This window comes from Diadema antillarum, unplaced genomic scaffold (genome assembly GCF_040938485.1).
Source record: "Diadema antillarum isolate AM-2024a unplaced genomic scaffold, OU_Dant_1.0 seq00000547_RagTag, whole genome shotgun sequence".
NCBI classification, from domain to species: domain Eukaryota; kingdom Metazoa; phylum Echinodermata; class Echinoidea; order Diadematoida; family Diadematidae; genus Diadema; species Diadema antillarum.
This window is the reverse complement of record NW_027271493.1, coordinates 143,114-204,061: the sequence shown is the minus strand read 5'-3', so window position 1 is coordinate 204,061 and position 60,948 is coordinate 143,114. Positions and strand designations below refer to the sequence as shown.

The window sequence follows — 60,948 nt, the reverse complement described above, 5'->3', positions numbered from 1 at the left end:
AATTCTCTTATTAATTTGGTAAGAGTATTACTCTTTCAGCATTTTAAGATAGTGGTGGTCCCCGGTTACTATCGTACGATCGACCGGTACCTCCAGTCATGTGACATAACAAACCGCAGCGCTAGCGTCACAGACACACATGCTTGCGTAACAAACGCAACGTTGTTCGCCGATCAGCTAGCCAGGCACTATAGTACACAAATCTCGTACCTACACCTAGCTGCATGCATAATACGCATACCACGCACGTCGTGTGTGTAGAACTAGAGAACTGTATGCCGCCGCCGGCTTACGCAGGAAAGGTGCGGTAGTGTCAAACTCCCTTTTTCTGGTGCTGTGCCGGGTAAATCTAAACTGTTTTCAGCGATCGCAAGACCTCAGAACTGACGCGATAACAGACTGAAAATAACTGTTATACATTTGGCTGTAGTAATTTAGTGAAAAGTAGATCTAAAGATGAATATATCGTTTGCGGGGTGTGGATTTTTGGGCATATACCACGTCGGAGTGGCGAGCTGTTTTCGCAAACATGCTCCGCACATCATCGACAAGATTAGTGGTGCATCTGCAGGGGCACTGGTCGGTCTTTTGCTGGTTTGTGAGGAAATCGACCTCGGTAAGTTGAAAAAAATTCCATTTATATTCATATTGGCATACCTGTAGTTAAATGTTGTTGGAGATGATGTCATAACGAATGTTTAGTGAACAAAATAGGGTATAACATTCGGCCGTTGTCGTGGTTGTGTTTTGACACAGCGTCAATGTACGCTACGTGTGAGACTGTGACGACTGTATCTTGTACGTGTGTAAACGTTACTCGTTAGATAGTTAGTGATCTGAAACCAGAGCAAAACGTTGATTTTCCTTGTCATATTCCACAGTAAAATGCGTTTTGTTTACGGAATGATCATGAGCTGTTTTAAATATTGCACCGTGCCTGGGTTTCGGGCCGATTGATTGTACTTATTCATGCATCTTTTCCCTTTGCTAAATTCACTTCGAGTTGTGGAGACGGACCCTTTCACACATCGAACGATACGAGGATTTCTATTGGACAATGCTGAAGGTGTAGTGGAGGTGTGACTCCCTTATAGCCAATCACAATGTACGTCTCTCTCGTCCTTCCAAAACGTGGATATCGTATGCGGTGGTCTACACTCCAGCTTCACATGATAATAATTATAATAATTACTTTGTTGAATAAAAAGATGCAAAAAAAATATTGTCAGAGAATCAAACACAAGTCAAGCATCAGTCAGTCAGAATTATGATTTCACAGACTTAGGTACCTACATGTTTGATTTAAACGTTTAAATGCAACAAACAAGGGCTGAATCAAACAACTTTAGTCTCAACCGACTCAGGACTTTTCAATATACTGTATACGCTATATATTTCGCGGGGGTTTTATTTTCGCGAATTTCGCGAGTCGGGAGCTATTCGCGAAATTAACAACACGCGAAAATATTACCTTCCAAAATGAATCCCTTGCCTTGATGATACAAACATTTCAGTACTAGTATACCATGTCACGGCTTACCGAACAGACCATACTGGCTAAGCTTGTTTACGTACATATGTAGCACGTCCACGTCTACTTACGAATACTGCAGAGAGCCAATCCATTATCGCAAGGGGACCACTCGTCAGAAATCTAGCGCGATGGACTTAACCACTTCAAAAATGTTGAATTCTAACTTACTAGTTCGCAGAGTTTGGTAATTTTTTTTTCATGCAGTGTATAGTCTAACTAGTATCATTCTTATTTGCTAGTAAGTTGAAAATTCACACTTTCTTTGCCACTTCATATTTTCTCTGGTCCCCCAATCGCGAATTTAAACACTCACGAAAATGTGTGACAGCGGCAATTCGTGAAAATTTATGTACACCTGTATGCAAAAATTATAGCGTATACAGTATTCTGTACTAGCTCTGACACTTGACAACAATTATTCTTGACCGAAAGATCGATCTGTATCTGGTTGTCGGGGAAATGTTCCGCGGAGACTGCGTCTGGCTTCATGGATCCCCTCAGGAGAGCGATAATGTCAAAAAAATAAAGACTCCTCCGGACAAACACTGGGAAACAGATCTTTCTGTCTACAATTATTCTACTACACTACTACCTAGCATATTATTGCAACTGATTGACAAATTGCCCTACATCGGCGTAAATAATTATTTACGTCGATGTAGGACAAACTATGAGTGTCAGCATTTGTGTCCTAAATTCATTACCAACCTGTACATCCTTTGTTGACAGACACTTAAGAATCTCCTTTTGGGGCATTGAAGGCTTTCAGAGAATTGCGAGATGAATAGGGGGTGGAAGCGATCATTTTGCCAGAGCCCAAAAACTTAATTTTGACTCTGTAGGGGATACACTAGGATGTTCCACTCTCCGCTAACAATCTACAATGTAAGGGAACGTACAATTGTACATGTAACTTAATATTATGACAGACTCACTTCTTAGAACCCCCTCATGCAGTTCAAGTTGGGTTCAGGGATAACAATTGCCAGCACAATTGATATTCCCCAAGAAACAGGCTGAAGTTTTCCTGGCAACTATGATGGGTAATTCCTCACAAGTTTATAAAATGACAATGATCAATTATTTTGTTTGTTTTATTTTTAATTATGAGACTGATCCACTAACAAACTAGCTCAGTTATAATTAAAAGTGAAATACACTGCTGCTACAATATCTGTCACTCCAGAGGGAATCAATCCAAGCAACTTTAAAGAATCATCTTACATTGTATAATCTCTTTTGCAAAGTCACAAAATTTTGCATGATTGGATTGTTGGTTTTTTTTTCGGTATCCAAATAAATTGACCTCAAATCTATACATTGTTTTCTCCTCCGTCAAAAAGACAATTTCTGTTTTTAACCCCAAACCATTCATTCAGAGAAAAGGTCAGAATTACCTACCTCTTCTACCAGCTAATATGAAGATGAAAGCGATCTAAAGAACACTCAAGCTTTACCGGACAGTTAGTCAACTTGTGCTTCATTTCACACAAAACCAACGACAATCTTAAGTGTCAGTGCATTGACCGTTGTATGTTCACCGATCAAATTCAGCTTTCAATCTTCTTGAATGCAACACTGACGTCTATGATACAAGCCGTATTTCCAGGCAAAGTGATGAAGGTTTTATTTTTGTTTTATTTTGTTTTATTTTTGTCTAGATGGGAGAAAATTATATTTACCTACACTACAACAAATTCTATTCAGAGTATACTTCCATGCATTTGTGCAGGCCACTCATACAGCAAAGCGCTGCCAACATTTGTCCCACAAAATCATATTGTAGTCTCAATGCTATTCAAGAATCTTTTGATGATATGCAGCATTGATTATGACAGTGCACTCCAGTTTTGTAATTTTACCAAGCACAGGTGGTTATGTGTTGATGAAGCATTTCATTTTAATAGACATTATGATCAAATTCAAATTCTTTGTTGCTGATTACCAAAGTGCAGAGGAAATGAAGAGGTCAGCCCTAACTTTGACCTTGGCCGTAGAATGAACTACTGATGTTCCTGTGCAGGAAATTCTTTTCCCTTGGACTCATCACAGGGCATCACAAAGGATTTTCCACCTAATTGCCTGAATTGACCAAATAGGTATTCAGGCAAGGACCTTCCACTGTAGGGGGCATACAGTGTGAACAGGCAAGCATCCACTCATAGTAGTGTATCACTAATCCAAAACGAAGTTTTACAAAATTAACATGTACTTGCTCAGGGCACTAAAAAGTGGGGGAAAAATCAAAGTGTGCTGCAGCCTTCATTGATTGCATGTGCCTACAAAATGTACGGTACTTTGGTCAACACGGTACAATAGGCCCCTACTTTTCTAATCTTAATGCATAGTACTAGCGACTTGACAAGTTGGTAGAAAATACTAGTTGGTAAGAAATTGATGTGAAATTTATCAGGTTAGACACCAGTACTGTCCATGTCGTGTAGATCTGCAATGTTGGATTGAAATCTCAAAATTCTGCAACCTACTCACTACTTGTATGTATACCTCCTGCTGTGGAAAGTTGAGCAGATTTTATCAAATTGTAGTGTATGACGCATGTTCAAGTGAGTATGGAAGACAGACTACGAAGTGGCACATCTCAAGTTCTGCACAGGTCACACGTTCACCCATGTGACTTGTCCAGCTTCAAGCCTACATTTATCAGCAGCTCACTTCAAAGAGGATGGGGCTATTATGTAACACCCTTTGTGCTCTTCCAAGGGTAGACATATACTATTGTAATGGAAACTTCTTATCACACTGTCTAGGCAGGTTCTTTCAGCTCTTTGATCTGGTTCAGGTACTCTCAACAGACACTGCCAGACAAGAGCTTTTAGTATTCTATTCATTATTGTAGGGTCTACAGTATGCTTTGCAGTCAGCTGTCATTATTTGAACTCCACACTCCTGCACAAATTACCATTAGATTCTCGGTCACATCATTGAGATCTCACCTCGCTGGTTACATCGTGGATCTTGTGGATCTATCATTTGTAGACCTGTGTCCATTGGTTGTATACAAACTCTTGTAGACTAGGTCCTACTATAAGCCTATTGTACAGTTTGTATGCCAACGTGGGAACTTTTACCATCTTGTTTGTTCAACCATGCCACAGAGAGGGTACCCCAGAACAGGGAGGTTTCGTCTCACCTCTCTGCCCAGAACTAGCAAAGATTTCTTGGGAGAGGCCCAATTTCATCTACTGGACATATTAACTACTGTAAAAGTGGAAATTTTCGCAGTGTTGAAATTTTCGCGCATTTCGCGCAACCAGAAACTAGCACGAAAATAAAAGCATGCGAATATTTTTGCTTGCCATAATGTTCCTGTGCGTGATGTCTTGATTCTGCGGAATTAAAAACGCACGAAACTCTCCTGACCCGGCCAAGCGTGAAAAATTAGTCGCGCGAAAATATCCACTTTTACAGTAAAACTCTCACACACACACAAACACACAAAGTGAGAGAGAGAGAGAGGAATGTTGCATGCGTACAATATTGTACATTGCATACACATTTACACTGAAAAAGGCTACATCCTCTGAAAAAAAAAAAAAAAAATATGTCGGATAGGAACTGCGAATTTTATTTGGTTGTGTCAGATTAATTTCAGAGGACATGTCCAGTCCACACATTTCACAAGAAAAACAACCAATATAATCATATACAGCTGTAGGACTAACATGTAGGCCATATTGTATATGATGTACAATGTTTGTATGTATCTCTGTCATACAGAGTTTGGTTGAGTGATAATGGTAAATCATCAACGTAGCCATTGCTTGTTTAGCTGGATTTAGCTCTTCCTCCTGTCACAAATGCTCAGGCTGGTTCTTGACAAATGGCTTGTCAATCCTGCCTTCATGTGGAGAGCTGTGCAGAAATTTGCCAGCAATCAGATTTTTGTAATAGTGAGGAATGGTTCTGTTTGCCAACAAATATTTGCGTATTGAATTCAGTGCTTCGATGATGCATAATATTGTACTGAGGCCCATAATTCACCGGGAGATCTCTGTCTCCATGATCATAGTGCTTCTCAGAATATACATGTACTTTTAAATGGATGAAGGGATAAATAGAGGGCAATGCTTTACAACAAACTCACATTTGCAATGAAAATACACTTGACAAATTCTGGTCCTAAATGGAATATTACCCATTGTCATGCAAATCATGTCCATCTTTAATACATGTACATTCCACATTGAAAAGCTTACTGTATTTTTTGTGGTGCATCATCACATTACCTGTATCGAAGAGTTAATGTTAATGAAAGGAAGAAAATGTGTGTGTAGCTGACTGTGGCAATATAACTGTTACAGTTTTCTAATTTTTGATTTTTTGTTGTTTTTTAGATATTTTTCTAGCAGCGATGTAGGCCAGATATATACCAGGGGTATATTGAATTGAAGCTTAGCATCTAGCAAATTCATGTCTGCTAAAAACCAAAAATATTTTACCAACATTAGTGGCTCTCCTTGTGACGCATCACATACAGGTGTATATATTTAGTACAAAAGAACATTAAGTTGTAAGATTTCGCAGACTCCATCATATAATCTTTCTTTATCGAAGGTATTTCTTTCTGTGGTATCCATTGTGCATTTGTGTAGGTAAAGTCACCGAGGACATTTTGAAGACTGCGGTCAAAGCCAGGGCGCGTTCCCTCGGCCCTTTGCATCCTGGCTTCAACATCGTCCAGATCCTCAAGGATGGCATGGAGCGCATCCTACCGGAGGATCTCCACCTCCGGGCCAGCGGCAAACTCCACGTGTCCCTCACGCGGGTCTCCGACCGCCAGAACGTGATGGTCTCCGAGTACACGTCCAAGGAAGACGTCATGGACGTAAGTTTTGCCTCCACGCTTTTTCATGAAAAACAAACAGAATGGGAGATGCAAACGTTGCCAGGAATCATCAACTCACACATTGACAACACATTGAACTCTGTAGTGTAGAGGTTCTTTTTTGTAGCAAGGTGAGCTGGCCTGCTGTTATTAAAAGTGGTCTATCATTTTGAGGGCATTTTGCTTTGAACAGTCATTACCAATAGTTGCGAGGTGTTGATTCCATCCTAATGAAGTGTTGATTCAGTTCTTATAAATTTTAGTGTAAATGGCAGAAGAGCTCTGCCCCTATTGCCTTGATTTCATGGAGAGAATTAGTTTTTTTTCCCCTAAGCTTTGAATGCAGACATTTTCTGATCTTGGTTGCACAGATAAAGTTAAAGATCTTATACATTTTTAGCTCACCTGAGCCAAAGGCTCAAGTGAGCTATTGCGATCGCCCTTCGTCCGGCGTCCGTCGTGCGTCGTGCGTCGTCCGTCGTCCGTCGTCCGTCGTCCGTCGTCCGTCGTCCGTCGTGCGTCGTCCGTCGTGCGTCGTGCGTAAACTTTTTACATTTTCATCTTCTTCTTGAAAACCCCAAGACCGATTTTCATCAAACTTGGCAGGTAGCATCCCTAGGGGGTTAGGAACTCAATTTGTTAAAATGGGCACCATGCCCCACCCAGGGGGCCCTCAGGGGGCCCAAGCCCCCCAAAATTAAGGAATCTGTAAAAATCTTCTTCTCTAGAACCAGAAGTGATAGAGCTAAGTTAATACTATGAGTTAGTACATTGATGACTGTAGTTTCAAGTTTGTTCATGGCAGAATCAGGGGTGCCCCCCTTGGGACCCAGGGGAGGGGGTGGGGAAGGGTTCTAATGGGGCCTAAATTGTACATTTTCATCTTCTTCTTGAGAACCCCATGACCCATTTTCACCAAACTTGGCAGGTAGCATCCCTAGGGGGTTAGGAACTCAATTTGTTAAAATGGGCACCATGCCCCACCCAGGGGGCCCTCAGGGGGCCCAAGCCCCCCAAAATTAAGGATTCTGCAAAAATCTTCTTCTCTAGAACCAGAAGTGATAGTGCTTAGTTAATACTATGAGTTAGTACATTGATGACTGTAGTTTCAAGTTTGTTCATGGCAGAATCAGGGGTGCCCCCCTTGGGACCCAGGGGAGGGGGTGAGGAGGGGTCCTAATGGGGCCTAAATTGTACATTTTTATCGTCTTCTTGAGAACCCCATGACCCATTTTCACCAAACTTGGCAGGTAGCATCCCTAGGGGGTTAGGATCTCAATTTGTTAAAATGGGCACCATGCCCCACCCAGGGGGCCCCCAGGGGTCCCAAACCCCCCAAATGAAGGAATCTTTATAAATCTTCTCTAGAATCAGAAGTTATAGAGCTGAGATAATACTATGAGTGAGTACATTAATGACTGTAGTTTCAAGTTTGTTCATAGGAGATCCAGGGGTGCCCCTCTTGGGTAGGGGGGGGGGGGGGTGGTTGGAAGGGTCCAAATGGGGGCCTGAATTGTACATTTTCATCTTCTTCCTGAAAACCTCATGATGGATTTTTGTCAAACTTGGCAGGTAGCATCCCTAGGGGGTCAGGATCTCAATTTATCAAAATGGGCACCATGCCCCACCCAGAGGGCCCCAGGGGGCCCCAATCCCCCCAAATTAAGGAATCTTTAAAAAATTTGGGCCCTTATTGTACATTTTCATCTTCTATTTGAGAATGCCTGGTCAAATTTTAGTAGAGCTGTGAATAATTTAGATTAGTGACTGCGTGAAAGGTGAACTTGCGATACTCAGGTGAGCGCTAGACCCGCGGGTCTCTTGTTATCAACAACGTGCCAGTGATTGTGGCTTGATTGATGGGAATTTTCAGTATGAGCTAATAGTTTTGTTGTCCACGACCACCCTTATCCAATGGCATACACCTCAAAAGAGAAAGGAAATCAATGCTTTTGATTAGTAACACTAGCCTTGTAGATCAGTGCACCAAGCGCAAACTTGATTTTTCCAGGTCATTCGGGCTAGTGCTGACAAAACATGATACAGTCATTAGCAGGGAGAGGCCTTTCCTCTGATACTCTCAACATACCAGTTAACTTTTCCCCACAGTATAAAAAATTCCCCTGTCATGTAGTAACCATGCAATACCCAGTAGTTGCCGTTCACTGGAAATTGCCTGTAAACTGTTGAACTCTGAAAGTGATATCGTATTGCAGTGACTGAATGCTCATTTTCCGTTGAGTAATCTATGGGAAGAAACAATCACAGATTGCGATATTTAGTGAGTACCTATGGTACATTGTACAGTAACTGTAGCTACACATGAATAGACAGGATACCAATACTGTACAGTATGAATAGGCCTGTGATCCTTTGTTATACTTTTCAAAATACCATTTAGGTCTTACAAATGGTAGTACAGTAGGTGTGTGCATGATTAGTTCAGAGTACCAAAACACATACAGACACACACACACACACGCACGCACACACGTATACACAAATATTTAAAACAGCAATACAGAGGCTTGGGAACATTTTTTTTTTTTTGGGGGGGGGGAGTCAAGATATTAAGTGGATGGAACCTTTGGAAATTCATTGGGCATATGAATTTGTATTCCTTTTTTTTTTTTCTTTTTGCTAATATCATTATCATTTCTTGTGACAAACAATGAAAGCCTACCCACTTTACAATACTGTAAAACAAGAAATGTTTGCGTGCATTTTAATTTCGCGAATTTCGCGAGCGCCAAGATTCGCGAAATTAAAATGCACGCGAAATTTCTTATCTACACTATATGCATTGAACGCAAGAGGCAATTCGCGAAAATTTCTTGCCACGAAAAAGGCCGTCAGCTCCAATTCTCGAAAATATCGTGCCGCGAATATATCATGTTTTACAGTATGGTGCTCTCGCATTTAAAATGCACATTTGGACATGTACTGTAAGCAGGCCTGGTACAAGGTAGAAAAACTTCTTGCAATGCTCTGCCATGCTATGTTTAGGTTTCTAATCTTTCCTGTGTTTACAGATAATGTCAGTGCCTGCAAAATGTATGATAAGACACCACATGCAAAATGTATTCTTTCTTGGGTATGTGTGTGGCCCTGAAAAGGGCTACCCTCGCCAAGTTATATTTTTTCAAACTCTGTGAGTGAGCATGTTTCAGTTTGATTAAAAATGTCAGCACATCTACTCTAGTAAGAGACAAAGTTTGTTCACCCTAATGAAGACAGTATACACAAATATGACCTCAGTACTACAGGAAGTGAAATTGTACTGTGTAGAACACTTCCTGACATTTCCACACTAGTACCAATGGACAAAGGAGCGTTGTGACTATTAATGAGTGGGGAAACAATGGGAACATATCTGAAACTGCAATATTACTGTACAGTACAATGTACTTCCCTTGTTGGATTTTGTGCAACAGAGAGCAAATAGTCTCCAAGCCAGCCTGGAGCATTTTACATTGTAAATGCAGCACTTGACAGAAACAAATTCAATTGTATGTCAAGCCCCAGTGTACTATAGGTATGGTATGCTTTCAAGAAGGGCAGAATAGGGTTATGACTTATAAGTGGTTGCTAATACCATAGCGTTTGTTTTGTGATAATGATCTTCAGCATGGTGAGTAATATACTGTTCATTGGCTTAGCATTATCATTAAAACAAAGAAAAATTTAAAATACAAAGGAGATTCTACTTTAACTATTACTTTTGTGAGGCAGTAAATTTCTCATTGTCTTGCGAATCTTGCAAATATCAAATCAGTCTTAAACTGTACATTGTAGAGTGCTGTATTGTTAACATGTACAGCATCTTCATTAAATGAGTAAAGGCAAAGTTGTAGCAACAAGACGGAAGAGAGGTTAAATACTCTCCAGACTCATTTTTATAATTTGATAAAATTGTGAGAGCTGGTATATGAATATATCCGTAAAATAATGCAAAATTTACGTTAGCATAAGCTGTAAGAGCAGCCAAATGAAAAAAAAAAAGTACATGTAAGCCTTGATATTAGGCTGATGGTGAAAAAGTACAATGAACTATCAGTTTGGGATTCTTGGTATGTTTTATTTCATAATTAATCCATTCACTGCCAGCATAAAGTGCTGATATCTACAAACAAATGCAACTTCCCAAAAGTCAATGGCATTGAATTTACATCATTTAGCAGTGGATATTCAGAGGAAGGTCACAAGTTGATCAAATTAAAAAGCACAGTAGCTGAATATTAGTGTGGCTTGTTTATTTTAGCAGATCAGAGTCTTTGTTACATGTCTGTATTTCAAAATGACTTAGATTTTCCAAGTCAGGATGTGTACTCATGAAGTGCCTCTAAAGGTTACTTTTAAGTCGGAGCTACCGAGCCTCCCTGCTTTGAAAGTTAATTGTACGGCTCCCTAAAAATAAACTAAAATATCTCATTGTTACGTTCTAACAAAATAAGAGAAAATGTCCCTAAACAGGGGCGCATCCAGGAATTCTGTGAAGAGGGGGTGCCTTTAATACAAAGTTAAAGGGGGGAGCACGCCCCCTGTTTTTTTTTTCTTTGTTTATTTTGTTTTAACAAAAATTACAGAGGAGCCGCGTGCCTGGTGTGCCCCCGCCTGGATCCACCACTGCTAAATTGCTTTGAATTTATCCTCTCACCTTTTCAGAGGAGTTTTTGTAACACATGGCAATATCTTTTTGATAGCTCCTTAGAATTCACTGAATTTTGATGCGTGATCATTGGTATTTTTGCATGAACATCTATTGTCAGCTGGAGCCCAACATAAATGAGGAGTCAACCAGAATTGAGATCTGCTGCATATTCAGTGGTATGAATCATATAGAAATAGCCTTTTGAGTATCAATTGTTATTATCGTTTAAAGTATGATTCTAAAAGGGATGACGGTTATCATTATCATCACTATAAATAGATTTCATATTTTTTGCAATATCACTCTGACTGTCATTTGTTATGTTTTTATCTCTTTAGGCATTGGTGTGCAGTACTTTCATTCCGTTCTACTCTGGCTTCCTCCCACCATCCTTCAGGGGCACAGTAAGTACATTGTACCTCAGCACCTCAGAACCTACTGTACATTACTGCTATACTACTAATACACCAGTTTGGAGACTTACATCCGTACACTGTATGAGCAGATAAAGGTGTAGCACTATTCTACCATGCAAAATATGAAACCATGTGGTGTACAGGAAAAAAGAGGTGGCTATTTGGAAGCCGAGGAACATGCCTCAAAATATTGGTGCAGGTGGCTGTCGAAGAAGTAAGAAATTATGTGGAAATCCTATTTATCTCAGGGATCTTTGTTGTGACATAGATCATGTGACTTTCAAAACAATGGTCACCCAGGGAGCAACGGTCATGTGATACAATTGTTATATGATCACTACAAGGCCATCTGGGAAACAGTTGTTGGTTACTTCTGCAGTGAGAAATCTGTAATGCTAGATATATAACAGATCAGACAGACTGCCTTTCTTGAGGTGTGATAGGACACTTAATATCTCATGGGAACTCTATTTTCCTCAAGAGAACTCTATTTTCCTCAAGAGAACTCTATTTTCCTCAAGAGATTATATTCAAATTGTATTGCCTGGGGAGGAAGATGATACTGTTTTGGTAAAGTTAAAGGGACTTTTATTGTGTACCACAATGACATTTATCTGTAATTTGTGCATTCAACGTAACTGTAAAATATTTATATTTTTCTTCTAAAAATGGACAGATAAATGAATTGATGAAAACAGTCAGCTGGATTGCTCATGAGAATACGTGCCCTGACTGAGTAGTGCATTTTGTTGCTGAGTCATTCTAGTATTGGAACCAGAATGAAAATGATCAGTGGCATTGGCAAGAAATGAGAGGAACTTTTAATAGGGAATCAACTTTATACACAGATATGTAGGTGGGAAAATGCCACCTACAATGTATCACTTTATAGTTTCCGTTGTCAACACTGTATTGATCGTTCACAAACATATTTGCTTCTAGGACTTGGATATTGGGCAGTTTGATAGCATATATTGGAAACACTACACTGTACTGTATGGAGTGCAACGTTGTGCTTTGCAATTTCTGGTTTTGTTAGGCAGTCATTTTTGGTGACATACTGTATATGTAGCTATGATAGTGTGATATTTGATTCTTTCAAAACAATTTAACTGATTGTACTCTGTGTGCAAAAATGCATTTAAGTAACATGCTTCATATCCAGAGTCAAAATTATATTCTTAGATCATCAAATATAGAAGTTATTTTGTATTTACTAGTGAAATTTCACTAGTAAATTAAGAAGAATGTTATATGTTGGCATGAAACAGGTTTGTGTAAAACGACAATTGAGCATTCAATTAGTACCCAAAATTGACTAAGAAACTGTCAGAAAGATAAGGAGCAGAAAGAAAGCAAGTGTTGTTGACTTTCAGTTTGGGAATTACAGTATCGTCAAAGTACAAATTTAACATGGGCCCAGGCACCATTCAAATATACATTTGGCGTACATGTCAGATAATTGCTTACACAAGGTACTTTGTATATTTTGCTTGAATAGTGTGTGATTCGTTTCATTTCAGTGATCTTACTTTTTGACCATGTCAAATCTTGTAAGATAAGACCTGCACGTGGAGCATAACAAATTCATTAATTTTTGTTCCACTCTACAGCGGTACGTAGACGGTGGTATATCAGACAACCTCCCAATCATAGACCATTCCTGCAAAACCATCACCGTATCGCCTTTCTCCGGGGAGGCCGATATATGTCCGCGATCCGACGAATTCAGTGACTACCTCGACTTCACCGTTTCCAACACACATATACAGGTGAGTTCATCTTTTTTGATCACACGCCATTCGCAGATAGCAAAATTTCAGTAGGGCCTATAATTCTACCAATACTGCACCTTGATAATCAAACTTGCACAACATACAGTTTGTGCACAGGCATTGTACACATGTTTAATTATTCATTCAGATTCGGGGACATTTCTGGCTCGAAGTCCATGTAACGGACACAGTCAGGTTTTTTCTTGATTTTTCGTTAAAGTTTTTGTCTGATGGCCTGAAAAAAGATATGTAGTGGCCCAAAATAAAAGCAATTTATTATAAAAGTAATAATCCATTTTAAACATTGGTCACCCAATTGGGCCACCAAACAATAAATTTGATGGCCCAACACCAATCCTTAGAGGCCAGGGGGCACTGGGCCAGTGGTGATATTGAACCCTGCATACAACATTATTGATTTTATACTTAGACAGTACAGTGTATGTACTACACTTTGAGTCAATACAGGATTAGATAAATCATCGAAATACATGTACAAAAACTATGATATCATTCAAAGTTATGTTGTTATTGGCTTGGGTTTTTGTTTAACACACCCATTACAATCCCATCATAGTTCCCTCGTTAAGATACACATGTTGGCTCAAGGGTCAAGCACTGAAAAGGCAAACAAGGCCTGCATGTAAAGTATTCCATTTTTTCGTCCAAGTGTGCTCCCATCTATGGGGGATAGCAGTGGGACGTCTAAACCAGTGTGTCACACATGACTGTCAATTTCCATGCAACGACAATTGCCTCCTGTTATCAATGAACCGATCAAAGTTGGGTAGTAGGAGCCAAGATTAATAGCTGTGAAATGACAATTATGGTTTGATTCATTGTGCAATAAATCCTGTTAAAGATGGCAGGAACCTGTGTAGAATGAGAGACCCCCCCCCCCCTTCCCTTGATTTATGGGTGAGAGGTTTCACCTGAAGACCTTGGCGGAAAGGTCAGGGGTAAGGTATGCAATATGACAACCAGTATGGCAAAAGATCGATAAGTCAAGAGTAAGGTGCAGATTGTAGACCATTCCAAGTGACAGCATTTTTTTTTTTTTTTTTTGGGGGGGGGGGGTTGGGCTTGGTCGTTCCTGCGACCGGTTTTATGCCACTACTGGCAAGCAGCCAGGTGGAAAGATGAGATGTTCGGGTGTTTGGAAGATAACCACAAGCCATACCAGCCAGTGTCCTTCACAACGTCAGAAGGTCAAGTTTGAAGTAACAGAAGAATGGACAACTGCCAGATTACAACGTAGATCCAGTATAAATACATGTAATATATAATTTAAAGGTGAAAGGGTGTTGGTGGAGATGCACTGAAAGGTATTGACAATGATGAAACATGCATGAGGCACAGCCAACTGCACGTTTTATGATATACTGAGAGTGAGCTGCATCTCCACTAATGCCACAAACTTAAACCTCTGCATTATTTGTTTTATAAAATGGTTCTATGAACTATTTTTCAGTTACCTTTATGGTAACATACCAGTCAGCTACAGCTACATTGATTGAGTGTGCACTCATGCAATTTTGACATCAGTGAGTGTGATTGCAGCAAGTCAAATAAATGAAAAAAATCATGTATTTGAGCGATTATACATGTATCTCTGAGCTATCGTTAGTACCGATAATTTAAAAAAGATTCAAAATATGCTTTCGTTTTCCTGATACAGCTCACTGCCAGTAACTTGTACAGAATGTGTCGAGCCCTCTACCCCCCGGAGCCCAGCGTGCTCAGCAGGATGTGTCAGCAGGGGTTCGACGATGCCCTGGTCTACCTCAAAACACATAGTGAGTCACTGTAAAACGAGGAATGTTCGCATGCATTTTAATTTCGCGAATTTTGCGAGAGCAAAGATTCGCAAAATTTAAATGCACAATGAAGTTCTTGTCCACACTTTAAATGCATTGAATGCCAGTGGCAATGCACAAAAATTTCATGCCATCGGCTCCAAATCGCGAAAATTTCATGCTGCGAATATATCATATTTTACAGTAAACTGATTCTGATGAGTCTTTACATTGTGAGAAGGATTTAAACCTCTCCAATTCAGCTGCTTTAATACATAAGTAGAGAAGGAGTGAGCAGATGATTGCAGATAGTATGAAAAGAATAATGCCAACCAGTAACAACTAGAAGATATGTATAACACAATAGAAGCAGAATTGCCTCTGACATATAATTCCCCATTTAGGATCATTACAATACATGCCATACTCAAGTCTGGTATATAGCAGTGAGTTATGATAGATCCTAGTTGACCGCCTCAAGCAAGCTGTGGTTTGGTTCCTGTCAACAACAGGATCCTATTCCTGGGTCACCTTGAGAAGAGAAAGAGGGGAAGGCAAACTAATTTTACCAGGAACAAGGATGTATCAATGAGGTCAACTGTTCCCCCATCTAGGATCCATTCAAGGCGGCCGTGCCTTCGTGGGGAAGCGGTGTGCAGTTTCACTGTCAATGTCATGTTAATGGTGTCATATCATCACAGGTTTGATTGGTACAACTAGCATCCTGGATCCTGTGAAAACCAGGAAAGCTGTTCTCTTTTTACCCCCACTTCCACCCCCACACCACCTGCTGGAACCACGAGGTTGTTAACCCTTGGCAACATCTCCAGAGTTGACATGCCCTTCTACCTCTCAGCTGGTGGTATAAGAAAATAGATACAATAGTTCTGGTAGGTGTTTGTGCTTTGTTTTGAAAATATGCGGACGATTTGTGTGTCCCATTTGCAACCCTGGAAACCAAATTCCTTTCATCAGCTTGTTTGTTGTCGAGGTGTGATTGTAGGTAATTGAAGACCTCTCCTCAGAATGATAAAACTGGATTCTTTATAATGGAGGGGAAAAGATACTGTAGATTTCTAGTGAATTTGTTTTAAACCAAAACAACTTCCAACTGTTGTTTTTCCTACAAAGGGGGAGTGTATTCTCAAGTAACATGGGGTTAGATATTCTTTCTTTTCTTTTCTTTTCTTTTCTAACTCTGTGGTTTATTACCTACATTAAAGATATCATATACCATGTTTGGAGACATTCTTCAAACGGGTAAAATTCTGCAGTCTGTACAAAAGGGATATTATACGACCTTTAACACTGATAATCAATGAAAGCAGAAAGAAGCATTCTAACTCATTTCCTTCCTACCTTCTGTCATCGTCCTCCTGTTCTGATCATTTCCACCCAAAGCTGTAAACTTATATCTGTCTATGTTTGGTGTTTGTTTTCAAAGGTGTGTAGTGTTTGGCACGAGTCCAAGTTGCCTTGACTTGAATCTGGTTTAATATATCATAAAGTACGCTTTGAACTCTTTGAACTTCACAGTCAACATTCAGGGGGAGGTTTCCCTAAATAAATGTAACCCACTCTCCGACCCACATGGAGTGTCAAAACAACCATCTAAATATAAAAACTAAATCTTGATATACAATACCAGATAGATTCTTTCCCTTTTGGAAGATCAAGAGATATTTTATCAGGACTGCTTATCAGTACTGTCAAAAAGAAAGAATTTGATAAGGGGAACTTTTATAGGACACCTAGAAAGAGTAGAGGTCTCTTTGCAAAATAAGTTAACCCTGCAGATGAGCTTCATGTATACATAAACATCGCATGAATAGATCATTCTCAGGGAAATATTTTTGTATCATATTCCTACCTCCAACAGGTACACCATGTTTGGTTTCAGTGTGTAGATATTCAAAAACATGCTATATTATTCCACCTCTGAATTCTCTCAGTTTTCTTCAGTGGTTAACTGTGTGACTGTATACTTTCTTAATGCAAAGACATTTTCCCTCCTCGCACAAATTTTTTCCTCATTGCCATATGGTCCCTGTGTATTTACTTTGCCATCTAACTTTATTACAGAAGAGGGGATAATCATATGCCCATCAAAAGTCTGATACCCAATGAAATATGGGGTGGGGGATTTCCATTCTTCGTGCTAGTTGAGCAAACTATATTTTGTATGTAGGATATTGAATGGCATGCACATTTGAAGCCCACACCTTGTGATTATGGCATGCCCCTTTTCACATCTTTCTTCAACATTCTCTAATCTCCACACCCCCAAAGAAAAAAGAAGAAGATAGGAGGTGCCAGCTTACACTATATGAATAGTCAAATGCATAATGTTCATAATCATTTTGTTTAGAAGTTTGATTAATGTAGAGTGGTGTGTTTAAGGGTCACTATAAGACACTGGGTTGTACAAAATAGCAGATGTTTTGTTTTTCCCTTCCTTTCTCAACAATTGTCGGCACCTTTGTTGAGATAACTACTCTTTGCTTCTTTGTTTGGCTTTATTTTGAGAGTGCTTTAATGATAAATTCACAAACAAAGTTGTTGAACCTCCTTTCGCATTCCCTTTCGAGCAGTATTAAGCATGCATGCGTGCAATGTGATCAGTGGACCGTACAAACATTAATATATGGAATGTTGACTCTTTAGCATGTGCAACAGCACATGCTCTTTGATGAACATTACATCAGACTTGTGGATAGTTATCAATATACTGAAAATCCTGCCCTCCCTATCTTTAAGAAGGACACGGGAGGTGACCCAGTTGTTGGCTACGATAGCAGATATCCTCAAGGAGGCAACCAATAGCCAGGACTGTGGACAAGGAGTGTCGGCTAAAGTTTGAGTCAATATTTGTACAGCAGAGAGGGGGGGGGGGGGGTAGAATAAGAATGACAAATATGATTATCTGTCAGACTAAGGATTAAGAATTTGACACAGTAAAGGCTGTCAAAGATACTTGGAGTTGCCAACTCATCGTGCCTTCTTGACAGACTGTCTTAATAGAACACAGCATTATAATGCTTGACTGAAAATTAAATTCTTCTTGAATGAAGCTTTTCTTCTTCTTCTCCTCCTCCTTTTTTTCTCTCTCTCTATATATCTTCCCGCAGTTGAGGCAGTCTGACAACTAATTTGAAGCTTGTAGTAAATCTTCCAGCCTATACAGACCACAAGTTTGTGTTACCTGTTAGGAGCAGTCAGTGGACAGCGAGCCTGTGTTGCGCAATAAATGCACCTCATGGGAAAGCAAACAGACGGTCTATTGTCCAGTGAGATATCGCAGATAAGCCGAAGACATCAGAATATTGCATGGAGTTTATCGCAAGACCACAATAAAGGGCAATTTGTGACTTCTTTCCCAGGGATCGGCCATGATATAATCCATTGATGGTCCAAAAAGAATTCTAGATTAGCATGGCCTTGATTGAGATACAAATGTACAGATAGTGTACTCTAATTGCAGTATGAAAAAAGAGTAGTAGTTATGCAGTATGTATGGGGAAAGAAGAGGAGTTACTGAGTTTTGTTCTCTTTTTGTTGTTGTATTGGGGGTGGAATACAGTGGTGTGCCTTACAGTAGATATTCAATATGTTCCTTTTCCCTTGACTCAGAAAAGGAAGGTTTTGAAAATAATGTCTTTTCCTCGTAAAACTATTTGAAGCAGATTTGGACGTCCTTGCATTTTTTCAAAGGAGCTCTTTAATAGGAAGGAGACAGCAGAGCGTACGAGCGAGGAAATGAGACTGCAGATTGATAGTATGGAAGCATACATTGTAGTTTTTTTTTTTCTCCCTTCTTCTTTATAGGTGTCACGGGTATTTTTGTGATACAGATATTGTTGCAGCTTTGAAACTAGATCAAGGAGTCTCGGGGCAACTGACCCAGACTTTTACCGCAATATCAGGAGAAGAGAATGTCTCCTCTTTTTTTTGGGGGGGGGGGCAGTCAGGTTTCTTGGCAATTTTCCAGATGTTTTGAGTATTTAAAAGGACCTTTTAGATACTCACACATTAAGTACTGTTTCTTCATAGTATCTGTTCTCATTAAAATAGGATGTAAACATTAGTACATCAACTATGAGTTAATGTTTATGTGTTATGTGATAGTTACACGCTCACTCCTGCAGACCTGGTAATCCATTGTGAGTGTAGAATATGTGATATGCCTTTTGTAACTTATTTTCTATCTTTGAGTACCTTTAAAGTATGTTCAAATTTGCTAGATCTGTGGCATCAAGCGAATTTTCTGTCCTACGTGTAATGCAAACCAAGCTATCTTCAGCTGTAATATGTGGCAGCAGTGAGCCTTTTTAAATGCCCACTCAATTGTCATGACCGTCTGCAAAATCAAAAAACTTGATGAGAGAAATCAGTCTGACCCAGTTGAGCGCAAAAAATACTCGCGCAAAAATTGATGACTTTTTTGCATTTGTTTTCCCCCTGCAGCTATCATTCCGTGCGAGAGACACGTACTGAAGACGAGGTCACACTCCGTTTGTCTCGGCAACCTCAGGATGGGGACCTCACCATCCAGATCGAAGCTCGCGGCTGGTAGGCGGCGCACCGCGCCCCTCCCCAGGCGACGCTCGCATGCAGCGTCCTTCTCCTCCTCCTCCAGCGTCAGATGGAGCATGTCGGAAGACTCCGGGACGGAGGAGGATGTGGAGGAGGAGGAGGAGGAAGAAGAAGAGGAAGAGGAAACTGAAGTTACTAAGGGATTGGATGAAACAGATTTTGAGGTTAGAGGGTTTTCTTCTTCTTTCCTTTAATATCAAGATTTCAGTTTATGGGTGACACAACATTTGCTCCTGCAACGACTGCTCCAATCTTATTTTCTCCGAGGACTTAGGGTTATGGGTTAGAGTTCTGATTGGGTTTGAGGTTTAGTTTGATGTGAGGATTAGGATTAGGGTTAGGGTTTATGTTTGTGGGTAGGAAAGTATGTTTGGCGTGGCTTGGTGTGCAGATATTTCGTGGGAATAATTGACACGGGAGTAAATGTGATGGAACCCAATTTATGATGCTAGTGCTATGACATGCCTGCTACAGGGTTGGAGGATATGAGCTCAGTTGGGAGTAGATGTCTTACACTTGTCCAGAACAATTTCGTTTGCCTAATAGATATGTCATAGGAATAGCATTGCTATGAATGGAAAGCTTGCTATCCTGTCTCAAAGAGAGTTGGATCACATTGAGAATGGACAATACAGTGGGGAGTTATACACATCCATTTAAAGACAGATGAAATCGTCCAATTTAATGATTGACTTGTTAAGCATTTAAATTGTCCAAGATATGAAACATGTGGTCGGATCAAGTCTTAACCAGCCGGTGCACTCTTCAAACACACAGAGCATGTTTAGGGAAATTCCAAGGTGCTCCCACTTTTGATGAGCCTGTAAAATTGTATAGTAAGTTCAGCTCAAGTTTGTCACACGCACTCTTGATATCATGTGTCACTTTAGCTGTAACTTGTATGTATACATTGACATAAAAAATTCGAAAGACGTTTGACCCTGCATGATGTAGACATTGTCATCTTCAACATTATCCTATTTAAGTTTTGGTGGTTGTATACTTTCTTTTTCTGATTTGACACCCAGGAACCAACCATGTTTTCTGTGCCAGAGGAAGAAGAGGAGGAAGAGGAGGAGGAGGAGGAGGGAGTTAGGACGTGGGATCACTGGGATGACAACGACTTCTTCGAGAACCGTCCCTGCGAGAAGTGCGAACGCCACTCCAAGGAGCTGAGACGGGTCAAGAGTTTACCACCGGAGGTCATGGAAGGTGAGGACTACCAGCAACTCACTAAACTTCAGGGAACAAAAAGATATTCAAGACGTGTGCTGAATTATACATGCAGTTGTCTCCGCATAATCGGCTAGTGTGAGGCAGAGCGTTTTCCTACAAAATTAGGCACGTGTATCTGATTTACCAGAAATTACTGTATATTATTATCAGAACTTCTGTCTATCTTTTCACATGGGGGGCAGGATGCGAGCAATTGAGTCGATGGTTGGAAGGAAATGGTCTCATCATTCTTATAATAATGCAAATTAATGGATTTTGTTGGGGGGGGGGGGGGCTGAAGGAGCTGTGTTCTGGACTGTGTAGTGGCTAGTTTCCAGGTTGATTTTAAGTGCAAGTTGGTCTTAGATCTTGGATAATCTGTCTTAGCCATTTCAATAGGAAATTATAATTGTTATTGTTTTCAAAGCTTTTGCTGTTGTACTTTGTCATCTCCTTTTACTTGTTCTTCATGTTCTTATTATAATCGTTACTGTTAATTATGATTTTGTTATTATTGTCATTGTTATCATGAATTGCTTGATGATGATGATTGTCATGGTAATGATGATGAAAATGTTTCTCATCAAGCCATGAGAGATTGATCCTAAACCTCCCTATATATATATCTTTCTCTGCCTCTGTCCTCTCCCCACCCCAAAAACAATCCACCAGTTCTCCACTCCGCCTGCCAGTCCCTGAACCCCACCCTGTGGAACTACATCACTCGGAGTAGACTGGGCCAGGTGGTCTCCATTGTCTCTCTGCCTTACGTTCTCCCTCTGGAGACGGCGTTCACCCTCGCCATGCGGTAAGTCGGGATTCTCTCCAATTCGCACATCCATATCACAAATGAAGGCGCATTAGGAAACTCCTATAAGGTTGCAGACATCATCACCCTAGTAGGCTAGAAAAGATGTGTTCTGTGCCAACCAAATTATGGTATACATGTGAAGAGTATGTTCGCAAAAACCGATAAGTCCGTATTTGCCAAATGGAGATATTTGCGATTAAAGGTCAAGAAAAATAAAGAGAATAATAAGAAAATTTTTGCTTCTTTTGACCATAACTTCAAAAATATACCTTTATACGTAGTGACCAATATATCATTTAAAAGATATTATTTTGTACTTTATGACAGAGACCGTACTTCAAAATCTTCAAAAAGGGACTTATCGGTTTTTGCAAACAAACTCTTCATGTGAAGGAGTTCTTTGACTGACATACAGACCAAAAAAGTTATACCTCTACATCCTGCTGCATCATCACAAGAAGTTGATGAACTGTGTATATCAATGCAGATTTAATGAAGCAGTAAGAGTTTGACATGTACAACATGGCAGAAGTTTGCTGTGATGTCACTCTGATCAGACCTTACTTTCAGTGCTCCAATTGAGCAAATCCTCTTTGTTAGCTTGTCCATTATGATATTTGGATTTTGTTCCCAGATGATATATTTGCACCTACAGCACTCAACAGAGGGGATATAGCGCATGATATCGTTTAAAGTTATTAAAGTTTTTTTTTCTGCCGAGAATATGGTGATATGTAATTTGTAAAAAATTTCCGAGGGGCTTGGGGTTGTCATAGAAACGAAGATGGTTATTGACAATTCTATTTCATTTTATTCCTTAAATGGACGTTGGCCTTGAAGGTTAACAAGGTGGCTCCCTAACCTACCAGCCGACATGAAGTGGTTCCTGTCCGGCTTATCGAACATCATTCGGATCATCCTGGCGAACCTCGGGGACATGGACATCCGGAAGTTTGAAGCGCAGTGAGTGTGGGCAGTCAAAAGTTGGCGGCCGGGGATAAGGATCGGGGTGCTTGGTATTGTTTTGGAGGGAAGTTGCGGGGTATGGGTGACCCTCTCAATTGTGGCAAGATGTCTCCAGAAAGGGGAGCGTGGCATTCAGACAAAGTTTTGTTGAAGGAAAGGGGGTCCAGGACTTGTGGATCTGTCCGTTGTTGTCATTGGGAAAGAAAGGAGGGTGGGACTTGAGGATCCGTCCTTTGTTTGTTGTCATTGGGACTTGTGGGTCACACTGCTGTTAGAGTCTGCAAGAACATGGATGCACTGTCTTATTGCAGGAAATCCTCTTGGTTTATTTCACATTCCAACTGTTGTCGTGACATGGAGAACTGAGTAAGCAAATCTAATGTTTCTAGAGTAGACCCGAGATTTAGACCATCAAATCACTGCAGATAATGGGAAAGGTTTCATGCAAACTACAAAGAGAAAACAAGATTACTTAACCTGTTCCATTATTTTATACACATAGACTTAATAGACAGGCCACCAGGTTCCCATACAAAATGGGTTAATAAGCCATTCTCAGGGAGTGAAAATCATGAGAACTGGAATCATCAGAGGAAGGGGCTGCTACTGTGATGGACCGGGAGAGAAGGGCAGCAAAGAAAATGGAGTTAGGTTGTCTAAAACCTGTGGTTTCTCTTTTAGTTTGTTGGGCTATGTTGGCAGTGTGGAGCAAGGCATGAGCAACAATTCACAGAGAGGAGGCTAGCCTTTCCTGTAGCAGGCGAAAGAGGGCGCTATTTGGCATATGTAGTGATGCATCTCTGGGTCTCACTTTGGTGGAAATTTGCTTTACATGGAAATATATTGCAATATTTTCCCCATATCTTCCCTGTTTTTACTCATTTTTTTTTTCTTGCCTACATGAAAATACTGTAGGGATTAAAACACTACTATTGGTGAAAAACAATGACATGTTGTTCCTACAATTGTAATTTTGTTTTTGTTCCTGGAGATACATGTACTTTTCATATGGGGATGATGCTAAAGCGAATTTGTTTTACTGTCTCCACTGTCCAGGGTACTGGGAGCATTTTGAAGTTATTTCATTTACACTATTCAAACGTTGTTTCTTCTTGTGGCAGGTTCTCATGCAATTTTGGTCTTCAGCTTGAGCCGGAGCACATGTCTGCCTTGGCCGGCTACCCTGTCGCCCCCCAGTCTGTCTCCGACCACGCCCACGAACTCTTGGCCCTTGACATGGCAACGAGGGCAGGGCGCCGCCCCCGCAAGCTCAACTTCCAGTTCTCCATGGACGTGCAGGCCGAGGCGCTGCCGGACTGCGTCGTGGACACCTTCGACTTCTGCGACGACCTCGGCGAGCTGACACTCCCTCGGAGGCGGCATTTTCACCTGGGGGCAAGAAGCCCACCCCCAAGCCCTGCCCCTACCCCCGATACCCCAGAGGAACAAGAGTGGGAGTGTGACAGCTACGAGTACACCCTGAGGGTGGCAGAAGAGATTGAGGATGTCACCACCTACCACTACCTCCGCGTCACACAACAGGTGGAGTCAGGTGACGGGCGTGGCACTGTGGAAGTCGTGGAAGTATGATGGATGAGCAACAAGCCCCACTGAGCAACCTGTGCAATGACCATAAACAATTGTACTTCAGTGTGCTTCTGCCATGTGTGCATAGCATCCCTAGTGGACTTCACAGAAGGTGCTTTGATAGGTAGGGATCGTTCCACCTGTACGAGAATCGAATTGTAGCCAGTGTTTGGACTGACAGATTATAGCAACTCATGAGTGATTCAGACGCAGCATCAAAAGCCAAGAAGTGAGTCAAGAGACAGGTGGGGTGTGTGAGGAAGTGACTCAGCACAGCAACCTGTCTTTAGTCACCAAGGTGGAAGATACATACCTGCAACTTAGTGTAGTCAACTTCTCAAAGTCTTGATTCTTCCACAAACATAGCAAGCATCGTGAGTTTTGAAGGATATGTGAATATTAATCTAGTAGAGGTGCAGTTTTAAATGTCCATATGAAGCTCTGATGACATTTCCAAATTTTTATTCCTTCATTATGCAACAAAATAATGTAGTAATTCCCACAGTCTTGCATATCATTCATTCAGACATATTTATTCACTGTATGTATCTGCCGGATACTAGTATGTATCAATCTTTTAATCAGGTCGAAGGTGATTGCCAAATTCTTACGCATGACAAGTAAAATCTGATCACAGTTGCTGCAATAATGAATTGTAACTAGCTGAAAGTATGACTGATTTGCAGCAACATAGTGTGTGGTATTATATGTGTCATGTTGTTGTCAAAGAAGTGTCTGATCTTCTAGTGTCTCACCTTACTTTGCCAATATAAGGTAATGCCTTCCTTACCTTCCCCCCCCCCCCCAAAAAAAAAAAAAGGAAGAAGAAGAAATGAGCAAAGTGCAGTTACAGTTTAATTTCCATGGCCTCTGTTCTTGCAAATAGAGGAACATTTTTCTAGTTTATAGTGCCACAGTGTTTGTTTTCCCTCAAGTTTCTCCCGTGAACGTAAGCTATACCAGAGAGGTTATATACTAGTAGGTACTAAGAGTGCTCACTTGCTGTACACCTTGTACAATTGCTCTGTGAGTGCGCAAAGCAACGCAAGGCGTTTGGCTTGCCTCTCATGGCGGACATCGCTCCTTACCAGCATACGAGCAGCTAGATCAAGGAAGGTTGGATGGTCGATGGCTTAAACAGTGTGCCACATATTCTTTCTTGGGTATGGATGTGGCCCTGAAAAGGACCTAGTACCCAATCCTGACGTTTCGGCAAGCATGTTCTCGCCATTCTCGCAGACTGGAAACATGACCGGTACGATTGTTCTGTGAGCATGTGAAGGAAAGGCCGCCATTACCAAGTAGGGCACGCCAACCCTCCTGTGCAATCACAGACATTTTACATAGTACGCCTCTACAGGCTGTTAGTAATAACCTCTTTGAGCTGAGCTGTAGGTCATACTGTATGTACGCTGAATATTTCTTGAGGTTTTTATTTTCGCGAATTAGCAAAATTAAAGACACGCGAAAATATTGACTCTGATCCTGATGTGAATGTGACGTACACATGTACACTTCTTCGTTCAGTACAGGCCTCCACGATCGCGAATTTAACCACTCGCGAAATCGTCGGGAATTCCGGATTCGCGAAAATTTAGACTCGCGAAATATATTGCGTATGCAGTATTCAGTTTCCCACTCGTTAGTGACTGTGTGTATGTGTGTGTGTGTGAGTGTATATGGAATATCAGTACTTCAAACTTGCCTCTGTAGTGTAGGTCTCGTGAGAATCAACTGCAACGATTGAAAAATCTTGACATTTTGTGAGAGGGAAACTACATGTAGTTCATTTGATAGAATGTTGACCCCATATAATGGTTGAGAGATAATTTGTACAGCATAACACAGCCAAGTTCATGCAGAGAGGTAAGAGAGAGAAGAAAGTGAAGTAGAATATGTGTCACCCCCTTCTTAAGCCACAAACAGTGCTGTACAGTATGTTTGAATTCTATGCATGACCTGCTGAAAGGAAATTTACTTATAAAAACTCAACTTCTGAACGGATCGTCCAATATTCCTCATACGCCACTGATGTGTTCCACTAAAATTTCTTCAAATGATTTATTGAATCCACAGGTATGTTTGTGGTAAATTTCCCTTTAACCCATTGAGGGCGGGCTGATTTTGCTGTAACATGTATTTCCCATAGACACCTGCCCGAGTATACTCGGGGCTAGTGTTCAACGGATTAACAAGAGGTTGATCCCAAGGACAAGAAAGGTTGTTACTTTACGTCCTTTGGGGAGATCAATGTTCTCTGACTACTTGTGTGGCACCTTGTGATAATTATCAAAAGATTGGCAGTTGAATCATATGTAAATCGATCATCTGCTTGAACTTTTTGCTCTAATTTAGGTTGGCAGTGAACCGTGCCAATATCATTGTCAGAGAACTTCCTCATTTTTTTTTTCTCTCCGCACAACTACCATATTAGTGAATGTGTTCACACTGTTGTTTTTGCTCTTCAAACTTACCTCATATGTAGACAGTCAGTTATTAGGTGCTTAACATCCACCTCAGGTTAGTGAGAGAGACGCTTTTAAGCTTGGCTGATGAGTTGGTTTTTCTCAGGAGTGAACAGAGGGCCGGCGCAGTGTTTTCAAAAGTGTGGGGGCCCACTTCAGGGTTTCATGAGCTAACAAGCAAAAAAAAAAAAGGTCCTCAGCTCATTCTCTCCCCTCCCATTTCCGGGTGTTATCAAAAAACATACCCTTACCGCCGCCATACTTCAAGATCTCTATCTATTTCTATTTTAGTGCCACTTACGTACTTCCGGGTTGAAAAAAGTGTGGGGGCCCAAAGTGATGACACCTTATGTATTCCTTTGTATGGTGCACAAAAAGTGTGGGGGCCCGAGCCCCCACAGGCCCCACGGCTGCGCCGGCCCTGGAACATACCATGTACCTGTAGTGTAATCGAAAGGTTTTTCTTTTTCAGGGAGTGAATCAAATTTGGCTATCCCATGTCTTCTGTCTGTTACATTCTTTCCATGCCATATGATACATGATGGAGGATAATATGTCATTCAACCAACAATGATCTGATTGTTTTCATGCATGGGCAGGAATCTGTGACGTGGTGTTTCATTCTCTTTAGTCCAGAAAGTTGCATAACCAAAGATGTAGTCCGGCGTGAACCTAATTAGATTGGAAGCTGTTCTCATAAATGTGACTTGCGACATTCGTAACTGATCTAATCAAAGTTATGATGATCGTGTCACAGTCTATAATATCTAAGATTGTTACTTGCTTTATTTTTCTATAGTACCAGTGATATTTCATACAAGAGAATGCTTCCATCCAGCAAAAGTACTACTCTGATGCGTCACAATAATTGAGAGAGTATTGTTGATATTGTGGACAGATGACCGCTAAAAATCAAATGCATGAATCACGAAAGCAGTAGATGATGCATGAAATGTGTGTTGCAGAAAAGAAGTCCTGAATGTAGGTCTAGATGTTTAACCCTATATGCGCTGGGGACTTTGGTCAGTGTGTACATTGCTATGGGGTTTTCTATGTGTCAATTAATTCTCAAAGCACACAAAGGTTTAGCCGAGTGAATGTGAAGATGTCACTGTAGAGCAGAAATGACCGCCTTCATCTGCATCCTTTACTGTAATAGACCTGGCGACAAATCTTGTTCAATTTTAGCAAAAGGTCGCCTGGGGGTGAGGTGGCTGTTTCTGTTTCGTAACTGTGACTCTCGCATTCTGGAGTATCGGCTGATTAGTTTCAGCATGAATAGTGAAAATATAGTGATGTTTTGAGATCATAAATTTTTAGTTCCAGCTGTGTATTTTCCATTCTAGAGATTTCTACTGCTGGAAAACAAACAAGAAACAAACAAAACCCACATTCTGGTCAATTTTTAGTCACTCATGCAAAGATGTACATGAATCATCATCTCTAAGCATTCATAGCAGCCTGGTATATCATTAAATCAATTTTAAAAGGGAAATTATTAGAGAGAAATGTGCACGCTATAGGAATGGGCGTCTTTCTATAGATCTCCTAAAGCCAACATCTATGAAACGCCCATGTCGTGCATTATTAGTATAATTTATTAATAAATGTTTGTATTAGGTTTTGGCTGACTGTGACATGATATTTCTTCCCAATTTTTCGATAATCAGTGAATGATAAGTGACTATGATCACTGTAGTGGAATGCATATCATGAAGCCCCAGCTCAACTTTCGCCAACAAATTCTTCTTTCAGAGAATGTAAAAGCAATACTGTGTGTGTTGTGACTGTTTTTTTTTTTTTATCTTTTTGTGCAGTATCTTTGTAAAAGATCTAGTGTGGCTTTTGTAGTCGGTAGACTTTGCCGGCAAGTTACAGAGACTTGCAGAAGACTTTTTGCTTCTAATTTAACTCTTCTGTGCCAGAGGCTTTGGACAATGTGTACAATGCTATGGGGTTTTCTGTGTCAATCAGCACTCAGAGCACACAAAGGCTTAAGCCTGGTTAAGAAGTGGAAGTGGATGCATACATAAAAAGAGGACTACCGTAAAAGTGGATATTTTCGCACTACTAATTTTTCGCGCTCTGCCCAGTAAGAAGAGTTTCACATGTTTTTAATTCCGTGGAATCAAGACAGAAGTACTGGAACATATGGCATGCAAACATATCTGTGTGCTTTTATTTTCGCGCTAGTTTCTGGTTGCACAAAATGCGCGAAAATTTCAACACCGTGAAAATTTCCACTTTTACAGTGCAAGTGACATTGTGTGTGGTGTTGGTCTTCACTTCTGTGAATTATCACTGAAGTATCATTGTAGCTATTGGACCCAACATGATTGTATAAGCAATTGATGGGTTGGATTTTGGCTTTTGTGTTCACTTCTGCATATCAGATATGTGATATCTGTTTTAATAGCAGGGAATATTTCATAAATTTATTCTTGGGTTGTGGAATGAGAAGAAAGAATCGCCTTACACAAAGCAGTACATGTACCTGTAAATGTTATTTTGTGTAGATTACAAATGTAAATAAGAGATGTTTTATCAAGCGTGTTATAGGAAAGTATATGGAAGTTGTAGGGAAGCGAGGGGATGAATTTAATCATACCAAAGATTCAATCATACGATGACCATAACCACAGTCTTCTTATGAATTCACTTCATTAAAATCACTTCAGAACAATGAACAGAACAAGCACCACCCCCCCCCCCCCCAAGGTTTGAAGCAGAAATTAGAAACACTAGATTCCGAATTGAAACAAAGGTAATATTTATCGCTTTGCACTTGATAGGTGGTGTAAAAACACAAAATGGCAAAGGACAAATGGGACAATTGATTTCTTGATGAAAGCTTGATAAGTATTTTTTTTTCCTTGTGAGGTTTGTGGTCATTAGCAGCTCTTTGGAATATTCCTGATTTTGTTGTTTTCATGTTGGTAGCCATGCTTCTTTAAAGGTTTGCCTCACATAGCCAAAAACTAATGCAATTACCTAGTAATTTTTTAAGCAGCTGAATGTAGTACGACAGATTAGTAATGCATGTAATGTTGATCACATACATGTATTGTAATTTTGGATGTACAGAAGAACCTCGATATATAACGAGAACCTAAGAACCATGACAATTACCTTGCTGTACCAGGGTTCTCAGTATATTATGATTGTAGAACAGAACCTGCAAGATCACCTTATTTTGGAGGGTTTTCTTATACCAGTCTCCTTATAACAATATGCTAGTGTACTATGATATAACAAGCTCTACCCAAGTAAGAAGGGTTGAACTGCCCCTTTTTTTCTTTGCCAGATTAATATTGATGTTCATTCCCATCTTATCAATAAGTGTTCAATCAGTGAGAGAATGATATTATGTAGACTGTAGTGCCTAACTTTGTCTTACATCTTGTTAACTCATGGGTAGGGATGCACATAAACATATACGCAGGAGAGTGTTTGATGTCTGTATACTTGTATATGTACATGCTCGAGTGCCACATTTACATATGTACTCTGTCAATAATCTTTGGATTATTGTTCAGCGAAGATGTATTGGATATGTGGGCATTATCGTGTCGAATAGAGCGGGTGATTAAGCGGTCCGAGGCAACAGCATAACTCCGGCCCTGTGGATACGCAACACTTTGTACTAGCCGTACAACTTTGAGTGGATACTAGTATGATATGCTAAGAATTACAGGAGTGCGGTTTCTTTAATGCAGTGTTATTGATGCAATGTACGTGCTACTACATGCAGTGTGTGCTTGTGCGCGTTATGTATGACAGAAGGTACTGGTTTTGTGGCAACAAAGTTTCATTGATGCATCTGATGGACGGATTGGCCAGGTTCTTCAAGATGCCAATTTGGTTCTGCCAAAATACGCCTTTTTTAATTATCTGTAAATAAGAGAATGATGCAAAATATTTATCAAATAAAACAAAAATTGAAGCATTTACTTGATGACTCTGGTTGTGTTTTGTTGTCATTTTATCGTCGAGGATATTATAGGGGTTTGGGGTTTGTTTGTTTGTATTTTTGTGTGTCTATCTATTGTCTTTTTAAGAGGATGGAACCCTTTGCAGTAAATATAACATGGAGTAGTTGCAGACAACTTCATATGAGTTGCTTGAGTTACAGAATGACAGAGGGTATCGGAGGATTTGATTATGTAGATAGATAGATAGATAGATAGATAGATATATAGATTGCAATTATATATATATTATATATATATATATATATATATATATATATATATATATATATATATATATACAATCTATCTATCTATCTATCTATATATATGTGTATGTATACCAATGGTATATACATGTAATCCAAAATTAAACAGAATTCAAGAAAGGTGTCATGTCGTCAGTATACCGACAAATTTTCGGGCTCCCTGCCCTTTGTCAAGTGACAAAGGGAATGAAAGGAAGTTATAGTTTTAATAGGGGGAAATGAGAAAGGTTTCCCATTTCTTTAAAATGTGCTGCATATACATGTACTTACACAATCAAACGTTGTATATGACGTGTGACAGTATATATCATACAGAATAGTATATGATATCGAATGGACTCTACTAGATTTTATGCACGACAAATGCACAATTTCTGCAGTTTTATTTCACCAATGCCGCAGGCTGAGGGTAAATAGAATTGCCGGAGGGTTAATTATGCACTTTTCAATGTATATTGGTTGAAATGGTGCATGAAAGGAGTATGTATCATATTTGTAATAGTAGAGAAAGTGCATTTATAACATCGATTTGTGGTACACGATTTCCGTGCAAGAATTAGAAAAAAAAAAAAGAGTTTGATAGTTCACGACCGTGAACTTTATAACGAAACCGATGAATGGGACGTGGTACTAAGTTTGCCAATCACAAATCCTGTCGTAAAGCACTCAATACACTGTATATGTACGTGTGTGTGTGCATGTATATATGTATGTATGTATGTATGTATGTATGTATGTGTGCGTGTATGTATGTATGTATGTATATGTATTTGTGAATTATACATGCATATGTAGAAATATAAAGAGAAATAGGGTGAGCTCAAGAATGGTGACACATGAAAGAATATACAGTATAACGATAAAAACTTCAAAGTTTGCCGTTATTTGAGTCTTTACTTGGAATACATTGCAGCTATAATGTATCTATAAATGATTACTATAGTTATAATTGTTATAACAACTCTAACAGATAATACAACAGTAACAGATAGGCCTTATATTGATATAAACAAACATCCATATAGCTATGATATACATGTGAGCATACGAGGTCATTCATTCACATATTTTTTCATCTCTAACAAAAGCATGTAAATAAGTTTTTTTTTTTTAACAGACAATAATTGCTTTTTGAAATTACAACATACAATAAGTTAAATCTATAAGGATGCAATTAACCACGCCAAAAAAAAAAAAAATATATATATATATAACGAAAAATCTTTTTGAATACTAAAATGCTCGGAGATGAGAAGGAATGCTAAAAAAAAAAAAAGCAATGCTTGTAGGGTGCACACCCCCCCCCCAACAATAAAAACTTCTTGCATGATTGACTGTCTTGCTGTTCATAAACATAAAAACAAGAACCGAATTACACGAGCTATAATGAAATTATAATGAAGAATCGAAACGGGACCAGCTCTCAACAAACACAAAACAAACACAAAACAAATCCCAACACTTACTCACTGTCATGCAGAAAAGAAAATTATAAAGAAAGACAGGAGAAGAAGAGGAGGAAGAAGAACAAAAAGTGAGAAAATAAAGACGGGTAATAAAATGGAGAAGACACAAAGTAATGGATCATCGTGATGGATGGTTGAAGCCTCTGTTTGAACCCTTTGTTACGAACATCTGCCGAATCATTTTACATTCTGAAGCATAATGACATTATTTTGAGGGAGAGAGAAAGAAAATCATAAGGGGTTCACCAGTGGCTAGGAAAGAACTAAAAACAGGTACACTTCAGAATTAACAGCACATCATCGGCAACCCGCCGCAAGAAGGAACGGGCCAATGCCGAGACGGCATTATATATAATAATAGGGCGCAGTTTTAGCAGTGCCGTATCTAGAAAAAAAAAATGTGATTCACAACCAAATACATGTACTGAAGAAAACTCCAGCGTTTCCTTTGCAATAATACAAGAATTGTGACTCTCTACAACTTATATATGCCTGTTATCAATTATTAGCCACCGTAATTATTGAGAATCATACGATATAACTATTTGCAAACTAAGTGAAAAATTAAAAAGAGCTCACTTGCTGCGCTCACTTGCACTTGCAGTTTGCCAGTATATACATCACCATGCATAAATCCAGCCGGACCAGCCATCATATCGTAATGTTAATAATTACTTGAATTATCAATCATATATTGAAGAGAATCCCGTACTTCCTATATACAAACACGTTCAGAAAATGCTCACACGGATTTGTAAGTTTAGCGAGCTTTTAGATTCAATTGTCGCATGATCTGTTATTTTACATACAGGGCAAGCCACCATATAACAGTGTGCCAGCATGATATGATTTACGAGTACAGTACAACGAACTAAGAGACAAGTGCAATGTTTCCTACACAGAAATAGACAAATTTCGGCTCACTCACTCGTACTAATTTAAAATATTTTTTCAAGTCCTCAATCTGTTAGTATAAATCTATAAGGCGGTCACTACATCTTGATTAGAATCGTAAGATTTAACAACCAACTCGAAATGTCGCTTCGGGTACTGGTATGCCTCCGCCACAATGCATTGTTCTCCTAATTAATAGTACAATGTCTTGACAATGTGTGATGACAACTTCACATAATTGGCAAAATATTAAAATGACAGGTTTGACACAAATGTGTTGAATATTCACTTTCCTTGAACTAGGTTTAATTGGATGAATGACTAAATTGTCAGAGTGCTGGTATTTGGGGATTTGAGGATTTTTACTTGACTTCTGACCTTTTTATAAGTTTATGCACTTAGTAATTTACAAGCGTATCCGGGCACTTACCCCCTGGGCAACTACCCTCCGGATAACTACCACCCGGATAATTACCCCCCAGGTCTATTCCCCCTTAGGGCAACTACCCCCCGGACAATTACCCTCCTAGGGTAATCACCCTCCAGGGCCATAACCCCCTAGGACAACTACCACCCGGTCATCTACCCTCCTAGGGCAACTACCCCCATGGGCAATTACCCCTAGGACATCCACCCCCTGGATATCTACCCCCTGGGTAACTACCCCCTGGATGACTACCCCCCGGATAACTACCCCCCAGATAACTACCACCCGGATAACTACCCCCTGGATAACTACCCCCCGGATAACTACCCCCTGGATAACTACCCCCCGGAGAACTACCCCCTGGGTAACTACCCCCCGGATAACTACCCCCAGGATAACTACCACCCGGATAACTACCCCCCCCCCCCCCCGATAACTACCCCCCCCCCCCCCCCCGGATAACTACCCCCAGGATAACTACCACCCGGATAATTACTCCCCGGATAACTACCCCCAGGATAACTACCACTCGGATTACTACCCCCCCCCCCCATAACCATACCCCGAACCCCCCCCCCCGCCCCTCCTGATACTTACCTACAGGACAACCCTCCCTCCCCGCCCCCCGAAAGTTACCACCCGTTGTAATTTTTCCATAAGTTCATAACACCATATCAGAAGATGCACCTTTCTCTTACACTGTCATCATTTGTGACCCTGCACCTCAAAACAAACAAAAAGTCGCCAGATATGAATTTTTATAGTTAAGACCATATTCTGAAAGAGCATACTTTAAGCTTTAAAATGATGTATAACTCAAATCAAATAGACTCTCCTAACCTATCTAAATATTGGAAAGAGAGCACAAACTCAGGAAAAGTGGGAACTGAGAAAAGAGGCTCTGAAGTACAGTGTCTATTCAAGCGCTTAATCTTTACCAAACCGTGCTGGCTGTGCGATGAATGGGACAAAAAACAGGAAGTAAGCCACCAGATTTACAACAATGAAGGGATTATCAGATTAAACTGAAATTAAGCATGCCTCATTAACACATTCTGTCCATAATTAATGCCAATTTTCAAAGCAGTATAACACTATCCTTTCAAAAGTTATTTGAGTTGGAAGTGATGAGTGTGGACAAGGTTTTTCAGAAATGAAAAAGGGATTCTAAAGACACGCCTAATCACACTATTCTACCAAAAATGTTCGAGATAAACTGCTAAGAAAACACACTTTCCTGCACGTTGTATGATACCAAATTTTAGCATAATGTAAAATAAGATCCGCTCTTTCAGAAAATATGAAAAAGTCAAGTTCGGCTAGGTTGACCCCGGCATTTCACTTATTTTCAGTCCTCACGCAAAATCAGTGTGTGCGACTTTATGTTCGTTTTGAGGTGCACGGTCACATTTACTCTTTTGGCTTGTCATTTTCTACCGTTACAACACATTAGACGATAAACATAAGAAAAGGAGAGTTGATTTCACTGCAATTCATATTCCGTTAACATTAGCGAGGGACCCTTCGATATAAAGCCATAATTTCTGATAGGAACCGGGCACGGTTTTATGAAAGTTATCAGTCCTGACAAGCTGTCAGTTCCACACAATTACCATTCGTTGGAGGTCGATTAAAGCAGGTCCATGGTAACAAGTCAGTGACTCGAGCTTATCAATCAAGCAGAACCCATAGTTTTATTGAAATTATTAGAGATTAACAAGTTGTCATAACTGGCAACTTTTATCAAACGGTGCCCTAATCTGTCATAAGAGTAAAATTACAGCTTGTTTTACATACAAGTAGAATTGTGCTAGTTTTCAAATTAAATGTTCTCGACACTTTAAGAGGAAATCCAGCTCAAATATAAGTTAGTCTCATTAGAAAGAGTAAAATATTACGAGTTTAACGGCATTTCTTTTTTTTTACAAAACACCCCTAGTTGTTAACGAAGTCTTTTGTCCTGCACCCTCTTTTTGAATAGATCTATAAAGGGTTGTAGTTGACAGAATCCTTTTTACATTATAGGGCTGCTCTGTTTTATCCCGGCCATTTCAAGAGTATTTTTTTTCACAAAAACTTGAATCCTTCTTGGAATAACATGCTCTTTAATATTTCGTAAGGGGTTTCTAATTATCTCACCCAAAAGAAGTTTAAAACCTGAAGTTAGGTCTCGACCAAAACCAGATGATATGATTTTTTTTTTCAATTCAAATAGCAAACGTTGTTCGAAAATAATAATGAGAGACGTACTTTTCTGGGGGAGAGTTATTGTAAGAGGGGTGATTGTTTGGAGCCTAATTTTAATAAGGAGTAATTGTCAAGGGAGGTAATGCTCTGCGGTGATCATACCAAGGAGGTGACAATCTCTTCCCACATCCTTGATATACTAGTTGTTAATGGCCAATAATGCAGTAGAGCAATTCTGAAATGAGCGTTAACGGTATAACAGTAAAATAGTTACAAAATTGATGAAACAATACAAAGAAAGCACATTAAGACAGAGATGAAGTACACAAATAAAGATACAGTGCACTCCCGTTACAACGAACACGGTTATAACGAAATTTCGTTATAACGAAGAAAAACTTCTGGTCCCAAAATTATGGCCATTAAAGTCTATGTATACAAAATTCGCTTATAACGAAGACGGTTATAACAAAATTTTCGTTATCACGAAGTCTTTTCTGACCGCCACTGACAAAGAAAAACAAAAGAAATGTGCTCCGTTATAACGAAATGCGGATCGCATTCGAAAATGCATAGCGGAACAAGCATTTTTAAAGCGTCTCTGCATGAGCGAACGCATCATTGAATGTTCACTCCCGTGTATCACGCACAGTTTCCGAGGGGAACTTGCGTTATTGTAATACAATAATCTGAATTCAGATAAGGTTTGTTTCATTGTTCCGAAGTCCTTTAATACAAAACACACAGATTCTGATACAACTAAATGTCCGTTAGTTCGGAAATGAAAGAGGGTTTGTTATTAAGCACATTTTGGCGTTATTCCAAAGGTTCGTTAATCCGATAATAAAATATGGTCCTTATTCTTATTCTTATACGGTTCGTTAGTCCGAAAATGACAGGAATTCAAAACGTTCGTTAATCGAAACATTACAAAAAGTATCGTTAATCCATGGTGGAAAAAGGAGAGTACACTAACAAAGCTTAAGAATTGCAATTCTTATAATCGTCTTAAGATAAATAAATCTTCGAAATAACAAACCTTTCTCATTTTTTTTTCATTAACAAAATTTCTTCGGAATAACGAACCTTATTTCATTTTCGGATGAAAAAGCCTTCGGAACAACGGACTTTCTGAATAGTGAACCTTTCTCTTTTTTTTGATTTATAAACCTTCAGAATGACGAACCTCATTTCATTTTCAGATCAACGAACCTTCGGAAAATGAACAATATATTATTTTGATCTAAATTATGAACTCTCGGAATAATGATTCTGCGGAAATGCGAACCTTCACATAAACAAACCATCGGAATCCCGGGGATGGCGAAACTTCGGAATAAGGAGCCTTCGGAGTAACGTACTTTAGTAAGAAAAAACCTTTGGAATAGCGAACTGTAACCAAATCGTACACCGTCATTTTCTACACATGTGTGACAACACAAACAACTTTATGCTCTTTTTAAAATGTAATATTTAAACGAAATTAAAAAGGTATCCTCCCATTTCACATAGCTTTCCAGCGTATGATGAGGATTCAACAAACATAATTTTTTATGCGTGGTTTCCTTCTTTTCGTTATACATTGCATATTATATTTGTTCGGTTATAACGAAATTTCGTTAAAACGAAAAAAAAAAAACTGCCGGTCCTGAGCATTTCGTTTTAACGGGAGTGCACTGCACATGAACACACACGAGATAAATCCCTTGTAATGAGAGAAAGAGGAAAGGTGAGTTATGAATGACAGGAATAGACTACCTTCACGGTGGACAGAGAAAAGCGAGAGGGAAGAGGAAGATGATGGGTCAAAACCAGGGCACGTGAGGCATGAGATATAAGCGCCTCAAAATAAAGAAGTGTTACATGGAGTTGTGGTAAACGATAGACAATTGTGGTTAAAAAATATTGCAAAAAGTTTAACTCATTCTGAAGTGTAACATTTCTTCAAAATGTCTTTAGTTCAATGGTAAAGGCATTCAAACTTAAAACTTTTTTTTTATACTATACTATCAAGAGAAATCCAAAATTTCGGAACAGCAAAAGAAAATACAGATTTAGCGAAAATAGTTTTGGTTAAAGGCATTGACATTTACTGGATTACCGGGTAGGATATGAAGGGACAGCTTCGTTTTTTATGAACATAGAGTCAAAATACAGAGGGAGAAATTAAGCTTGTACATAAATCGTCCTAAATGCAAACGATACAAATCGTAAATCCTTAAGATGTTGTTTTCATAAGATGATGTATCAGTATGGCATCTCCGTGATTCCTGGCAAATAATACAAAGAACTTCGTTTCCTGTAGTAATGATTTTTTTTTTATATTAAAAGTAAGATTGGGGGTGGGGGTGGGGGCAATGACCCGGGAGGTAGTTACCCAGGGGGTAATTGGCGTGGTGCAGTGTCCTGGGGGTAATTTTCCTCTTGATACTTATAGGGGAGGGGGAGTTGTAGGCCTACTTATCCGGGGTAATCATCCATGGGAAGTTATCGGAAGGGGTAGTTATCGGGTGGAAGTTATCTGGGGTCTAGTTTTCGGAGGAGGGGGTAATTAACATGGGGATAATTATCCTGGTGGTAATTATATCGGGGGGGGGGGGGGTAGTTATCCGGGGGGTGATTATCCGGGGGGTAATTATCCGGGGGGTAATTATCCGAGGGGTAATTATCCGGGGGGTAGTTATCCGGGGGTAGTTATCCTGGGGGTAGTTACCCAGGGGTAGTTCTCCGGGGGGTAGTTACCCAGGGGGTAGTTTTCCGGGGGTAGTTATCCAGGGGGTAGTTCTCCGGAGGGTAATTACCCAGGGGGTAGTTTTCCGGGGGGTAGTTATCCAGGGGGTAGTTATCCGAGGGGGTAGTTATCCAGGGGTAGTTATCCGAGGGGTAGTTATCCAGGGGGTAGTTTTCCTAAGGGGGAATTGCCCTAGGGGGTGATTGCCCTACGAGGGTAGTTGTCCGGGGGGTAGTTGTCCTAGGGGGTAATTACCCTGGAGGGTAATTGCCATTGGAGGGTAGTTGTCCGGGGGGTAGTTGCCCTAGGGGGGAATTGTCCTGGGGGGTAATTATCCGGGTGGTAGTTATCCGGAGGGTGGTTTTCCAGGGGGTAGTGTTCCTGGAACCATTTACAAGGTATGGAGAAAAGTGTAATTTCAGTTTGGTAAAATATTTGTATATAAACCTGGCCTTTGACCCTTGACCTCTGACCTTAAAGTTCCAAAGAGAATACTGTTGGGTAGAACATGCATAGATATGTAATAAATTTCCATGATGATACCTGAGTTATTTTCCAGATATGGAGGAAAAAGGGGACTTTAGCACTTTCCCTTGACCTTTGACCTTTGACCTTTTGGCAAGAAACTTTCCACAGAACATCTACTGGGTAGTATTATGTATAATTATATCAAGTTTCAAGAAAAAATCCTGCAGGCACTGCATATTGAAGAGTTGACCTTGACCTTTGACCCCTTGACTTTTGACCCACGACCCCCCAATTCCCTATATAATAACTGCCAGTCAGTACATGCATCCTAATATACTACAAACTTCCGCGAAGATACCTTGAACCATTTGCGAGATATGAAGAAAAGTGTACAATTTCAACATTTTGACTTGACCTTTGACCCTTGACCGTTGACCTCATGACCCGAAACTCTCTCTGGAGAATCTTCATTTGGTAGTTCATGTATACACACTGAGTTTCAAGAAAATACGTTCCGGCATTGAATGGATATGGGGGAAATAGTGAAATTTTGAGCATTTGACCTTGACCTTTTGATCTTTGACCTTGAGTATGTGGACCCAAAAGTTGATAGGCACAACTTCACCCTCTCATACCTGCCAAGTTTCATTAGGATACCTCACACGGTTTTTTAGTGATGCTGTCCACAAAATTGATTACGGACGGACGGAAGAACGGAAGGACGGACAACCCGAAAACATAATGCCTCCGGCACCACTTCGTGGCGGAGGCACAAAAAATGACAAGAATTCCATGTTTTATAAGCTAAAATGCAAAAAAAAAAAAACCCAACAACAACAACATGATTCATGATGGTGATTGTTAGTGTATTCATAATGATTATTTACAAATATTAGGGCACAATCATGGTAGTCATGTTTATACAATGAATAAATGTTTTGAAACAGGATTAGCTCGAAGCGATCAAACTTACACTCGAATATACTGTGGATTATTTCTAGGTTCCGCATCATTTATATGTCTAGACAGTTCATGTAATCTTAAAGTGTTTATAACTCAAAGTTACGACCAAGGTACAAACTCATTGTTGAATTGTGATCTTTACAAATGCTTTGTCATGTGGATTATTCATGCTACAATTAATGACATTGTGATCAACAATGGAAAGAGAGAAATAAAGATCATTACACCATTTGCCACCATTGTCTGAACTATTACAATAATTGTTGTTTGCTTTAATACAGAGTCATTTTCTCACAAACAAGTCTAGAGAAAGACGGTGCTGCTGCCCGCTGGCGACAACTCCTGTTTTCGTTTTTGTTTTGTGTGTTTCTGTTTTCTGTTTTTTTTTTCTTTTTTCTGTCTGTTTTTGTATGCTCTAATAAGCTTTTTTTTGTGACTCTTTAAGTTTAGGAGGCTTTTTCTTTTTGTATTGTTTTGTCTTTGTCGTTGTTGTTGTTGTTGATGTTGTTGTTGTTGTTGTTGTTGTTGCTACCTGTTCTGGCCGCCAACGTATAGAGGGAAGGGAAGGGGGCGGATCAACTGGACTTGGATTTTGTTTGTTTGTCTATTTTTTCAAGACTTGAAATCTAACAAAAATAAAGAACTATCCTGCCGCATTTCGAGGTTGGGACAAAATTTTCGCCTTCAATACTAGTCTCTCCCCATTTTTGTGGTTCAAGTGGACAAAGTTCAGGAGTGGGTTCACTGTACCTTTACATTAACTTTTGTTATTGTGTTGCCATAACCAGGATCAGTTCCAAATAGACAATTTAGAAGCTGTTGATAATTTTGAGACCAAAGTGAAAATAGTCGGGCCTTGGTGGAAAAAAAAATGAAATAAAATAGGTTTCACGTTTCAGTGGACTAGATGAGTTAAACCACAGGTGCCTCTTAAACACAATAGGTATCACTCGTTGATACTCTGCAGTGGCGAATCCAGGTGGGGCGCACCAGACACTCGCGCCCTTTATTTCTTTGTTAAACAAACACACAAAAAGAGAAAAAAAATGGAGTGGGGTGCGTGCGCCGCTGTTACTGTATATTTTTTTTCAAAAGGCGCACCCCCCCCCCCCCCTTAAAAGAATTCCTGGATCCGCGCCTGCTCTGCATACCACGAAATACACTGTGCAAAATGTAGACGATAATCTTCAACCTGTGAACAGTGAGGATGTTAGTAATGGTATTCGCACACATAAGAAAGCGTTTCAGTACAATATTTGTCGGTAAGTCCTATTTCATCACTGCAAATAAATGCTACACAATCCTGATTGTTGTTGTAATTGTCGGGCTCGCCAGGACTCCACATGTTAGGCGTTGATGCATACAGTGTGCCATTAAATCCCGCCCACTCGTACACGCCTTCTTCGTTATGGTCGTTAAGTCCCGTCCACACTCTACACGAATCAGAAAAGCCGTAGACAGAGACAATGACAATTCCCATGGCTATTAGCTCCGCCTCCGTCTCTAAGGCGAGTAGAGCTCCGCCCAACTTGACGCAGTTGTCACGAGCTATATCCCAGGTCACCAACTCCTCCCTTAACAAATAGCAGCTTTGCAGGCCATGTTTGCGGGAAGGCGAGTCGTCAGGACAATCGACTGAATACAGGACCATGCAGAGAATGAAAATGAGACGGAGTTTCTGAGTCTCAAGGATATTCATTTTAAAAGCATTTTTTTTTTTTTACCATATGCAGATGAAACAAAAACCCATCTTTAATGCTTCAATATAGTTCTAAAATGTGAGTTAGGAATAGAATAAACAACCAATATAAAACTTTGACTCACTATATTCAATGTTCAAGGGATGGTACCTACAGTTTTGGGTGAGGTGAAGCTTCAGCTTTTGATTTGAAGAGTTTGTTTGCAAAAACCGATAAGTCCACATTTGTCAAATGGAGATATTTGCGATTAAAGGTCAAGAAAAATAAGGAGAATAATAAGAAAATTGTTGCTTCTTTTGACCATAACTTCAAAAATGTACCTTTATATGTAGTGACCAATATATCATTTAAAAGGTATTATTTTGTACTTTATGAAAGAGACCGTACTTCAAAATCTTCAAAAATGGACTTATCGGTTTTGCAAATAAAACTCTTCATTTCTTCTTGATGATAATTTTCAGAGATAATGAGGAATCTTTGCAACTGATTGACAAATTACCCTGCATCGACGTTAGATGAATTTGAATGAGGAATCTCTTATAAAAAAAAAAAGAAAGCTAGTAGATGAATGGAAAGTTTACGAGATGAAAACTGGCTTTGAACAGGCTGAGATATCCAAAACAAGCTGTACTTACAGCTGACTGGAATTTACTCATAAGGTAGCCTACGTTAAAAATGCCGTTAACATTCTACCTATTTTATAAAGCAAATAATGCACAGGTTAAAGTTCTTGACGTTAGTAGAGATGCAGCTCACTCTCGCGTATTTACATTGGGTGATTTCAAGTTCGGTGCTACTGCTAGTGCTAGTGTAGTCTAGCTTCTGGACTCTTTTTACTCGTAGCCGTGATTGTACGCGACAAGCCGTATGAGGGCGTGACACCCGAGGATTGCGATACCCGATGGGCGCGCAGTCTCTCAATTATCGCAATAAGAAAATTTGCGCCCTCTCTTGGTCGCACCAAGGAAAAGGGGACGGAGCCCAGACTAAGCAGTGCCCTGTCGATTTCCCGTCGGTCACCGATCGATTTCAGTAAAATTTTGGCGAAATATGGGGATCTGCAACGCGTAGAGTCCGAGCAGGTCACCGAGCGATGCCCCATCGGCAACCATTGGCAACTGGACGATCTCCCACAGGTCACCGGCCGATTTTTACGAAATCGCTCATCGACCTGCAGGTGATCGATAGGTTATCTATCGGTGACCCGTAGGCGTACCGACGGCCACCCGCCGGTGTCTGCCGGAAATTTCACACGAGCTACCTGTGTTCATTAATGTACAGTGTACCTATATGTGATTTGTGAGGTGTTTCCTTATTTATCAATGTAGATAAAACTCGAGGAAAAAGATTTAAGACTTAAATTATCAAGAAACAAACCTCAGCTACGTGATACCACAGATAACTAGAAATTAGGAAATAAAACAAAAGGGAGGAACACCCAAGATGGAACAAATTTAGAATAGATTAGATTTTTCCAAAATATCTTCTATATTTAACAGTATTATTCTATTCCTATTTACATGTAATTGCATATTTCAATTTTCCCCATTTATCTCTTGTCATTCATTTCTTCTTCAATCAATAGGCCTTAAATAAATGATAAGGTAACCAAACCATATCTTACTACGTCAACATAATCTATTACCAACACTAACACGACCGATGCCCCAAAAACCAGAGGCGCCTGGTCGGTTACCGGTCGGTCACCGGTCGTCCGACCAGTTTTGGCTAAAAAACTCGCCGACCGGTCGCCGAGCAGGCTGATTTTGGGGGTTGTGACCGTAATAGATGCACTTTGTACGTACAAGGTCTATGCTCATGCAATGGTCGTTCGCGTGACATAAATCTAATGTTTTGGAGGACGGATGAAATTTGTGCCATTTTAATAATTCTTCCTCATATGCGTCTAAAGATAAGCGGTCGTGACTACATCTTGAAATATTTTTATTCAAACAATAACCACGTAAGCGTCATCACTTTTTTCGTCGCGCAATTCCCGAGGACTTCGGTATCTCTCGACTTACCTTCATCTCAACCGTCGTTATTCGACCTCGATTTAAATCAGTTGCATGAGAGATGGCACGGGACGAGCACGGAACTTGAAATCGTGTAACTGCTCGGTTGCACCTCGTGAATGCTTCACCTCTGTAAACACCCTCGAGCGCGCTGAATCTCCGCTAACGCATAATCATCTGTGCATTATTTGTGTGATACATTGTATGTTGTAATAATTGTAACGTAAAGAAAACCTCGTAAATGACTATAATTTTTTTTTTTACCTTGGTTAGTCTCTTTATATCGGAGTATTTACCCAACGTTGCCAGCAAGAGGGACGGCGTGGGTAAAAATATCTCGTACAAGGACGGAAACACTAGTCATATACAGGATTCGGGCATGACACTCTATTTAAAAGTCATGGAACTTTACAAGTTAAGCGTTCAGTCATCGTTTGAATTGTCTCTATTACAATATCATCCAGAGAGCGTTATGATAATAATGATGATGATGATGACGACGACGATGACGATGATACTACTATACTAAGAATAGTAATGACAACAACAATAAGGTCTTCTTTATCCAGGGTAGCCACTGCTCTACCAGAGGGGCCTGCAATTTACAGGTATCCATTTATACATCTGGATCGAGAGGGACACAGTGGGTAAAAACATCTTGTCCAAGCTGAGCTTCACGCACTGGGCGGGAATTGAACTCGGACCCTCCGATTGGGAGTCGTTATCCACCAACCCTCTGCGCCCCAGTGAAATATACTGCTGATTGATAACGGTCTTTGATCCCCACCGATGCCTTAAAAAATGTATGTTCGTGTATATCCGTAATCATATCCATTTCTCTAAACTACTCTTATATCTAAATCTTGATGTAAACGTTGTTATTATGTCATTATGACTTCATTTGCACAAGTTATCAATAACACAAGCTGAAACTAAAATTGAAAGTTATGGTAAAACAGAATTACTTTTATTCCCAATTTACAACGTTTGTTTATATTTTTCGCAAGTATAGTGTTTATAATACAGTTAATTGTTTCTACTCTTTTGTTTCTATTCCACACGCAGATTGACTTGTTAGAGGACTAAGTTTTAGCACCCAGCGATTTTGAGTGAGAAGATAGAAGTATAAAATTATAAAGGAAGATCAATAAAAGTATAACGTACTGTCTGTACACGTCATCCCGTTGAAGGGTCCCACGCACGCGCAGTAGAAGCCCTCCAGACTTTCTTGACACTCCCCTCCATTGTGACAGGGATTTGACAGACAGGCTGTTGGGAGGCAGATAGAGGAATAATGTAATTCAGGACAAGAGAGTGTGTGGAAATTACTGTATACGCCGAATATTTCGCGAGTCTGGTGCTATTCGCGAAATTAAGTGAATGTGACGTGCGCGTGTACACTTCTCCGTTCAATAAAGGGCTCCACGATCGCCAATTTAAAGCAATGGTACTGTTCCTGTTTGTGCAGGGGCGTCACCAGCTTTTTTTCAAGAGGGGTGCGTTTTGACACTAAATGTTTTCGAGATTTTTTGGACAGACATTTGGAACATAGTAAGCTCTCAATCCCTAGAATTTTACTGTTTTTTTAGGGAAACCAAGCGGGGAAAGGACACCGGCATAGCTAGGATTTAATCGGGGGGGGGGGGGGGGGGTAGTATGCGAGGGAGCGAGCAAGGGGGGGGGGGGAGGGTGTGGAAGTGCCGGAGGGGGTTGTACCCCCTATAAATGGATTATGGAATGACGGTGTGAAACGACAATACTGGCAGCGATATCAGGAGAATGGCAATAACGACTACATGCGAGCGAGCGGAGCGAGCGAGCTTGAAAATTTTGACATTATATGCCGTTTGTAGCCATATTTTTTTGCTTTGGAAATTAAGGGGGGGCACACCGGGCGCAACTGCTGGCAATTACTGGCAGCAACATCAGGTGAATGGCATAATAATCAAATGCGAGCGAGCAAAGAGAGCGAGCTTGGAAATTTTGACATTTTACAGTCCAAAAACTGCCATTTGGAGCCATATTTTTTCGCCTGGGAAATAAAGGAGGGGTGGGGGCGCAACGGGCGCAACTACCGGTAATTACTGGCAGCAACATCAGGAGAATTGCATATCAATTAAATGCGAGCGAGCTTGAAAATTTTGACATTTTACAGTAAAAAAAACTGCCGTTTGTAGCCATACTTTTTTTGCTTTGGAAATTAAGGGGGGCGCACCGGGCGCAACTGCTGGCAATTACTGGCAGCAACATCAGGTGAATGGCATAACAAATAAATGCGAGCGAGCGAAGAGAGCGAGCTTAAAATTTTGACATTTTACAGTCCCAAAACTGCCATTTGGAGCCATATTTTTTCGCTTTGTAAATAATGGAGGGGGGGGGGGGAGGGCCGCACCGGGCGTAACTGCCGGCAATTACTGGCAGCAACATCAGGAGAATTGCGTAACAATAAATGCGAGCGAGCGAGCGAGCGAGCTTGAAAATTTTGACATTTTATAGTAAAAAACAAGCTATATTTCTTCGCTTTAGAATTTAAGGGGGCGCATCGGGCGCAACTGCTGGCAAATACTGGCAGCAATATCAGGAGAGCATAATGATTACATTCGAGCGAGCGGAACGAGCGAGCTTGAAAATTTTACATTTTACAGTCCAAAAACTGCCGTTTGTAGCCATATTTTTTCGCTTTGGAAATTAAGGGGGGAGGGGCACCGGGCGGAAATGCTGGCAATTACTGGCAGCAACATCAGGTGAATTGCATAACGATTAAATGCGAGTGAGCGAAGAGAGCGAGCTTGAAAATTTTACATTATTTTTACAGTCCAAAAACTGCAGTTCTTAGCCATATTTTTTCGCTTTGGAAATTAAGGGGGGGGGGCGCGCCGGGCGCAACTGCAGGCAATTACTGGCAGCAACATCAGAAGAATGGCATAAAGATTAAATGCGAGCGAACGGAGCAAGCGAGCTTGAAAATTTTGACATTTTACAGTCCCCAAACTGCCGTTTGTAGCTATATTTTTTCACTTTGGAAATTAAGGGGGGGGGGGGCGCACTAGGCGCAACTGCCGGCAATTACTGGCAGCAACTTCAGGAGAATGGCATTATGACTAATGCGAGCGAGAGGAGCGAACGAGCTTGAAAATTTTGACATTATATTACTGTCCAAAAACTGCCGTTTGAAACTATATTATTTTGTTTTTTCGCTTTGGAAATTAAAGGGGGGGGGGGACGCCCGGTGCTCCCCTCCCCCTGGATCCGCCACTGGTAGTCAAGGGTGTGGGTTTATGTTCATGACTGGGGGAGGTATGACCAGCGAGGTGGCGTCGAAGTGACCAAGCGGGGAAAGGATGTCCAAAATCTGCACTTTAGAGCATCCCCTAAACTATTGTGCGTGTTTGTTTGTGTGTGTGTATATGGAAAAGTTAGGAATTAGCCAAAGTCAAGTCTTTTTATTGGCAATGCAAGACATTTTTATATAGACTAGTATGTAAAGCAACACTGCAAAATCGATGATCTATAGCTTTGATATAACGAAGCGTAAGGTACAAAGGTGTACATTCTACATCACATTGCGCAACATTGTAGCGACTCTTCGTTCGGATGTACTGAGTACACTGCGCACATCCTGCTTATATGCAGAATGCCAACCAGGAATCACGCTGAATCACAATGTTTTGTCGGGTCCGGGCTTTTTGAACAATGTTTCACACTATATACCTATTTAATTATGGTTAAAAGAAATCATAGAAAAAAATCTTATTTCTTGATCACCCTTTCATTCAAAAGCAGTTTACTAACACTTGAACTATAATTTCGGTAAGTCGTTTTTTTTTTTTTTACCAGCGGATTGGGAGGGTGGCGCACCCCCCCCCCCTCCGTAGTTACGCCACTGCTTTTGGGTGAAATAATTGGACAGATTTCTTGAATTCTAACAAAAAAGCAAGATAATCTTTTCATCGCGGGAATTATGATTATGTGGGGTGGGGCAAATGGCGTGCTTGCCTTTCAATATTTTATGGGGGCAACATTTTTGTTTTCTTTCAAAAGCAAGAAAATCTTCTCATTTCGGGAATTATTAATTATGGGGGGGGGGGCAAAATTAAAATATGCTTGCCCCTCCAATATTGTTATGGGGGTAACTTTTTGTTTTTCTGTCAAAAAAAAAAAGATAAGAAAATCTTCTCGTCTCTGGAATCATGGAGGGGGGGGGGGGGGCAAAATGATATGCTTGCCCCTCCATTTTTTTTTTCATTTCTTTTTTTTTTTTTTTGATGAGGCTAAGGCTCGCTCTAGGGCTGGCAATATGGATTGGTCAGAAGTAACGTACATAGACCCTACATACTTGTAAGTAGCACACGTACATGCAAACGTGTATAAGTGCTCCGTATCGTACGGATGTACAGTACGGTCGATGAATAGTAAACACTGTAGAATACTAATAGATATGCATAAAATCAGTGCTGCAGAACCAGGGGTGCGAATTGTTTTTGCCGACGATTTGTGCGTGTGTGTGTGTGTGTGTTTGTGTGTGTGTGTGTGTGTGTGTGTGTGTGTGTGTGTGTGTGTGTCCCTGGTGGAAAATATTACAAAAAAAAATAGAAAAGAATAATTATTTAGCGTCCGGCGTTGAGGTCGCTCGCAGACTGATTTTTTTCTTCTTTTTTTTTTAAGGATCTGAAGGGGGGTGCGTTCGCACCCAACGCACCCCCTCTGGTGACGCCCATGTTGTGTCGCGTATCAGAACGTTATTTGGTAGTATTTGCAGAATACTTGATAAAATTGTGTTGAGGAAGGATAGTATCAACATCCACTGTGGGGAATTACCGATTCGTGAAAATTTAGGCTCTCGTATTATATGGCGTATACAGTAATGGAGCTATATGGTTATACTACGCAGTGTGTAAACCATTGATGTATTTATGCATGGTAGATAAACATGCGGCGTCATGCATTTCCTATTAAGTAATTTTGAACGATTGGGCAAGAAAAATACCACACTAGGAACTGTTCTGTAAAACGAATAGTAGCAGTAGTAGGCATGGCCTAGACGATCTTCTGTCGTATGATGCAGTATGGTGGTGGTGCAGTGGGGGGGGGGGGGGGGGGTAGCAACTTTGGTTAATGATATATAAGCTGTATAAGGCACCATCGCTTTTGGTTGAGCAATTTTTTCAAGCCCACGTGGGAACTTCAGCACGAGTCAAAAGCAGTAAAGTAGTATAGTACAACTATAGGAGTAGTAGTACAGCAGCAGTAGTAGAAGAAGAAGTAGTAGTAGTAGTAGAAGTAGAAGTAGTAGTAGAAGAAGAAGTAGAAACAGGAGGAAGAGGATCAGCAACAGAGTAGGACTTTAAATAACGATATAATTGTAGAAAATTGATAGTAACCATAATGACAATATGTCCTGCATGAATTTTGTATCGGGGTATAACCCAGCAGCCGACGTGTGAAGTAATATAACACCATATCCTTTGACTACTAACGTGTTTGTTACATTCGCAGGAGATCAAATATGATTTGTTGAGTCAACCTATTATGTAGAAGGAGATGAGAACCGACTTCTTGGCGCGATGCTTTCTCCGAGGTGATCACCTACCTGGGTAGGCGCAGTACAGTTGGGCGGTAACGTTCTCTTGCCCTTGACTGATGGTCGCGAGGATTAGAGGACCGCCAGTCACGTACTTGGCCGTCAGCTGAAATCCTCCACCGGCTTGGTCGGTGGGGATAAATGCACAGAGGTTGGACTGCTGAGAATTGATGCAGGGTGATGGGTTTCCTTTAAACAAAAAGGATAGATGATTAATGACACCAGAAATTACTGGGATGATAATTTTGTAATCTTTAATTTATCTTTCTTTGTTTTGTTTTGTTTTTTTCTTGGGGAGGGGGAGCGTAATGATTGCACAACTTTTGATACTAAATTTCAGCATATTCTTTTTGAAGGATATGAATATCTAGAAAATTAGGTATTGTTATGTTAATGCTCACAGTCACATTAGTAGATAAGAATGTAAGAAATGATAACGTAATAGAGGTAGTGATTGTTACACTATCAAAGCCTGACAATATTGATGGTATAAGTACAATTTAATTCGCAACAGCGATTATGATAAAATAATTGCGAATAAGGGTTTTTCTTAAAGCATTTCCTCGACATGATTATGCTTTGATCTCGATAGTCTAAACAATGAAGATATCAAACAGACATCGTAGCCGTGCTTGAGACTGTCACTATCTGACACAGACACTGACAGACTAGAGGACTTATATCATTTTGACTACGTACTCAAGGAATTACTGGCTTCGCGGATGCGCTCTTTATCTTACCTGCCGCGAAGGACAGCGTGCCGACAGCGATATACACCAATAAAAGCATCTGAAAAGGAATCAGATATTGCATGGATGTCCTTTAAACACAAATGCAACCCTCTGTTGTATTTTGTTGTATTTTGCACAATAAATGAGAAAGTAGCAAGGAACAGGTGATGATAGTTTCAGGTTATTTTCTCTATGTTTCTGCATTTTCCATGAAAATCACTTATAATTTAGTTCACTTGTCTTTTCAAGCCCAAAAAGTATGTAATAAATTTCAAGCGTAAAAATCATGTTTTTCAAACAAACACAATGTAATCAAAGAAATCTGTTTGAGAAAGAAAAAAAAATGCAGAAGTCTGTCGTCATAAGCTGATGCCTGATAGTGATGGCGGCCTCAAAATAACAACTTAAAAACGAACAAACCCAGAAATGGGCAATTTAATATTCAAGATTCAAGATTCAAGATTCAAAATGCAAATTTATTTTCATTCCCATCAAATAAACAGAGAAATTACAAACCATGTTTTACCAGAAGACATTTGATATTAACTGCAAAAACAAAACAAAACACCAGAAAAACAAAAACCGTGATTTACACAAAGTTCATCTGAAAATGAGTAACAGATGGATGAAGAAACTACATTTGTATTTTTTAAATGTATATATACTCATACAGTACAAGTTTATCAAAATATAGAAGGGAACGTATATGTACTATATAGGAAACCTCAGAAAACACAAAAGAGAGCGAATTATAAGCTATACAAACTGATATAAAACAAAATAAAACGAACCAATGTCAATTGACATAAAGTCAAATTGGGAAGGAAAAAAAGAAGGTGAAGAAAAAAAAATAAACTAGGACCTACGGCACGTCATAAATGTGTTATCATGGGCAACTATAAATGTAAATATTTTGATAGGTCCATAAATATATACCACTATTGTGTACTTTCCTATTGAAAAGCCTCTGCTGGAATCATTTTGGTCATGCAAACTAAGAATTGAGTAATCAGTGGAGTATTGTTATTTTTTCTGAAACCAAACTAACTGGGAATCAATATTTTGGTTATTGTTTAATAAAAGATATGGTGAAACATTAATCTTTGTATAATGCACGAATTTGGGATTATATTTGGATATTTGTCTGTGATTTCAAGTGAAAAAGACCATCTTTAATTCAATAAATGAGAATAACTTAAGCAAATTTGAGGAAATCGTGAAATTTGTCCGTAGACAGTGAACAAATACGAGTTACTGGATGTGTAATTTATTTTTTATAGGTTTTCCCATCTATTTTCGCACATTTGTCAATCAATTTCAAAAATGTATTATTCAATTTCGTCCCGAGAAGCTCATGGAACGCAAATCCTAACTTCAATTTCGTCAGTTGTCATTGTAATTCGTTTTTCGTCAAACATTTTGTTTGAATGGGAAAACCTATAATATACGCTGCTATTGTCATGTCCTGTGGAATTCCTTGACTGAAATTGTTTGACTAAATTTATTTTAACATTAGTTGGGTTAAGACATAATTAATTGTTAGGAGGTGTTGGAAACGTGTGGTACTGGGTTCAGCTGCTAAATATGAACATATTTTGGCAAAATAGTAATCTAAAGTATTTACTATAGGTTTTCCCATTCATTTTCAAACATTTTACATTCAATTTCACAAATTTTTACTTCAATTTCGTCGCAGGATGTCGGGAATAGGCCAATCTTACTTTCAAATTCGTCTTTCGTCGTTCATTTCCAAACAAAGTCCATTCAGTTTAGTCATTTGGCATACATTTTCGTCATTTACAGTTCAAATTTGTCAGTCTCACTCGCAGCACTCAAAACAGCAGGATCGATTTCGTCTTTTGTCAATCATTTTCGTTAAATTTTCATTCATATTCGTCTCATATCTCTATCCGGTGTGATTTTCCAGTCATTCATGTATTTTTTTCTGTAACTGTTCACATTTTACATTCAGGAGTTAACATACACACAAGTCCCCCCCCCCCCCCCCCCAACACACAGAAGCACAGATACAGACACACACACGAGCAATCCGAGTACACACTGATATATTATCAAACAGACGTACCGTCTCGCAAACGAAAACCCTGACAAACGATTTCTAGGCAAACATAATTGAAGACAAAATATAAGTGTAGAATTGTAGCCTATTTAATGTCAAAGAATTAATAATGGATAAAATAATAATGTTTGCTGCTTTCCAGGGTACAAAATTTTAAGTTTGCTTCATGCATTATGATGGGAAAACCTGAACATTACGAGTTAAAGTTCAAATGTGACACTGACATACTGTCCTGGGTTATGACTTTTGACTGTCGTTTATCATGTTTATCCTTCAATCAATTTTGGTTTGCAGTCATGTTTTTCGTGTGTATTGTCTAAGCAAATGTTTAGGGAATAATGTTTAACGATAAAATTTACGTGAGAAAGGAAAAATATGTAGGCTTAAAGTTGCTTCACTAACAAAATAAAGAATCAACAACATCTGACTAATTTGAATGAAAAATTCATGAAATTGTGTGAACAAAAACGACTTTGATCTTCACATTCTGCGATCCGTCAGCGGGAGGGATGAATTTGAATGACAATAGACAATTCTGAATGCTATCTCTTCAAAATGTTTGACGAAAAACGAATTACAATAACAATTGACGAAATTGAAGTTAGGATTTTGCATTCCACGTGCTTCTCGGGACGAAATTGAATAATAAATCTTTGAAATTGAATGACAAAAGTGCGAAAATAGATGGGAAAACCTATATTTTGTTAAGATCATTAATCATTGTTTCATTCATTTAAATGAATTAACAAGTATGTGTTACCTGCATGTGCTGTTCTTTCCAAAGAGATCATTTACAGTTTTTCATAACAAATTTGAATTATTAGGCCTCCACCACGAAAGCATTATGTTTTCTGGCGTCCACCCGTCCGTCCGTAATTGATTTTGTATTAGACCATCGAGCACTCGTTCCATTACGCTTTGAATCCTTTAGCATATCACTTGTCTGCCTACAGAAAATGCATAATATGCTATACGATGATCATAACCTCTTCACATTAACCCTTAGCGTAATACGGGTTATTAACAATTACTGAGGACTCTGCTTTTCCTGATGTACGAGTCACTTATCACAACATTAGATACTTTAATCATATTACAACAGTAATAGAATACTGGAGTTATAGTATCTCTTTTAATCTACTACCAAAGCTATTCCTGAACCTTGTGTCATAGCTGTAAGAACCCCCCATTATTATTTTCTCTTTTCCTTTTACATGCTGTGAGTAATACGGTATAAGAGAGGTTGCCAGTACACAAGTTAGTAGGGAGCTTTAAATTTGCGGGCGGACGTTTGAGACGACAAATGCGTTTGAGACGTTCTCCTCTCCCCTTGCGTCTTGTTGAAAAATAGCTTTAGATTACAGCGAGACACACTCCAAAGTAAAATGGCGCGCCCATATTATGATCGTATAAACACAATTTGCTTTACAATGTATATCTGTGAGCTTGTTATATTGTCAGGATTATAACTGATAATTTTTATTACTCCAAATATTTGAGATTGAACTATTTATAGCAAGATGGGTTTCTGCAGTCAGCTACAGTACCTTTATTAACGGGAATGAGTGTAGAGGCAGTTGCATTTTTATTTTGTACCCACATTTCAACATTGCAGATAATATACAACAGTCAGTTAACTTCTATGGTTCAGATAGTTTGAGGCGGTATGCAGGTAACCAACTGGGTGCCTTATCTTTTCCACCCTATTAAATCAAATGATTAATGAGAGTTATGAATAGTTGGAATGTAATGTTTGACACCCATCGTTCAAGCTAAAGCCAGTTTGTACGTTATGATACTGTACATGTATATTGCTTCTATTTGCTATTGAATACGTGTATATAGCAAGTTGGCTGTCTGTAGTGTCAGCTTCGGTATCCTTATTTGTGTCGTGTTTTTTCTTCTTCTTTTTTGTACCTACATTTTAATATTGCTCCGCAGTTATTATACAACACTTAGTAAATTTCTATGGTTTTGGATAGCTTGAGGCAGTATGTAGATCTCAATCTAGGCTCTTTTTTCCATTCACTCTAACTAAATCCCTAATGAATTATATGAATAGTAGGAATGCAATGTTTGACACCAACCTTCTGATCGTCTGAGCTAAAGTAACCTTTATGTTATGATACTCTTCTGGTATGCATACTGTTACAAGAGTCTTTATAAGAGTCGTTGTCTTAGATGTTGTTGTTGGATATAATAAACTAAACGGAAAGGTTGTTTATTAATGAAGTTTATTTGACATGCTTGATAACAGATATAATTTGGAAAAGATATATTTTTTGATACAAACTATAACATTGAGACACCGTGTTAGAAATGCGGGATATCTTACTTGTAAGTCGCAGATTTGAGTATTGTATCACAGTCCTTACATTACATTCCAGTGTATTCCACTGCATTTGTACCCTCCAGACATTCATCAATTTTAACGAGTGGCGGCAGTTCCTAAATGTCGAGTGTGTAGCTTATATTCATTGCTTCTACTCCTACCAAAGTGTAAAATGTATTCCTTGTTTCGTTTATTTTTTTCGTGTGTTTGTCTAGTCATATTGTCTTGCGAGTTTAAAATGTCGATGCGCCGCTCTCCTGCATACCGTATATTGCTGCCCCTGTTCCTCCTCCACTTCTCTCTGGGTCTTTGCCTCATACACTTGAATGCACTCTTATTCTTACCATCAACGAATGTGGTAATGCAATCTATTTATGATGGATAGTACGACTCAGGTTGTGAATTTTCCTTATCACTCTCTAAACAATGATGATTTTTTTGATATGTTTAATCATGGTTCGGTAACTCATGAAACAAATGAATCCTACAGTAAACGTTTCTGTGCAAACTATGATTTTAATTCTCATACTAAAAGTGTAAATTTTGGTGAAGATAATAATGAACAATATCTTAGTTCTGAATATTTTACAATCAATCAATTCAAAGCTTTAACTGAAATTACTCAAAGTTTTTCGTTGATGCAACTCAATATAAGGAGTTTGAATCGTAATTTTGATAATTTTTGTTGTTTCATGAATGACATTCATAGATCATCTTTCTCTGTAATTGGTCTGAGTGAAACATGGATCAGTCCGACTTCTATGCCTACGTTCTCTCTTCCCGGGTATGATTTTATAGAAAACAGTCGTCAGCACAAGAAAGGCGGAGGAGTTGCCCTGTATATAAAGCAAAACCTTGATTATATTATTCATAGTGGATTGAACTGCATGAGTGAAGCTGTAGAATCACTCTTTATTGAAATTAACGTGCCTGGTTCTAGGAACATACTTGTATTAGTCATGTACCGACCTCCGAATTCTGAGGTTCAAGATTTCTTTACTTATCTGCAATCGTTATTGCAAAACCCAATTTTTAACAATAAAGATTGTTATATTATGAGAGATTTTAACGTAGATTTATCTAAGTTTCAGACATTAAATTCTGCTCAGAATTTATTAGATATTATGATGTCCTCATCTTTTTTACCCCTTATAACAAAGCCAACTAGAGTAACTAATCATTCAGCAACACTTATTGATAATATATTCTGCAATATCAACCCATTACCCTTTTCTGGCATTGTTTTATCAGATTTGTCCGACCATTACCCCATATTTACTCATATTCCAGTTAATCGCAAATTTAATTTGAATTCTTCTGTAGTGTATTTTCGAAAAGTTACACCAGATAATATAGCTCGGTTGCAAGATGGTTTTAATGCAGTAGATTGGTCTGAGGTATATGATGCTGAGGACCCAAATTATGCTTATAATTTATTTATGAGAAAATTGAATTTACTCTTAGATAAGTATGTTCCTTTAGTTAAGAAAAATAATAGTAATTATAAAAGATTCCCGAGACTCCCGTGGATATCAAAGTCCTTGTTGCGGTCAATTAACCGAAAAAATAATTTGTATTACGCTGATAAAATCAAACGTACTGAGGAATCTCGTCATAAATATATTTCATATAAGAATGTTCTTACTCAAATTTTGCGTTGTGCAAAGCGAAAATATTTCAGTGATCAGATACATTATTTTAAACATGTTATTGATTCGGCCATTAATAGAAACAAAGAAACATCCCGTATTACTACAATCAAACATAATGATCTTACAATTGTTGATTCAAGGTTTATAGCTGATGTTTTTAATCAATATTTTTCACAAATAGGAAATAATTTTGCTAAAAAGATTCCTAAATCTCAAAAGTTATTTGTTGATTTTTTACAAACGCCTAATCCCAGCTCCTGTTTTTTTGCTCCCACTCACCGGAACGAACTAATTGATATAGTTCGGAATTTAAAGAGTAAAAAAAGTGTTGGTTATGATAATATTGATAATGTTCTTTTAAAAAATATCATAGAGTTTGTTGTTGACCCTTTGGTTCATGTGTTTAATTTGTCTTTAAGTAATGGCGTTGTCCCCGAGGCTATGAAAGTATCGAAGGTTATTCCTATTTTTAAGAAAGGGGATAGGGAAGACATCAGTAATTATAGACCAATATCTTTGTTATCCACTATCTCTAAATTACTGGAAAAAGTTGTACATTTTAGACTTTTGGATTTTCTTAATAAGCATAACATTATTTCTAATAATCAGTTTGGTTTTCGGCAAGAACACAACACATCTCATGTAGTCCTTACTTTCTTAGATAAAGTCTCCAAAGCCATCGATAAATTTCATCATACTATAGGTGTGTTCCTGGACTTCTCCAAGGCCTTCGATACCATTGACCACAAAATACTCCTTTACAAATTATCCCATTATGGTATTCGAGGCATGGCCTTGGAGTGGTTCAGGAGCTACCTTACTAATCGCAAACAATTTGTTTATATTAATGGTCATAAATCTGTTATGCATGATATCACTTGTGGTGTACCGCAAGGAAGTTTACTTGGTCCACTTTTATTTGTTCTTTACATCAATGATATTGAACATTCATCAAGTATTCTTTCCTTTCTATTATTTGCTGATGATACAAATGTGTTCTTTTCGAGTTCTGATCCTGTGTTATTGATTGATACTATGAATATCGAGATAAAAAAGTTACTTTACTGGACTAGAGCCAACAAATTATCAATTAATTTTCAAAAAACTAAATGTATGCTTTTTAGTAATTCTTTGGAAAAGTTATCTCAGAACATTTATTTGGATAATGAAGTTGTAGAAGAAGTTTCTTCAATTCGATTTTTAGGTTTGATCCTTGATAATAAGCTCACTTGGAACTTGCATATTGATTCAATTTGCCGTACAATTTCTAGAAATGTCGGCGTAATCAATAAAGTTAAATTTTATTTCCCCCAAAATGTTTTATTTATGTTATATTCATCTTTAATTTTACCCTATCTGAACTATGGCATTCTCGCCTGGGGCAACACTTACTCCTCATATCTAGAAAGAATATTATTATTGCAGAAAAAAGCTCTTCGTATTATTTGTAGAGAGTCGTGGAGATGTCATACAAACGATTTGTTTTATCAAAATAATATTTTAAAAATTAAGGATTTGTATTGTTTGAATTTAGGTCAGTTTATGTACAAATTGATAAATAATTCCCTTCCTTTTGCGTTTGATTCCATGTTTATTCAAAATAAAACTGTACATTCATACCCCACGAGACAAATCAATGAATTCCATTTACCACTCTCTAGGACGGTTTTGGCAAAGTCTATATTCTCCTTCGCTGGACCTAAATTTTGGAACTCCCTTGACAGCAGCATAAAAGAATCTCTAAGTTTTAACACTTTTACTTTGAAATTAAAGAAAATGTTTATCAATTCTTATATCACTGGGGATTTGCATTTCGAAAGTTGCTAACTGACTTCTTTGCTGTTAATGTCTTTACTTTGTTTAATCTATTTCATAACTGTTATATATATTACTTATAGATAGTCCACTTCTTGGTAAGACCAAAGTCTCATGTGCCCTGGCATTGGCCCTTGAACTCTTCCTCCTTTGCCCTTTTCTCTCTCTTCCTCTGTCTTCATGTCCCCCTCTGGCCTTTGACCTCCTATTTATTCTTTCCTCGCGTATGTAAGAGAGCAGCTTTGTTTTTGTCTGTGTGTGCGTTTTGTGTGCGTATACTTGTTTTTTTTTTCAGTTTCCCGAGGACTATGTCAAATTGTCTTGTTACATTATTACTATAATTTTCACGACTCACGAGGGGACTGCATTCTACAAGCTTGGCTTTAGCAGTCCCCTCCATTTCCGACCTTTTCTTTCTTATGATTCAGTCACATTTTGCCCATGTATTTTTTCAGCTAGTATGTTTATTGAGTCATGTAAACAAATGACGTGCATATAAATTTCATTTGGAAATGTAATAGTTACATTGTACTTAATTTGTTTATATGAAATTGTCATATTATATGTTTTGGCCGGAAATGAAATAAAAATGAAATGAAATGAAATGAAATAACTATGTAGTAGCTCTCTGCGTCGTGAATTGAGTGGAGGTAAAAATAGCCTAGGGTCCTGTTTTATGAAAGTTAAAATTGATTATAGTTGATTTCAAATACAAGTCTATGGCAACCTGTGTAGTAAGGAAATTCAAAATCGACTTTTAAATACCTTTTGATAAAACGGGGCCCAGAACGCGTAGTGACAAACTCAGACGACGCGAACAATAAATAAATCGTCTTGATGCGCGTTTTTGCACATGCTCACATTTTTTTTTTCCTTTGAACGTCCCCGTCGCGAAATCTAAAGCTCCCGAATGCACAGGTGAGAGGACCTTAGTGAAGATAAAGCGCACTCTCCGGTATTCACAACTGTGTAATACCAAAGCTAAGCGTCTTTCGTAATACGCACGAGGCGCAGTCGAGCGCATCTCCACTTAAAGAGCCCCTGAAATACAAATGGATGTTGATTTGTGTTGATTTATGATACCCTCAACATCACTTTTGCGGTGAAACGAATATCTAGAAACATTCCATATATTTTTAACGATTTTTCTTCTATTTTTCGTCAGATTACTTCGGAACGCCCACAAAAAATCCTTCCAAACTAATATTCCTCACATGACCTATAACATGTCAATCATTGCTAAAGTATATATACTTAAATGTTTGACATACTCTCTAAAAAAGAAAGAGTGAATTTTCACTCGATTTTCACTCCCCTTGGTAGTGACGTCAAGGATCACTAGAAGTGGAGTGAATTTCGAGTGAACAGAAATTTCACTCCAAAAGAGAGTGAAAAAAGACGGAAATTTTTTTGGTGGGATGTTCACTCCTTTCTCACTCTAAATTCACTCCTGTCGTATTTCACTCTTTTGTCAGTCGTTTTTCACTCCGGAGTGAAAAAAGACGGAAATATTTCTGGTTGGATATTCACTCCTTTTTCACTCCAGGAGTGAAAAAAGACGGAAATATTTCTGCTTGGATATTCACTCCTTTCTCACTCTCAATTCACTCCTATTGTATTTCCCTCTTCTTTTGTTACTCCGGAGGTTTTTCACTCCTTTTTCATTCTTTTTTCAATCCCAAACGGAATTACACTCTACATGAGCACACATCTCTATCACAGCACTCAGTGCACTAGTTATTCAACCCTGGAAGAAAAAGTGACAATATGGTGATGGATTTGGGAATAATGTAGGTGGTCTGGAACCATTTCTGGATAATGAATACCAATCAAACTAATACAAACAAAAACAAAAAGTAACGTTCATAATATAGATATTTGTTAATATTAATGCATGTATTTTGAAGCAAACCATCCACCACTGGTAGCCCAGTGCATTGCCAACTTTGTGTTCCAGTTTTGAAAGTCATTCCTACCCGAGCTGGATCAATACATGAAACTGAATAAATATAAGCTAGTAATCCAAATGGCTGTAGTTTCATTCTTTCTTATTAATTTATTCTTTCTTGGAGTAGCATTGAGGGGGATATAAGAAGATAATGTACTAAATGCTATGCATGTTATGCTTTTTTTATGAGCTGATTCTCTATATTTCATAAATGTGTGATGTCCACTGGATCACCTGAAAAAAAGAAAGGAATATACCTCTTGAAATATCTACACTTCAACTACAGAGCAGTACACCATTACAAACAGTCTTCATGTGCTGAGTATCTGGTTTTCCATGAATTATGTGGCCAATAATAATTTTACATATTTTTATCATTTAAGAACAACTGTCACCATAATCATCACAAAGTCCCTGTAAATATGCTATTCTAGCTGTCATTCCCAAAGCTCTACAAATGAAGAGTTTGTTTGCAAAAACTGATAAGTCCATATGTGCCAAATGGAGATATTTGTGATTTAAGGTCAAGAAAAATGTAGAGAATAATAAGAAAATGTTTGCTTCTTTTGATCATAACTTCAAAAATGTACCTTTATATGTAGTGACCAATATATCATTTAAAATGTATTATTTTGTACTTTATGACAGAGACTGTACTTCAAAATCTCAAAAAAATGGACTTATCAGTTTTTGTGAACAAACTCTTGAAATATTAACATCACACATTTCCCTGAAAATATGCCAAATTCATAAAGTTTGTGCAAAAGTGACAAATTTTACAAGTACCCTTCCTGAACATGTTTAATTTTCGACTACAAGTGAATATGGCATGTTCAATGATAAGCTACAAAAGACTTGCAAAGTATAGTCACCATTATCTATATTATAATACAAAAACAATTACACATGCAGTAGGAATTGTGATTGCTTTGAAAAATTGACAAAAATACAGAAATTTTCAATACTGCATGGTTAATCAAGTTTGGATCCTCTGTCATGTAACACAGTGATGCTCTACAAGTACATTGTACAAACACCTAAACATACTCGATCAGAGAAGCATGGT

At 39.0% G+C, this 60,948-nt stretch overlaps 1 protein-coding gene across 1 annotated transcript; it reads left to right on the top strand.

Moving 5' to 3' along the window:
- Positions 1–309: 309 nt before the first annotated feature.
- Positions 310–24,193, top strand: LOC139734800 (patatin-like phospholipase domain-containing protein 2). Its single transcript, XM_071645586.1, has 10 exons — positions 310–616; positions 6,148–6,380; positions 11,370–11,435; positions 13,061–13,219; positions 14,901–15,018; positions 19,483–19,742; positions 20,667–20,823; positions 21,499–21,634; positions 22,478–22,600; positions 23,725–24,193. The coding sequence occupies exons 1-10, from the start codon at positions 457–459 to the stop codon at positions 24,191–24,193; spliced, it is 1,881 nt and encodes a 626-aa protein (XP_071501687.1). The 5' UTR covers positions 310–456.
- The last annotated feature ends 36,755 nt before the right edge of the window (positions 24,194–60,948 follow it).

Coding starts and splice junctions, on each gene's coding strand:
- LOC139734800 (XM_071645586.1), top strand. CDS start 457: ATGAATATATCGTTTGCGGGGTGTGGATTTTTGGGCATATACCACGTC. Junction 617..6,147: donor TTGTGAGGAAATCGACCTCG/GTAAGTTGAAAA, acceptor GCATTTGTGTAG/GTAAAGTCACCGAGGACATT. Junction 22,601..23,724: donor ATCCGGAAGTTTGAAGCGCA/GTGAGTGTGGGC, acceptor TTCTTGTGGCAG/GTTCTCATGCAATTTTGGTC.